Source organism: Diuraphis noxia, unplaced genomic scaffold (assembly GCF_037042655.1).
Source record: "Diuraphis noxia isolate RWA-SAM2 unplaced genomic scaffold, SU_Dnox_SAM2 contig0002, whole genome shotgun sequence".
Lineage (NCBI taxonomy): Eukaryota > Metazoa > Arthropoda > Insecta > Hemiptera > Aphididae > Diuraphis > Diuraphis noxia.
Genome location: NW_028301712.1, coordinates 40,829,902 through 40,889,751, shown reverse-complemented (window position 1 = coordinate 40,889,751; position 59,850 = coordinate 40,829,902). Strand labels below are relative to the sequence as shown.

Here is a 59,850-nt window from a genome sequence, read left to right as displayed (position 1 = left end):
AAAACAATGATGATTGAGAGTACTAAGTACTAGTTTGTTTTTAACTGAATCTTATAAAAATACTGCCATTACACTTTTTATATGATCTTAAAAGTTATTATTGTAATATTATGCTTTTTGGTTATAATGTAAATGAATCAATTTTTTATGATGTTTTACTCTTTTTCATTTAAATAATTTATTTATCTCAAACATATCTAAGCACATATTATAAGCATTACACTACTTCTTATATAACTCTTGTGCATATTTATTTAGCATAAAGTTGTCTGAATTAATTTCTTAAATTATTTTATTATTATATGCCTATACCAAATTACTTTGTGCTGTCTGAAAAATGTTGAAAATACTATACATGAATGCTCTCGTGCAATTCTTACATATTTTAATATACTTGTGGACGCAATTAAATGAATTTAAAAAAAAACTATCTACTTAAATGTTATACTTGGCGTTTAACATTATACTTATTAATTAACCATTAACTGTTAACTTCATTAACCATTTTTTAGCTTTATAAAACTTCTATGAACTAAAAAATCACTAGTATTTTTATGTATATATCTACGTGAAATAATTAAAACAACAAACCCTAATTTGTTTTCTTATTTTACAAATAGTAAAAATAACTACGAAGTTAGTTAAAATACTGTTAATTTTGTGATACTTTTATTTTCAGAAAAATTCCATAGGTTATTAGTCTTTAACACTACTAAACAAAATTCCACTTACAGACTATAGTATCGTTTTTTATTTTAATGTGTTGATACAATAATTCATATTTCAGAATTATTATATCATCTATACCTATATCACTGTATCAATTACCCATGTATGCTTATTAGTAATTTACTAAAATTAAACTTACTCCATTAGCTAGTATGTAAGTTTTATATAGATTTCAATTTTAAGAAAAGAGTAGATCGTTACGTTCCACAGAATAAACACGGAAACGTAAACATCACAATGTGATGTTTATTGGAATAAGCACTTTGCAAAGTATATGTCTTTGACGCAAACAACATACATGCTGTAGTGAAGACAGCATGTACCTCGTGTATAAGAAAAATAGGATTATAAAGCAAAGTCACTAGAACTCGGACACCAGAACTACAACTTTAAAAACCGTTTAACTAGATATAAATCTAATATATATACATAAACCTACACCGCGTAGATAATATATCAGTTATAGACATATACAAATTAATTATTCGCATTTTATGATAAATATATATATTATTATACTATACATAGTATATACAATAAACTCATATAAATTGACTAATCTATCTATACCAAGGAGTTATTGTACATATATTTAACAACTGTTTTAATTTTTTCCCAAAAGGACAATGTACAGACAGACATAGTATGAATCCCTTACGTGCTGTTTCCGGCCAACCACGAGTTTACAAAGGACGGTCTTGTACTAAAAACTTGAAAATGTAAAAGGGGTTGGTGTCCTCAATATATCGAGTACTTGTGTATACATATAACCAACCGTAGTTTGCAGTATACGAATATAAGATGTAAAAAAAAATTCATGAAAAGGCATTAAAATTTTTTTTCATACTAAATTGACATAATGAATTTGAAGTATAATATAACTTATATGATTTATATGGATAGATAAATAATATTATGTTGTTATATATTCATCTATCTCTGGTCGGACAAACACAAGTTTCACTATTTCTAATGTAATAAATCGAGATCAATTTGAATACGTACAATCGTGGTTGTGTGTGTGTGTGTGTGTGTACACATAACATTTATATTATATATTATAAATCTACTATCTACTCACTACTATACACGCCACACGTCATGTACGATATTTTATGCGTATACCTACAGTATAATATTATAATTATGATAGTGCAGTCGGACGTCCCAACAGGCGGGCACCAGATCGGTATCGGTTTACAGTTTTATTTTTGAGCTGGAACCGCACACGTTCTACCAAAGTCTGAACGACATGACGATCACGCAAACTGTATAATAATAATATAATAGTGTTATAATAATGAGAATAAACACACAATAATAGTAAAAGAAAAGGTTATCTCGTTATCTGTGTGTAGAAATCGATGAATTATTGTTGTGACAAAACTACTACCGACGAACATCCTTCAACCAACCAGACGGGAAAAGATTACCGCGTGAGAGTATCGTGTAAGAATGAAACTTCCGTTATGCTGGATAATATTTAAATATTTATTTCTATAATAGGTACTCCGTAAGAAGCGTAACTGCGTAAGTGATGTGACTTGCGATATCGTATCGCGAAGAGATTTGTCCACTCTGCAATGGGCAGATATTAAAATCTCTCACACCTCAGTAAGTGTGTAATTATTATAGGCTTTCAACAAAATGTAATCTTTACACAACATGAGTATTCCATACGACAGATAACGAACATAATTTTATGATAATTAATTGTTATGCCGCATAAACATTCGATCATAATTTCTTGAACAAATATAAGAAACAAAACACTATTTTATTATTATTGTGTTATATTAAATGATAATAAGAAATCGTTTCTAATCATTTAAATTATAGTTTGAATATAGTCAATTTTATATTAAATTATTATTATAATGTTAACTAAGTTTCTATTATACCAAATATGTACCTAGCGATCATGTTGAATAAATCACATCGTCTAATATGCGCATACCTAAATAGTATAAGCATAGATATCCCAGTATAAAATAAATAAATAATATATTTATGTTTTTGATGAGAAGATGATGGTTATATTTCATATTTTCAATTATACACTTAGTGAAATAAAAAACAATATCTGTTACTTTTACTAGCTATATGCCTATATTAATAGTTGCATTCGTAATATCAATGATAGCGATAGGTATTGGTTCAGTTTTAAAGGTATTATAACTTATAAGGATACTTTGTACAGAGTTATAAAAATATATATATTTTAAAGAACTAGGATATTAATGAGGAGAATAAATAGCCATAATCCCGAGAAAAAAAATATGCGAATACTATTATAAATAAATTACCAAAAAATAACGACACCTTTTATTTTTGGACTTATTTTTTTAGTAATAAAAATACCCGCTGTGGCATAGGCAATTAAAAAACATTATAGGTTGGTAGACTTAATTCCAATAAATATATAATATAATATTGGCTTTTTGGACTCATGTATAATTAATATAATAGGTATATTTCATGTTTATAAATATATTAAAACAATATACAAAGTAAATAAACCTTAAAAATTGTTTATTTAATATATCAATCACGATGTTTCTATATTTATCACAAAATCACAGCTAAAATAACAATTTATATCAGATAAAACTCATGAAAAAAATAGTTAAATATTACCTAATTTATAATTAAATTAGTATTAATCCTGAAATATGTTACCTAGTTATAATAGATAATTAATCAAATTTTTCATTATGTGAATACTACATATCCAATGAAAATAATACTCATAATGACCCATTTGTCATTAAAAAGTTATAAGAATACTTGTATTTAGATACTCGAGTACTCGTAGGTAGACACTTCACAGTTGTGCAATTCCATTTTTTCTGGCCAGGAGGTTTAATATGTAATATTATTTATTTATTCTGAAAAAGCCAATTAAGTGTATAGGTTAAACTAAATAATGATAATTATTGAAAATCAATAGCTTATAGTTAAGTTCAGAGCATTTTATGAATAGCTTATGAAAATTGGTAAATAAAATTATATAATTACCAGACAAAAAACACCAAATAAAGCACTGTATCACTGAAGCTAAAAGTTCTTTTTTACTGCAGAGCTAGTTTTATAATACCAAAGAGCCCAAAGGGGTGCTCGTTACCTATACCATGGTTACAACTGGCAAGTTTAATTACATTCATATTATAATATATACTCGTAATAAAATGTTCCACTTCATTTGTTATTTACATGCATTACATTACACGTTAAAATAATCATATATTATAGGTATTCTATTTTCAATTTTAATGTCGTATACATATTACGAGTACTAGGCTCAACTGAAAAAGTTCATGTGACTAATTTTATGATTCTTACTCAATTCTCAATTTTCTTCGTTATCACAAAAAACAATTTTATTAATTTGGATCGTTTAAAATATGATTTAGGTACATAATATTATATACATATTTTAGACTACGATAATCAGAACATGTTTTTTGTCATACATTTTTGTTTAATTTAAGTTCTAAAATCAATCATTTATATCATCAGTACCTCGATTTGTTTTTGATTTGTTCCAAAAAAAACTCCAGGCTAAGGAAAGAGATAACAATACTAACAAGGCTTGATGTTTGTCTTTTTTTAAAGTTTCTTTTTATAAGAAATTTACAATCTGTTTATATCTAGAACAATAAGCAAATGTGCACAGAGTAATTTACATATGAATCTCTTGAGGGAAGAAACCACCCATTAGCAACATTAGTAACATTAATGACACTACCTATTTTGAGTTTTTATTTTTTTAGTTTATTAAGTTAAGCTATTTTAAATTTGAGATAGAAGGTCGCAAAACCATCTTCGCTTAAGCCGTCTTAGGGGATTATCTGAAATGGAGGAAAAAGATTTTTGAAAGTTAATTGTAAAACAATATGTATTCAATTTTTAAGAGTAAATAAAATTCTTTATGATAACATTTAATACATTGTGTTCTGGCTGTAGTTGTGGAGTTAACATTTCTATGGACATATAGAAATATTATAATATAATTAAGATACTTAATATGAAACAGTAGGTATTACTTACTTCATACTTGTATGTATCTATTTAAAGAACTCAATATTCGAAAAATTAAAGACAATCGTGTTTTTTTCTTTATTTTATTTTAATAAAATCTTTTTGATTAAACATTTGTCTGTTTTATTTTATAAGGTCCAATACCCATGATACTATTATCCCATATGGCAAAATGCATGTATAGACACTGGATAATAAGATTCTAAAGAAGAATTTATATACGATGTGTCTCTCGCCTGTGGTGTATTATGGTTCTAATTTATGCGAAACAGAATGTTGGCGCCTCCGTGATTTGATTTACGATAGAATTGTATTTAAGGGCAACCCGATCTCATTTTGAATCGTGGGCGAACCACTTTTGAGGTGTACGTACTGTATATATGCCGCAAACGTTTAAATCATTTGTATTTTTTCCTTTTTTAAAATTGCCAGACACTCGAGGCCGTTATTTTTTTTAAATGTTCAAAATTACGCGAACCTTGAATAAATCTGAATATAGTAACCTAGTGATGTGTATATAATGTTACTACTTTATGTATATATTTTGTTATACAAATCCCAATAAATTGTTGTTATCTATGTAAGTACCTACTAGATACAGACAATAACCCCACGCATATAAATATCGATTAATTTGTTTTAAAAAAAAAAAACAAAACAAAACAAAACAAATGCAAAGTACAATATTCTTGTTCATATTATATTTTAAACTTTTTTTGATTAGTTTACAGTAAACTGATAGATAGTGATTTGTGATAAACATTTATTAGTACCAGCTATAGCATATATAAGTTTTATATCGTTAATTCTCACTGGAAATAATCTTATAAAATTATATAATATAATATATAAGGTGCTGTGTAATAAATATACTTTATTAATTTAATTTAATGTTTACTTCGATTTCTACAAGCTGTATTAGTTGTTTAACATATGTAGGTACTTTTTATGTTTAGTTATATTATAGGTTTGTATTTAATTCTTAAATCTTATTATAATCTTGTATATATAAATATATATATATTCTATCAGAATTCAAATCTTTAAATTCTTTATAGATTAATTATGACTTTAAAGACAACCAATAAGGAGTGTAAACCTGGAATTTCGATTTGCCTTTAAGACATGCTATGTTCTTGATGTTAAAGTCAAATTAATAAAAACTTAAACTATCCCTACCAATCAAAATTTAAATACTATATCTGGTTTGACTTCGGAGTATCAATAATTCAGCAACTATTCCCATTAACATAAAATTTCAGCTGCAATAACTATGATAAATATTGAAATATAGGTACTAGGGCGGGTGTAAAAGAAATAAGAAAAAACAAAATCGTCACGATAATTTAAATATGGTAGTCGGCAGATACAAACGATTAAAGAACACGATTAAATAATATATCAATGGCCAGCCAACAATATAATACAACTACGTAATAAACGTTCTAGTATATTATTAAGTATGACTTACCTATTATATTTAGTGTTGTAAGTATTTTTGGTGAGTACTATACATGATATAATTTTCCTTCTCATTTTAACAGACTTAGGACTATTCATGATCTAAATAGACCAAACATATGGTTAAAAATGTTTTTTTTACAGTTTATTTATTATAGTTTTTTTGTCATTAAAAATATGAACTATTCGAATTTCATTATAATAATAAATGATAATAACATAGTATAAACTAAGAAAAAATATTTGAAATGTTATACTCTCGACCGCTCAAAATGTGCGTTACCTAGATTTATACTTAGATCGCTGACTCTCGTGGGCCATTGCCCGCATATGCAACAAACGACTAGTACTCAATAATCGTCAAAGACAGCTTCGCCTCCTCCTCTCTTCCAAACGCGTCACACTACATAACAAAATCCGTACGAATAAGGTACTCCTTAAACCTATGGTCCTATGGAATCCAACTCTGGGGATCAGCCAAAGACTCTAACATAAACCGTATTCAAACTTTTTGATATAAATGCCTCCGGCAGATAACTAAACTTCCTTTGTATGTGTCGAATGACACCCTCCACGGGGACCTCCTCATTCCAACAGTTAAAAACGTCGCCAAAACTCTATACAAACGTTTCCACCTCAAACTTTCAAATCAACGAAACCCTCTCATTAAAAACCTCTCCTCTCAAACAATCCCGGGTGACCCAATCTGGCCGACGTTTAATGTGTAGCTGGTGAACCCCGACACAAAGTGTGTAATCCGAAATTGAAAGTGTGCACTACGGATTCGAGAAGTGTGTACCTACTAAATACTAATAAATAAGACTACTTTATAGATAGTAATAAGTAGTACAGAATACATTATACACATTTTTTTTAAATAATATTTTTTTAGCCACCCGCGGTTCTATATTATTTCATTGTACATTAAAAGATGTGCAGTACGAATTTTTGTGATAAATAGGGACAGAATTAGTCCACTAATCACCAGGGGTGTAATTAAGGGGGGTGAGGGGGATATATCCCCCCCAGTGCCTATATAATGTGTATATTTATATATTAATTTGAAGCTTATGGAATTATATGTTTTATGGTGCTGACATCACGACGAAATATATTAAACATAATTAATATCAGGAAATCTATAAATTATTATTTAATTAAAAAGTAAATTTTAATTCTAATATATTCAAAATTTACATTTTGAAGAAATTATTATAATATTGTATAGGTACTAAATTGTGTAGAATTTTAAAGCACATTTATTAATACATTTTGTGTACATATATATTAGTTTAAGAATATTTGATGAAATAGTTTTCCCAGATATTGTACTTGAAAATCTAAGTAATTTGTGTGGAAAAAAATGTTTATCCCCCCCTAAGATAAATTCCTAATTACGCCACTACTAATCACTACTATCCCGCCATATATAGTGCTATTATTGAATAGCGTCTTCATTCAAGCCAACCACGACCTATTATGTACTCCACCATTGTGCTTATTGTAAATATTTCTCTTACAGATTGTACAAATTAAATAAATATGTTAAATAAAAAAAAAAACATGTTTAAATCGAATATAAATAATAAATAGGTATTGTATAAAAGAAATAATTATAAATTATTGTTTAAAAAAATCACAAGGTTGTTGGTAAAAATGTATAAGACATTAATTTTACAAAATGTAATCGATTAATAATTCTTCCTGAATTATTTTCATTCATTTTGAATTTTATAAATTTTTCTTTTAGTATGATACAGATTTTTCACTTTTTCTATGTTTCTCATTTTAATATACGTATGTATTGATAATCTTAAATAATTGGGCATTAACATATTTCATGTAGGAAAATACCAAAAAAGTAATTGATAAAAATATAGCTAATCAATGTAATTGGGCTTTCATTTGGGTGAATGACCAAATTAACATATCGTTTGAGCGAATTTATACATAATATCATTTGGGTGAAATTTAGAAGGACCCATAATTTATCTAATACATCGTTTGGGCGAGCTATAGATATATATTTATAAACATTTATATAGACTAATAGGTATTCCTTCCCATTTTTAGGACTCTCAGTTAACTCTAACTGGTATGGTTAAAAATCTTTTATATTATCATATATATATATATATAATATTTATTATATTAACTAAATTTTAATTAATAAATGTCACACTTCAGTATCTGATTAGATTAGACATGGGCAAAAAATGAAAACCCACACGTCTTAGTACAATCTAACAATATTCACTATCTATATTTGTAAATTGATGTATAAATACCAATCAGCCGTAACGATATAATAATATTTAGCTGTTGTAAATATTATAAAAATTATTGTAGACTTACCTAGGTATGTTATTACTTCCCTATTATTCAATAATTTATAAATTCGCTTAAACGATCTGTCAATTTCTCGCCCAAATGAATGACATCCTTGTAATTTACAATATTTTTCATTTGGATTTACATAAAATACTTTGTTACTTACTTAAAATAATCCCGGACCCAACTAGTGTAGTATACCTGCGATTTAACCCTAGTACTCGGAACCCAACTAGGATGCTCCGTATAATTTATGAACGACTACGAATTGTTTCCCAATTGTTAAATTGGTTCCCGGGTTGTCTATATAGGTAACATATGAATTGGTTCCCAGTGGGAAATTCCCACAAGGTTTCATGATAATGCAACCTTGTTAAATTCGCTTTTCAAACTATTCTGATATATTTAACCAGAAAAAATGTCCGTCTCATTTATTCGGACATAGGACTGTTTAGAATTCAATTAAGTTCAAATACTTTAAACACTATCTAGAATACTAAGTTGTGGTTAAAAATGTTGCATAGTATAATATATTAAAATATACAATACATATGTATTTTTCAACAATAATAATTGTGCTTATAATAAATAAGTAACAATAATGTAAAAATATTTCATAATAGGTACCTAAATAATATAAGAAAAATATTAGTGTGGTATGAATTTACAACACACACTTTTAACGAACTGTAGGTTCGAAATTTGGCCCTCTTTCAATTTTTTTAATATTTTCATCAAATAAACTTTTCCTTTTCAGTATTTTTTTTTTTTACTTTAATTTAATTAACTAATCAATCTATTAGATATAAAATTATATTTATATACTTTCCCAAACATCGTAAAACCTAATACAATATTATAAGATTATCGATTATACATAGGTACACGTAGTATCTTGTAACAGTGAGTTGTATACTGTTAAACTGATAAGCAATTTTATTCAGAAACCAATTCGAACAGTTGTATACTGGAAGGTATTTTTTTCCCGTGAACCAATTCCACATTTCTCTAATTTATTCTCTCTTAATATCCTGGATAATCCTCCACGTTGCTTAAAACGTAATTGCCCGCTTGACCTCTTAAACCCTTATTACAATACAATATTTAAATAGGTTGTTATTTAATAAATTATATAATATTTTTGAAAAAATCAAGGTTTTAATTTAATATTTGATATTTCTATATAGATGAATACCTACTTTTCTAACGCATTTATTGTTAAAAAGCATTTAATATTTTAATGCGAAAGAAAACCAACGAAATTTTTGATACCTACAATAAAAGTATAAAATATCAGTAATTACGCAGGAGTCATGCTCATCTAAAACATAGTGGACATTATTTATTAATAAAAAATTTTATATGTTTGTATCATTATTCATTACTATCAAATCAAGTACTTATTCTATTTAATTCTATGAAAGTATGGTCGTCAAATTATCCAACCAAAAATACCGGACAAAAAAAAAAGATAGATATTTGAAATGCCTAACTTAAAATAATGTAAAATGACACAAGCAATGAAGCAACTATAAAATAAACAATAATAAAAAAGCGGCTAAGTCGTGGATGTTGCACTGCAGCTGTACAGTAGGTTACAAGAGGGTTACTGTAATGGATGGAATTAAATTTGAATCCAATGATATTATAATATTATATCATTGGATATTTGTATACGAAAAACGATTCTGAGTGGATAGAATATATTTATACTTATATTTGGTGAAAATTTCATGTATTTATGGTCATTTGTTTTAAAGTTACATCAAAAACCAAAATCGAATTTGTCGAAAACTGATTGTGCGTAAAATTTCCCGTTTTTCCCTTAAATTTTAGTTTGTTTACTTTTGACCCCCCCAAAGTACCAACTAGATACACTTTCTGATCGAACGAGGTACTGAAGTCAAAAATCGAAGCACTTTTACTGCCTCAAAACGTGATGACAGACACAAAAAAAAAATTTAATTAAAAAATTAAAACACACATCGTGTTAAAATCAATACATTCATCGCTCCGCTCAGAATCAAAATGTACGATTATCATGATCCTTATTTTACTCATATTTCTTAATATTATAATTTATTTAAGTATTCAATAGTTAATAGTTAATATGCAACGGATAATTTTAGAACTCAATTTATAAATGTCACTTAACCAATGTATAATTTAAAATGCAGGTAAATTTTGAGGTAACAACAATAATTCTAATAGTATTTTATTAAAAGTATTTTAAACAAGCAAACACATTATACCTATGGTATATACTACAGTTAGCAACTACGATTAAATTTCAATTAACATGTTTAGTCAATGAATATACAATAAAAAATAATTAAAATCTCTATTGCTTAATACGGTATTTCAAATACAAGGAGTTACAATAGATGACATAAATGCACGCAAGAATATTTGGTTAAGGAAAACTTATTTGAAGAATTACAATCTACGACCTATTAAAATAATAATCATATTACATTTTTAAATGTTTAGGAAATACATTTTGATTTTTAATCAACTTTAACATATTAATATACAATAAAATTCAATTTTTTTTTTATTAGTTTTCAGTTTAACTATTACAGCTCAATAATTAGGTAAATATAAAATTCATAACTAATGCATTTTTTAATGTTTTTATTCAAAATTTTTGCTAAAAATATATTTTTTATTCTCATTTAACGAGTACCTATAATTACAATAATTTTTTTATAATTAATGAAGAAAAATTAAAATCGTTTTATAATATCAATATTATAAGTATTTTTTAACTCAGGCATATATACAGGGTGATTCTTTTAACAAACAACACTGATTATTTCAAAAACTATTGACTTTTTTCAAATTTTTTTTTTTCAAAATTTTAGAATCATCTTGTTCTAGAACTATATATTTTTTTAAATATATTCACCCTTATATTTATCAGGTTAATCATTATCAACTTTTGATTTTCAAATGACAACCTATACTTAAAATTTCATAAACTAAAAAGGCTATTTTTTCAATGAATTTTCACGTTTAAATTTTCATTTTTCGTTAATCCGTTTACAAGATATAGCCTCCCAAAGTTGGGTAGTTTTGGGTGGTGTTTGTGTGTTATAGGTGTATGTTAGGTGGTATTTACACACAAACACCATATAAATGTTGTTTGATAAAAGAATCACCCTGTATATATATATATGTATAATAATATGTACCTCTTACATTTATTTAAAGAATACTTTATTTGATTTATTATTTTTATTATTATTATTTACTTGACAACTTAAGAAATTTATGTAACAAAACAATAATAAAAAAAAAAAAAATTAAATAAAGTCCATTGTATACAGAAAAATCAACATTTAAAACTATTTTTTCAGTCCAATTTACTTAAATCGTAAAAGACTGAAAAATATAGCCATGTAATTTAGAATTTAATTTCGATAATTTATTTCCTTATTGTTTAATTTCAGTATTGTAACTTACAATGTCGCAATGCATTTTAATTAGATGTAGTTGATACAATCTTTCAGTATTTTATTTTACGACATAAATCAATCGCATACACAATTAAGTACAATAGTATTGTACGGAACCACAAAATAATAAATTGTGTATATGTTTTAAATTTTATTTAACTTGATTGTAACATGTAATGCTTGTATTTTTAGTAACGTACATTTTAGTAACTACAGTCGAAGATGCTCATACTGATATTTTATTAAAGTATTAACCATGGCATAAGGCAATTTGAGGTTTATGCTTGAATTTAAATATTACCCGTATATTGTCAATTGTTTAACATCATTACATAAGTATAATATTATATATATTATATTTAAAATTATAATTTAATTAATTATTTTTTGTAGTACTTGATATACTTATAGCAATAATTAAATAATAATAATAAAATTCTTTCTCGGTAAATTATTTTAATAAGTTTATTAATTATAGCTAAATTATTTACATTAGTTTCCCTTTTTATTATCATAATATATTTTTATACGTGATTATTATTATTTATTCAAATCTTTAATATGCAATTGTCTAACTCATGATAAATAAATATATTTATAATGATATAATATTTTATAAGTAAATGTTTATAAAAGAAATATATTGAATAAATACATTTAAAAAAATAAAGGGTATATGAGAGTATAGGAGGTGGTTTTCTAACTAAAAAGGAACTTAAACATAATATAAATATAAATGTACTTTAAAGTGACAAATATAACTGTATAATAATATATCATAATGATCGTTGAAACCATTTAAATGTTGTATAATGATAAATTCTGAATTGAATATTTGATGTTTCATAAGTTATAACTGCGTTAATATAAGATCTATAATATTGTAGTTTGTTGTACCACATAAATCGAAATAATAATGTTTGGGAATAGCAAACTACTTAAAACCCCGTTGAAATGTATGTATAAATAAAACATGAATACTCGATGCACAACAAAATTAATAGGTAGGTGAGAATCAAAGAACCTAAAGAAAAAGTATAATAATTATAGATAGGTACACTCTATAGTAACTTAAATTATGTACATGTTACAATACAGTGTTATTTTTTTCGTTTTATAAATATAAGAATATAATAAAACAACGGAAAATGTCTTTTAATAATAATAATAGTAATAATGAATGTAACCTATACGAAAGCGAGGTAGTGCATGAAATTAATCATTATGCATTACATTTGATGTGAATATGTATCATATAATATTATAATTTTTTAAATGCGGTCAAGTATCTTACCTCGAACACTGCGAGAATCGCGTGTTTGTGAAAAAAATTAGAATATAAAAACGAGGCACTGCATGAAAGGAATTTGTTCATAAAAGAAAAACGGCTGTGAGGTATACACATAAATACCTACATAATTAGTGTCGTCTGGTATTGTTTTCGCTTATATACATTTTAGAAACATAATACAGTTAATAATTGACTAGTGCAGCTGCAGATTGTCGGCAGTTTCATTATGACGTCCCGAAATATAGAAATCGTCTACATTTTATTTAATAATGATATTCGTCTACGTATTATGCGAGGACAATGCCTATACAACATGTGAATTGTATATATATATATATATATATATATATATATATATTATATATATATTATAGGTGTGTATCGTAATATTATAACGTCATATCTTACCGCCGGTGGTTTTAGTGTGAGGTGTTTTCCACGGACGGATAGAAGATTCTCGTATGATTTCCCGATCGAAATGTCACTCTCGAATTCTATCGTAGGTATTATTATACGTTTCGCCGTCGACACGGTGTCGGTGAAATGTATATAGCTGGGAAGTTTACTATTGAAAAGGTATTGCGACGAGCGATTTTTTTTTGCAGAAAAACCGAAAATTCCGAGATAATATTATAGCAGTATTTTACATATTATTATCATAGCAATTACCTATATATAAAAACCGATATCGTGTAGGTAATGTTAAATGTACGAGAGGCACACCATAATTTTCATTGTACTTATATGCAAAACGAATGAACGCGCATTAAAAATGGCGTCTATAGTTGGGGACGGGGTTGAAATCATAAAAAAAAGACATTCCTGAAGTGCACGCATATAGGTAAGTACCAACGTTTGATTAGAGGATATAATTTGAAAATGTATAATAATACAAACAAACGAACAAAATACAAAATTAAGACGCTAATAATATATATATATATATATATATGCATGTATATATATATATATATATATATAGTATAGGTATGCAATACAATAGTAAATGCAACTGGGACGAATTATAAAATAATAATAATAGTAATAGTAAAATTATAATATTTTTGCATAATATTATTATAAAATATGATAATAATAATAATAATAATAATAATAATAATAATATCATATCAACGACGGCGTTGGTCTCTAACTGCACCCACATCTGTCCACCACCATGCCGGGCAACAGGCCGTAGATAATGTTGAAGTCCTGGTCGAAGTACAGCATGGATATGGCGGACAGCTTGCGGGGAGCGCAGCACGGACCGGTGCCCGGGTACGCGCCCGACTTGTTGGTGAGCTGTGCGAGGTGGGTGTGCGGGTACTTCTGCAGGAACACCATCGGACATTCTCCCGAACAGTAGTTGGCCTCGTACTTCTTGGGTGCAATGATCCAGTCCCAGCCAAAATCCTCGAAGTCCACAGTCAAAGGGTACCGGCAGCATAGCTGCTCCTTTGAGTTTTCGTCGCAGTCCTTGCCAAGTACATTGCGTTTGGCCCGCGACCGACGTTTGTCTTCCGTGTGCACCTCCAGGTATGGGATCTGCGCAAAAACCCACACAGATCAATGACGACGTTGTCGGTGTGTAGGAATTTTGTTGGTCAGTGGGTGGGTCGGGGTAGGTTGGGTTCGTTGATCGATGACGTTTATTTATTTTTTTATTTTTTTACGGTTCTGGGCATGTTGGGTATAGGTGGTAAATATGATGTCCTACCTTCTGTGTGATTCTCTTCACAGAAATAACTCAAAGTTATCTCGAAAAGTGTTGGAAAATATTTTTGTTTTTCATAATGTTTTATACTTTGGAGTAGACAATTAAAAATGTATGCTGTTATTCCAAAAAGTAAAATAAAAATGTTGAAATTATAACGATACAAAAAAATATATGGTATACCTATTGTAAGAAATATGTATTTTCTTGTGAAAAATGATATTTCTTATAACGACCTCGAGTTATTTAAAAAATAATAATTATAAAAAAACGTTAACTATATTTAGTACCTATGATTATAAAACTCATAGAAGGTAATAACTTTTCGGTACACCGAGGAATCATTGTTAAAAGGATCGCATAATACAGCATGTGTGTAGGTACTCTTCTACTATACACCGCACGTGTAACGTTGTTATGTAATAATATTTAATAATATGTTATAACTTATAATAACAATATTATACTTAATTTATTATTATTATTATACATATTACATACGCCGTTCAACAGTATTGCGTAACACATTTGCCATCTAATATAGTTATTAATTTATTATCATATATTATTACTTTTTTTTTTTCATTGTTATAGCGTCGTTGGTCGGTGAATGATTATGTATCTAAGATCTACTAAAGGTACGATTCCATCGGACTGCAGCACGATATACTTCAACCCGACCGTGGTAATGCGCTGCAGCAGTTAAAATGGGCGCGTTATAAATACGTCGTAAATTCATGATATTATATACAATAAATCGGTACCATACTACCCACTGCATTTATAAAATCATAATAATAATAGTTATATGCATATTACGTAAAAATATGTTTCGTATAACAACACCTATATAGGTACGTAAAATTGTAATATAATAGGATGCGATTAGTTATATACATACTCGTATTATACGAGTACCTATACACATATTATTATTCGTACGTATATCGGAGCGACACAATCGAATCACTGGCTATGAGACGACCGGTGAAGCACTTATGAATTAAAATACTAATTATAAAAATAATGATGATAAATTATCGATGTTATATATTATTGTAATATTACATTATAGTCTCGCCGCCGCCGCCGTCTCTGAGAGGGAGGGCGCCTCCCGGAACGTTTTCTTGACGGCGACGGCGACGGCGGTGTATCATACAAATGTATAATATTATTATGGGTACTGGCGATTTCGATTTATTTTTTTTCCTCACTCGTAATAATAATAATAATAATAATAAAAAATACGCATCGGCTGGTTTCGCATTGTACTGTCGACGCCGCAACGACGTGCAATATAATATAAAAAAGTGTACAACACAATAAAGTAGGTACGACGTCCGACGTATAGACCGGTCGCGGATACTTTCGGTTTGTTCGGTCGCGTCGGATTATTATCGTTGAGAGTTATCGCACGATTTTTACGGACCGTGCATGATAGTGTACCTACATTATACAGTAAATGCCTTCGGTCCGGTCGCCGCATAAACGCCACAGCGTGGTACATAATATGCGATATTATATAATAATATCGCATATTATACTATTTTTTACACCGGAATATAAAATAATATATATAAAAAATATGATCTTTACGTTAAGTTACGTTATTATATACCAATTATATTTATATATTGTGTAGTATTACCTATACCCAATAGTCAATACAAACCGATTGGGTTTGCGTCCCGTCAGTACCGTACCGTTTTACATATTATATGTTATTAATATTTATTGTTAAGAGGACGTCAGCGCACTCGTTTTTTTTCTTTCTCGAGTCAACGTGCAACATGTCAAATTTGTGTTCAACAGAACCTATCTCGGGTAAAGATAGATTTAATGTTGATAAAGTGAATTGATTATTGACCTATTGAAAACTTGCATAATATGCGTCGACCATGAACGTTAATTTTTTTACGACATTTAGATTTTTATATGAACATTTTAAATCGTTATGTTCTGCATATAAATTTAAATACCCTAAGGAATCTAATGTACAGACAATATTTTAAACTTAAAGATTAATAATAAACTTGCACATTTTGAACGTAGGTCAGAGAAAAAATAAAAATATATTTACGGTGACAACCACTTATTACAAAAAAATAATATTTTTATGGATGTTTATCGCAATTCTCAACTCTGTTACCTCCAAGTTTCTTGAAACCAAACATAATGCCCAATTCATGTACAGTGATGTCGGGACCCGCTAACTTGACTAATTTTATTGTGTCGTAGTACCTCCACGGGGAGACTTCTACGGTGCGTCTAATCTGTTTTTATATTTTATTTTATTTATAATTTTCCATCAATTGTTCTTAAGGTCCTATTTTGAAATAGATTGGACAAAAACTTTTAATAATATATTATGGATGTGCATACTAGTTTCGTCCCTGAGTTTTTTTGCATTATTTCTGAATTGTTTATTACTAATAATATTTACCATTTTATCGTGTTTACCATTTATTAATAAGGACCTATAATATTATAATGGCTGTTTGTGTAATAATAACGATTTCTATAATGCTATGCGTCTGCGTCTATGGGAACTACTATAATATTTGTGAGGCTTTTCATTCAAATTTCAACGGAAAGTTCTACAATATGATAGTCTTCATCGATCTTTAAAAATATATACCTATACAATGAGATACCTTTATAAACAAATAAGAAGCATTCACTTAATAAATTGCAAAACAAGTATATTAGGCAAACATTCATTAGAAATTCTATGCACAACATTAGATAAAACCAAACTATGAAATATAATAAATTATATGAAAAAATTTCAAATAAGGTTCTACTAGTGACTAAATATGCCACAATATGAAACAATACGAGAAATTAAAAAAAAATATAGCAAACATTGAAAAATATACATAATATACAATATAAGAGTTTATTATTTTTGATCAGTACATGTCTGATACGTCCTTCAAAAGCTGGCCCATAATTATTAGTAAAAAATCTCGAATCGAGATTAGGAATAACTTTTTACAGCGGACTGCGGTACGCAACTAGAGTCACTGCTATCATAATTATGTACGTTGTAATCTCCGGATATACTTAGTAAGGGTATTGTAAATAGTCACTGCCTATCAATGAACGGAGATTATTTAAAATATAGATATAAATTATATAATTATTATAGTAGGTATATGCATAGACGCAACTAGACTTCTAAAACGTGGGGTGCTATAGGTACTATTAAAAACATAAAATTGATGTTATTTCATTATAATTATAATAGTTAGATCTAAAATATCAAGGGGTGCTAAATTAGAACTTGTGGGTGCTAAAGACCCTTTTGCACCCCCCTAGTTGCGCCAATAGGTATATGTACTCTACATATGTCTATATAAGTCTATATAAGTCTATACTCATATTATAATACGATACGAATTACTATTCAATCGTTGGACAAAAGTAATAATTGTTTAATATTTAGTTTATTCAAGTCCAGTCGTAACATTTTTAATTTGTTTTAGAAACTATTTCTACTTATAAAATAAAATACATCTATACATTTTATATATATATATAATATTTTAAAATAATGCTACTTGCTAATGTTTTTTCTTTAGTTTTTTGATTTTACATTTTGAATTATAAAATCTATAAAATATTATACAGTGTTTTATTGTACATGTAAATTTGTCGACAAAAAAATTTAGACGTTTTGCATGAGCTAGCCTTGCACGTGGAAATCGTATACTACGTACTTAGCTCTATCATCCATTTCATATTAAGAGGACTTCACACGTATGACAGAGAATCTTCATTCACCAGTTCCAATAGTGTGCTATTAGTATTGACATTAGAGGGTATGTTAATTTACATATAATGTTATTAGAATTGAATATTGATCTATTACACAGTTTGATTGTAGTAGATTATTATCTAAGGCTTTTATTTATAACATTATTTTTATTAAAGTTATTATCATTTTAAAATTTACAGTGTCAAAGAGGTCATTACTTATTTAAAAAAATATAATATTAATAAAAGCCTATGTGGGGTTCTAGATAGATATATTATTACCTTTGAATTTTATAATAAGTTCAAAACTCTCACAAATATCGAAACTGACAGCTCACTATTAAAACTGGTAAATAAAAATATATTCTACGGTCATACGTGTGTAAGACGGAGAAAACACATGAGCATGCGATATCCTCTTAATAATGTGAACTGTAGAATGGTTAATTTTTTCGTCTATATAAGTAATATTATAATTTATAGTATATAAATAATTCACAAATATATTTCATAAATAATAACAATATAATACTAACTATGACACATATTATTAAATCGTATATTATGAAATAATTGAGTAGTCTTATTATTAATGATTATAACTATTATAAAATATTAGATTACACGCGTCATTGGGCGACATGTGGAATGACAACGACAGAAGAGGCGGCGACGCGAAAATAAAAAGATTCCGTTTTTAAAAAAATAGTAAAATAATAAAACAAACAAAAAAAGTGTATTTACAAAGAAGCGCGTTGCGAATAAATATTTTTTATTTTTATTTTATCGTTACAATATGAATAATATTTAATTCGTGGACAACGCGGAATACATCGTATATTATTAACATAATAATATCGAAAAATTCTAATGTTATCTGTAATTCACGTTATATAAATATAGGTTACGTTTTTCACTTATATCGCATTTTAGCGATGGAATTATAAACATCATGATATTTATACCTAACAAAATATCATCGTGTAGAGCGAAAATAATCAATGTGTGTGTGTGTGTGTGTGTGTGTGTGTGTGCGTGTGCGTGCGCGCGCACACAGGCACGTATCAATGTATCATGGGGGTCCGTGTAAATCCCCCCTTTAAAATTGTTCAAGTTTATTCACCCTAAAAATAATGATCCTTGACGACGACAAAAAAAAATTAAATTAAAATATGCATCGCATTTGACTGCGTGGTTTTATCCGCAATGATGCGTAATTGAGTAGTACAGAATTACGAAATATGGGTGTTGGAAATGAGAATTGGAGATGACGAGACCCCCCCCCCCCCTATGATGGGTACGTGCCTATTAGCGTACGCGCGAGTGTGTGTGTGTGTGTGTGTCATGTGACATTGGTGGCGAAAGGTGAGCGACTGGCGTTGCCATCGATTAGGTACAGCCGCATCTGTCCACCACCATGCCAGGCAACATGCCGTAGATAATGTTGAAGTCGGGGTCGTAGTACAACATGGATATGGCGGACATCTTGCGGGGCGCGCAGCACGGTCCCGTGCCGAACTTGGTCATCTGCACCAGGTGCGTGTGTGGGTACTTCGGGAACAGCATCGGGTCGCATGCGCCAGAACAGTAGTTGGCCACGTACCGCTTGGGCGCGATGATCCAGTGCCATCCAAACTCTTCGAAGTCGACCGTCAGCGGGAACCGACAGCACCGGGTTTCTGTGGACGTCTCGTTGCACGTCAGCCCGGAAGCCGCGTTCCGCCTGGCCCGGGACCGCCGGTCCTCCCGTGTGTGCACCTCCAAGTACGGGATCTAACAATATTACGGACCAATAGGATTAGAGTCGACTACGACGAGTATGCTTGCTTTTGGGGGTGTACGGTGGTGCGTGTGTGTGTATGTCGGGTTGTGCACGCCAAGCGGTAGAGGTATTTAATGTTATATATATAGGTGTTATATATGTTATGATGGTGTTGCAGTCGTTGCAGGTGTAGGTGGTGTTTGTGAAGGTGGTGTAAGTGGTGGTAGGTGGTGTGTTATAACAGCGGTAACCGACTGCACAACGACGGTGCATCAAAAGAAATCATGAGCGACACGGTGGCGCACAATCGATGGACGGCGGGCAGAGGTGGAGTGGCGGGAATGTGACGGTTGAACGGACGATAATGATTTTGTAATTTTCGAGAGAAAAAAAACCGTAAACGATGGGTCGAGGGAGAGATAAAGAGAATGAGCGAGGGAGTGAGAGAGAGAGAGGAGAGATTCTGACGTGTGTTACACTTCGACTGATATATATAATCTTCTACGTTGTTCGATTAACACACTCGTTTTCTTTTTATATATATATATATTTATTTACAACTATAATTATTGTTACACATTTTATATAGGAGGTACCTATACTATTAAATATTAATATTAAAATATGTGTTTACTATTATTATGTTGTTAGGATACCCTTCTCGACGAGCATTTTCGATTTTCGATTTTTTTCTTTCTTTAATCCACCGACAGACGGTCACAAGAAAAAATATATATATAAATACACACGTATGTTCGTGTGCGTGTGTGAGTGGCTATTACTTATTTCGCACTGCCGTCATGCCTGTGGCGCGTACGATGACGTGCGTATAATGTTACGCTATTTTTTCGCGATTCGTATTTCGTATAATATATAAAAGCCAGTCGACATTATTATATACCATCAGGTGGGTTATACGCGCCGTAAGGTATGTTTTATTATGTTATGTAGTCGAGTGCAAAGTGTATCGAATTATTGCCCGGTCAACAGTTTTCTAATGCGCGTTGCTTAATAAATATGCGGCGATGTTACAATAATGTCCAAGTTCACCGGTTTCTCTATTATGGTTGATAATGTTCAATTAAATAAAGTCTACCGTTTCCTTCACACGGGCGAATCCCCCCTCCTCTCCGGCCTACGATAATAGTTTATTAGTATATAACGTGTAAAAAGAACCGCGCGTAGTTCTCATATTATTATATAATACCATACCACTGGAGTTGTAATTTCGTTAGATTATGATGAGGTTATTGTTAATTAATTCACGATTCTTTTCATATCGTCATGTGTCCGCCATATTATACAATAATTATACATTAAAATCATATCATATTATACGTTAATAACACAACATAATAGGTATTCCATGATACCATAATATACATTGTATAATATATGGCTGATGAGTATAATAATAAATTAATTATAACGTACCTCGGCCATGTCTTCTCTTTTCCTGGCGTCCGTTACGTAAGGCGTCCTGACGTGCGTGGTGTTCTTGTTCACGTAGTACGCGTGCACCACTAACGTCAGGTTCTTGGTCCCGTCCGTGGTCTTGAACCAGTCGGACATGCGCCTCTGTAGGTCAATGGGCACCCAGCCCGGTTCGGTGGTGTTGACCACGCGCTATACAAACAAATAATGAACTTATAAATTGTGACCGACAAAGCTCGCCGAGCATATTATAATATTGTAATATTGTACATCGTATAGGTTATGTGTTGATTATCTGCGAAAATCGATAGCAACAAACTCTGATTTCGATTAGATTACACTCATCACACTGACGTGACTCACCTTTATGCTGGACACGAACGTCTGATGCATGGTGTTTGGATTGATCCTGAACACATCGATCATGACCACCGCGTCGTCGATGACCACGTCCAGCCGTTTCTTGTACAGCCACAGGATCGCTTCGGTGATCCGTTGCTGACTCGTCTGCTCGGAGAACGTAAAGTAGAGCGGATAGTGGCCTCGTAGTTTCGGCGTCGTAGGATCTGTGTACAGCACAAGCACCGACCCCCCAACAAAAGGGTGGCGGTCGGTATTTATTATTATTATGATTATGATTATTATTATTACCATTACACCATTAATCGTGTTTATTATATTATTATGAGTGTTCTGTTGTTGTTATTTTTGTTATTATCATTATTATTATTGTTACGATCGAAACGCCATCATTATAACCGCGTTAGGCAGCCTTCAAGGGACGAGCATATCATCAACCCCGGACCCAGCGGCAATTTCCCACGCACGCCACCGCACATCACGTGCACTGATAGTTTATATACAACATCACCCCTAAAATATTTCTTCAAACTTTCTGATCCCGTCAAGGTGCCATTAAGAAAAAAAAAACCTAATATAATAAGAAAAAAGGCGTAATTCGCCTAATCATCGTCTATATATAATATATAATATAATAAAATAATATATATTATATAAATTGTATAATATTTATTAGGTATATAAAAACCATAAATATATATATATATATATATATAAACATCATGTATATCTTATTACATGTAATCAGTTCGACTTTAATTTTGTAATAATATGATGTGGACGGCGCGCACAAGACGATAGCCGATAATCATCTAATGTGTACATTATATTATAGATAATAATATACACACACAAAACTCGGAGTCGTATAAATGAGTGCAACAGTGGCGTATCCAGGGGGTTGGGATATTGAACCCCCCACCCAACCAAAAAAATAATAAATAAATAAAATAAATTTACAAATTTAAAAAAAATTTCAAACATTTTTTAACCTGCCCCCGCCTCCAAAAAAATCTAGGCACGCCACTGCAGTCGTAATATAAATTATTATGACTTATGTGGTTGTTAGACGAATATAATAATATGATATGTGTGTAAAATAGTAAAATTTTTGCGGTGCACGACCCTGCATATATTTTTATTATACATAACTGTTTGTATATATTGTACATTTTTACTTCTCTAAATAAAAATGTTTCTACAATAATCTCTTATAGTCAATACCCAATAGTGCCTTTGTGGAACGTGGTATTGGTATTAAGCTTATAATCGACTACCAGAAGTCTATTAATGGATTAGATCAATTGGTTTAAATGTGCTAATGAAGAAAAAGGTGCAATCACCTACTGAACATTATTGATTAACAATATATTAAAATTATACCAATGTATAATATTATGTTCTTTAAATTTATGATATGATGTTTTTTATCATAATAATATATATATTTGTAAAAAGATAAAATGTCTACTGTTCCTAATATATATATTTATATATATATATATATATATCAAACACACAAATTTATCTAATATATATAGATGATTATATAAAATTTCATACACAACAATATCGTAAAAAAATAGCAAGGTGCGGGTTTGAATCCCTTATACTATTACTATATTTAGAAAATCATTTCGTCATTCCCCAAAAATCCACACCCACGTTAGATATTGTTAAATAAACCTCCAACAGGGTTGCCTTGGTACTTCGGACGCAAGTGAATAATACACACTATACTCATCGCTCCAGTTTTATATTATGATTGAATACAACATGTTCCTATAACACTTTGTAACATCATGAAGTTTTACAGTATCTCTATATTAAATTATTGAGTTTGTGAAACGATGCACCACGGACCGTCTCAAAAGTTTATATTCCCAAAAACCGACGGTCAGTGCGCGATCATAGTACGTCCACCGCTGTGGTAGGGTTTCCATCCGACCTTGATATTATACACATTCTCTTCCCCTCGTCGAGTATTAAAAGCAACGCGACGCGCACAGTCGCCCACCCAACTACCCGCCAGTCATGCTACCGGCTGCACACACGGCCAATTGACCATCACGCGTGTGATACGACGCGATTTTAATAACATTATTTTGTCGACGAAGCGGTTGAAAGAAGTCACTGATCAAATTCGAAAACGTCGTCCATCGATGACGTACAAATAATGATATAGGTATTCGCCCACGTCGTATTCCCGCGGCACGTGGCGCATCTATATATTGCTTAATATAGTATTATAATAACAATGATACAGATATAAAGATGAAATATATCGAATGATAATTTATTATTAATTATTGTTTGCGTTTGAATGGGGTTAAAAAAAAAAAATGAGAAATAAAAATTGAAAAAAAAAACGGAAGAAACAGGTTAGACTTGTCGGGAAATAATAATTACGCTATAGATAATAATAATTCACATTTCTCAGAACAGCTACTTTATGGTCGAAGCGTTGTATTCGGCGTAAGTACGCAAGAATCTGCAGTGTATTATATTATACACATATATATAATGACAATATTTAATGCACAATATCCTTCTATACCGTAACAATAATATTTCTCTCACTCCTCGCTCTATCTCTCTAAAATCTGCTTCTATATCTCCAGCATTAAAACCTCACGCAATACTCGATTTTCTACATACATTTTATATTATTATTATATATTTTATGTACGCGCGTGCGTGTGTAATGTGCCTATCCACGTCCCGTTAGAAAAAACTTAAACGTTAAACGTCGCATTTTTATTACGATATACTCTATAATATGAGTACGAGTGGTGAACACACACATACACACGTGCAACCCACATGCCTTCGAACAAAGCGTCCCACAGAGGGGAACGTTGCATTATTTGCGAGTTATATACTGCAACTAATCATCCGACGGACTAAGGTTCGCGCAAGATAAAGATGATAATATATGCGTCGCGTGTCGCACACGCACACATCCATATGTTATTACGTATAAAAAAATAAAGTATAATAGTTATGCGTATATCGTTTTAATCGATCAGCACAATACGCAGCAATGGCGTCGGAATATTGTGTAGATTTAGTCGTTTTTTTTGCGAAAAATTGAACGACAGGCCAATATAATAATAATAATAATAATAATAATATACAAATGCAGCATATAAAACACAAGTTGACCTATCATAATAAATTGATATCGCATATTAAAATACTACTATAATATTATATATACATAGAAACAGGAGCCAAGGGCGGTATTTTGGATATGAAACACCCCGCTAAAAAAATGCTGTCTATCCACCGGCATAAAAAAACAAATCGTTATAACATAAAAATTATCATGTGCTTACATATCATATAGGTATAATAACTGTAATATAGTATCACCCTTGCATATTTAAGAAGATATTCAAGTCAGACCCAGATCAAGAATTAAGACTTAATTCCGTACGACAATTATACGCCTATATAGGCTTTGTATTTTTAATTAATTTGAGTCCATAGGACTCAACTGTAATGTCGTTGATAAAGAGATGTATAGGCAAACGTATTGTTTATATGTCCCATTATCAATTAGTATGATCCTCAATTTTATTATTTTTATTTTTAATTATGTATTAGTAAAATAAATATATTTACTTTCACAATTTTATGTCTCACTTATTGAATACTCGTACAAAATATTGCATTTTTTGCTCTATAATTCTACATAGAATTTACAAAATCTATAAAACTTTTAAAAACGATAGTAATAAATTTGAAAAAATAAAATTTTAATATCTCTGACTATTGTTTAATGGTATTTAATATAAAATATTTTGTATTTAACTAATTTGATTCAATAATTAATAAATTGTAATACTTTATAAGCTTAATAAAAAATTGTGAACACATTCATTTGTGAACGGACAAAATAATATGTTATGATTCAGCAAAAAATAGTTTTTACACATATAACTACGTTGAATGATGACACACTATTAAAATTTAACAAACACTAAAATTGTTTAAAAGATTATTCATATTTTTAAAAGAACGTACTCATTTATTTCGAAATATTCTTCTACACAATTCGCGATAATGCGATTTGTATGTTAAACAAAATATACATATTTGCTGAAAAAGACTAAATATATCTGAAATGTATATAAAACATAAAAATTTGAATGATGAATTAATCTACGCAGCTTAAAGGTAACATTAATTTATTAGAAACAAAATAAAATCGTACAGCTGTTCTTACGACAATATAATTTATTTTATTTTATTTTAATTTTATCATGTTATTTTTTTATGATGATAAAAAAAAATGTCAAAATCGATGTATCATTCATTTTAGATCATTTAGATTAACTCTACATTAATTCAACGGATAGATGAAAAAATTATTAGCCTACAATAATCTATTGAACGAAGAAAAGTCAATTTCAATTGAATTCAATTAATAAAACACACAATAACCTGAATAATGTTCGGACAATATTTTTAACTTCGTTTTTCGGTTTAAATCACAAAACTTATCGAGAATCGTCACACTATATACCACACAGACTGTGCGCCGACCACTTTATATAATAGCGTAATATATAATATCCCATAAAGAATGTACATTGTACATAATATAATATTAAGCGAAATCTTCCCCTAAGGAGTATTCGTGGGGACTTGGGCATACAGGTATCCTCCAGTATGACGTGCTTGCAGAATCAGTGACCCTGTCTATATGGTAAGTGTGATATAAAATAAATTATGATATGATTATAATAAAATGTATGCATAAAGTATACATATTATTATGTGGGGGTACCCTATACATTATCGTATACTTGTACGGAAAATTTTCAAACTTCTCCTCCATTAAACGAGGCCGGGTGCATTAAACTGCACAAAAGATCGATCGATATTTAATTTCCCTATATTATATAGTACACCCGCAGATATCATTGTGAGCATACCTATGTATATATATATATATACATATATATATACATTTTAGGCACCGATCATTATGTAACCACTATGTATGTCTGTTAAGTAGGCACTATATATGTATTATTATTATTATATTACAGGTGTATGTTACTTAAGCAACCCTGAAAATTCGTACTAGCCGATGACAGCGAATTATAGAGCTTCACCCTTAAGACGAAATACGAGCATCCCGGAATTGACTTAGACAGTTTTTTTTTTTATTGTATTAAACCAGACAGCACACAGACATGTTATAGGTACTTATAAATTTGTTGCACGTGCTGTAAAATTACCAAGGTACCTAAACATAGTTAAGCGAGCAGTCAATTACTCGTACGACCTCCTCCACCCATATAGTTAATAAATTAATACACGAAGTATTATAACAACCAACGATTCTACTTTCGTATCGTTAACAATGAACTATAAATTTATTATAACACAAAATGTATATACATTTTAAGTTTTAACCATAATTTGTGAAATAAATTTTAGATTTTTTAAATTTAAATAGCATAAAATATTAGATTTAATTGTGTTATGTCGTGATAGAATTTATAGGTGTGCCATGGACAATTAATTCATTTTCAAATTCATTAGTTTTAATTACATATCCATACGATTTTAATTATATTCAAATCGTTTTAAAAATAAAAATAATTTAAATATTGTTTATCATATAAAAAGCAATAGGTATATCAGATTAAACATTGAACTAATATTTAAAATATGCATGAACTATATGAAATAAATATAATGTAAAACGTATTGTTATAATATTTTATTAGTATCGCTTTGAAAGTAGAAAAAGAAACATAAAATCACAAAAATCGTAGTATGTTTTATTCATACAAATGAAACCGTTAATTAATAAAGTATAAAAGCTAACTATTATAAATATTTAATAAGTATTCATAACAATATGTATACAAACAAAATTTTTGAATAATATAATATTACATAACTATGTCAGAAATTGTTAATTTTTATTTTTATTCTTAATAAAATATCCAAATTAAAGTTATATAATATTATTAAATGGTTTGTTCCTAACATTTTATATTATAATATAACCAGTTGTGATTGGGGCTAGGGGTTACTCGAGTATCTACTTAATTCCTTTAATTTTTTATTATTATTATTATTATGAGTTTTCAGTATACAACTATTATAACTTGACAATTATAGTATGACCCTTTAAATTTTAATGTATTATCATAATAATTAAAAAATAATAATTTATAACGATTGTTTTTAACTCCGGTTCCCCTTCAAATCGAAAAAAATCTTTCGCCCAGATAACGATTGTTTACGGTAAATTTTATATATATATAAATGACGAAAACAACTAATGCAATTTTTTATGGTATGCAATCAAAATTTAAACCTATTCTTTAGTTTTATCAAAGCTGTTACTGTATATATAACTCATCTTCAGAGTATAATTTAAATTGATAATATTTATCAAATACAATTAAACGATTTTGTGTTCATAAATAACCAACAATCAACTTAACAATTTGAAAAATATTCATGAAAATGCCATATCAGTTGTATATGAACGATATATAATTCCTTATGTACGTAATAAAATACCACAACACCATAAGATAGTAATAATAAGTTTTCCACTCCCATAAATTGTAAATTAATTTATAATATAATATTACATTAGATATATAATGTATAGAGATATTGTTTAATCTTTAACGTTCATGTTTCTTAAAAACAAATATTATACGTGGCTAGTATAAGATGGGTAATAGTATATAATAACATTAACATAAAAATTATACTAAAGCACAGTTTAAATATACTTAGCATAAGTTTTTAATTAAATATTTATTTTTTTTACATATCTAATATTTTTAATTACATATTGGATAAAAATAAATAATTACCTATCTATGAACATATTTTTTAGTTTTATATCAAATAAAACTACACTCTATAATCATTAATATATCAACTAAGAGATCAAAATGTTGTTCAAACGTTGTACAAAATAAAAATTCTTAAAGAGCTTTTAGAAATGGAACAAACAAAGTTAGTCAAATGATTGAAAATTATATATAAAATTGTCTATTTGTATTGTTGAACCCGTCAAATCAGAATCGTAAAATTTCTAATTAACTGTTAAATCGGAAAAAAGTTTAAAATATAAATTGCTTCTATGTCACAGATTTACCTAAAAATGAGATATCAAATATTATGATATATATTATACTCGTATATTTATATGGTAATACACTTATACCTAATACATCTATTTATATACCGGGATTTAAAAGCAGTAAGATAACTGTGAATATATATGATCGTTATTACAAACACAATATGATTCACTCACCATATAACCGTGACACGACTTCGAGGAATGGTTAAGAAATACCACTGTTAGCGAAAATCGTAAAGATATGTAACTCTAACAGGAACGTCACTTTATTTAGTATACGGTCGGACGACGATAGAATTAGAACGCGCTCGTTCGGTTTCGGTTGTTGGCTGAAAGCAGGGAGGGATGATTTTTTTAACCCGTGTACCACCTATAAACTACCTATTCTCAATCTAAGGGGTCGCTACCTCCTAATAGATGGCCTATTAGTTCAGGGATACCATCTGATCAGCACATGATATAATATGCTATCAGCAAGGCACTGAAAGACATATAACTTCAAAGGTCGCAAAATAGACGAATTTCTAATTCGACGTAGACAGTGTTTTACAGCGCTGTGAATCACCGCGGTTAAAGACTAAAAACTGTTCAGAGTTGTACTTACGCGGCTGAGCGAACGCTATCAGCTTGTGCGTCTTGACATGATAGTCGTCGTCGTCGTCGTTGTCACCGCCGCCGCCGCTATAGCCATTGATGTTGTCCATGGCCGCAGCGGCCGTGGTGGTCGAATAACCAGTCGCTTCGTCGCTCTGCATATCGGTAGCGCTGTCACCGTTCGCGTCTTGGTGGTGTGACTTATGCCGGATGTGAGGGAGCACCACCACCGAGCCACTATTTTCGTTGTTGTACTTGTTGATGAGAGCTTGCAGCGGTGGCAGATCGGTGGGCACCCGAGGCGGCAGTCGACCACCGAATTCTGGCGGCCGCTGCATGCCTAGTTTGTTCAGTATCGACGCTTTGATCAGCTCGATGCTCAGCGACTTGATTCCCTCATGGCCAAAGCAATTGGCGCACTGGACGGCGGCTGGCGTCCGCGGGGACTCGTCGTCGCCGCTGTCAAAGTCCTGCTGACGGTCGGCGGCGGCGGTGGCCGCGCCGCGTTGTCGTCCACCGCCGCCGCCGCCACCGCCGCCACCACTACCACCACCACCGCTACCGGCCGTCAACACCGTTTCCGCGGTGACCAGCAACATAGCGGCAGCGGCGACGGCGACGACCGCCACATTCGGCATCTTCCAACGCATCAAAGGTCCTGGGGTTATCGTTCCGTCCACCGTTTTCGTCCGAAATTCAATCGCACGTCCTGTAAAAACAAAACGTATTGTACATGTTATTACTATTAAAACGCGCATTTACCATCTCGGAATATATTTTCATTTATATTATTTATATGTAACGTAATAATGACGCGTGTACTCGCAACAATACAAATTAAAATAATTAATATCAATATAATATGTACGTAATATGTTATTTTAAAGAGCATTAATTGTATGTGCAAATCGTATATTGTTGCTGTCTCCGCTATAAATTGTCATATACGTATTTATAAACAGTGTTTACGTACATGTACTATTATTTATACGCGTTTATCTTGTGTGTATGTGTGTGTATGTGTGTGTGTGTGTGTGTGTGTGTGTGTGTGTATGTTTATGTGTGTGCGTGTGAGCGTGTGTGAGTGAGTGTGAGTGGCGCTGCAAGAAAAAGATATTATTTTCCGGCGATCCGTCTCGAAAGTTCTACGCCCGTTAACCAAGTGCGTGCCGCATCGGCGGCGGCAGTGGCGGCGGTATCGCGGTGGCGGTGGCGGTGGTGGTGGTGGCGGCGGCGGTGGTGGTGGCGGCCGCAACGACAACTGTCGCGTATTCATGACGGTGCGGTGGCGGTGGTACGCACACACGGTATAAGGTCGGGACGTTCACGCGACAGCCGACAGACCGTTACTGGTGTTTTCCCGTCCGTCCGTCCGCCATCAGACGGCCTCCGCTGCCGTCGTGTCAGGACTGCCGCCGCCACCGCCGCCGCCGTCTTCCAGCGCGCACTCGAGTTTAATATGCGTCTGTGATTATGATATACCTAAAATATTCTAATAAATTATATTATAATGTGCACTGACTAATATGCATGGCTAATATTACACTGGTATGATCTCAACCTGGACGAAATATCGTACAGTCCACGTTGGCGTGTTTTCGTTATTATTTATTACTATATAGGTATATGTGTAATTATGACGTAAGCCTGTTTGCGTTTCGCGGAGGACGACTCTAACAATCAGACAACGTGACGTAGGCTACGACATAGCACACATGCGTATAGAACCAAGTTCGAAACATATCAGTGTATTTAGCCACAACAAATATAATATATATAGTATATAGATGATGAACTTGTGTGTATGTGTGATATGGGGGGGGGGGGGGGTTGCAACTGCCAACGTGCCTTATAAATACTATAATATAATATGTGTGTGCACTGGGCAGATTTAATGGGCAGGTTATGCAATGAAATAAATTGGACCCCCTAAAAGTTAACCCTCCCACCACCCCTTCACTGAAAACTCGCTCATTCTGTAGATAATAAAACCCGACAAAAGATTAAGTTGAAAAATGTATACCCCGTTTAACTATGTTTTAAGAGGACGTTACATCGATGACGTTTAGCATTATTATTTTAAAAATCAGAGTGAATTGTACTTATTATAGAATTTAAAGGTAAGATTAATATCAATATTATCTAGAGCTCAACTCTAAGATAAGCTTTTATTGGTATTATATCATTTTTAAATTTCCTACCTTATTTTTTAACAGGACAATACACTTTAGTATCAAAACCACTAGCACATTATTGAAACTGGTGAGCGTACATTTAATATGTGGTGAATTTAAAAAATACTGCTTTTTTGAATGTAAATAACTTAAATATAGATATTATGTTAGGTTACTTAGCCGTGTTCTTTGCACCATCCAATGCGCGTAAATAGAAAAACTTCTGACATAGTCGAATTGTTTAAGTAACTTTAATAGATCTTGTAAAATAATTATTGTAACAAAAAGTTTTCTATAAAAAAAAAGCTTCGCAAGTCCACATTACCTTTATAGTAAAAATATATACTGTAAAATACTACCCTAGCATATTTATTAAAAAAAATGTCAGGTATTATCATTATTATCATCCAGGTTAGTTTATTTAGACGATATCGCACATTATTATCATCTATCAAGATAAACGAGTGTATTTACTATTGTTCGTAAAGAATAAAATGAATCTAAATTTAGATAATATATTATAATACCTATGTGATAAGTTAATTTTATTCAAACAATTTTTTTTTATTATTATTTTTATTGAGATATGATACAAAGTTATCAACACCAAGTTATATTAAAAACCGTGATAATTTAACAGTAAATAAAACAGGAATGTTAAAACAATACTTAATGTTGTTGATCATATTATAGTGAAAACGAACGGAATTTGAAACAATTAAAACAGTCCGTTTATTGCCATTCCCTTTGCAACTATATAGGTCATGACCACTTAAATCAGCAGATCGCAACTGCCTCAGTTCTATAAATGTATAGTACACGTGTCGGGGTGTCATATATTGCTATTATTATCGTATGATATATAGGTATACCCGCTGCCTCGCTTACAGTATATTCAGTTATATTTTTTCGCTTTATAAGAATATTTCGCATGGACTGAAAAACGCGTATTTAACACCCCCAGTGATGTGTGCGAAAAAAATTGCATCAAGAATATTTGCATAAAAAAAATGTATATACCTCATGGTCATTGTGTGTGTCTGCTCTTTTTAACGTACGGCGTAGAGGGAGGAGTCTCTTCGCACCCACCCTCAAAAGAACTTCTTATTCATAACTTATTAGCAAACACAGGAGCGACTATTTCGACAATAATTCAACCATATAACCACAATCTACTATACCTAAATATTATAACGTACCTACATATAATAAAGTGCATGGTGATGATGCAAAATTAACTTTCTATTAGAATCAAAATTTTTTAACTAACAATCCGTAGTAACCCTGAAAGGGGTGGAAATTAAATAAAAATTAAACCAAAATGTTTACGGTTTTCGTTACATAGATTACTTACATTTATTAGAAAAAAAAGCAATAGTGGGGGGAGGGGTTAAACTTCCAAAAAAACCCTGGCTACGCCACTGACTTTAATTACCTATCTTAAAGAGCGACAGTAAGTAATCGTTGTGTTGTACAGTATAGTGTATATCGTAATTGATCAATAATAATCACTGCATGTAATGTATGAAGTGTTAAATGATTAAAATTGAATGATATAAATCTAACTAATGGAAAACCGATTGTGATCAAAGACAAAAAATATATAAGACAATCTATCGGCCTATATTATTAAACGTATATTTTATGATATATGTGTATTACTGTAATTTATTTTACTATTAGTAATACGGTAAGTTGATAAAAGTAAAAATATTTCATTTAAAAATTGTATTATGAATTTAAAATATAATAATTAATAACTTATTAGTTATTATATACGTTAAAATTTTCAAGTACCCACAAATATTATCGCATAAAAAATATTATAAAAAAGCACAAAATCACAGCAAAATAACTAAAATTGTTATACGAGTACGTCGTATAAATACCTAATTTTGTCCAAATTTTAACTTAAAATACTTTTTTTTTTAACTGTGCCTTAAATTTTTTATAAATTTTATAGTTAAAATATAAACATCTGAACTCACCGTCTATTTAATTTTAAATCTTTATGACACAGCGAAAATGTCTTTACAACTTTTGAAAAAAAACTAAAAACAAATTTAAATTGAAAATATCTATAATTATCTCAAAAAAAGTTAAAATAACTAAAACCAACTTAACCAATACATTTATCGCTTCACTCAGAATCGATTAGGTATCTAAAATACAAACTATTGTGTTGATATGACTAAGGCCCAGAACTTGATGATCTAAAAATATATAAAAAATGCATAAAATGATGTAAAAATTGATAAATATTGTTATGATACAACAATTATTAAAATTTATTTTTTGTTTAACTAAATAAAACTATATATTAAAAAATACTACTTTTAGTAAAATTTCTTTTTTCGTCGAATTTCTTGTTTCATGGCAAAAAAAAAGATGATGAACATTGATAATCGACAAGCTAATGGAAATTGCATGTGTAACTTTCAATAAGAACAATGCAAATTTATGTGAAAAATGCGCCAAAAATACTGAAAAATTACTGTAAATTATAAAATTCCCTAAAAAAAGAAAAATTGTACCATTAAATTCTATACTTCATGAATCAAATATCTGTATAGATGTGGGCATTAGAAAAAAAGATTCAAATGCATCAAGCTCCGGTTATGAGTGTTATGACTTATGTGTTCATTTTAAAATCCTTTTTTGAGAAAACTTCAGTCCAGAAGGAGTGCTTTAAGAGATTAAAACATTCCTTCAGATGATTGGGAAAATTTAATTTTGTCCATAATAAATAATATAATATGTTAGTTTTTAAAAAATAGAGTATACAATTAAAACAATAAAATAATATTAATTATTATCACATAGTAGTATTTTATAGTTTTTCTAAGGGAAAAAAATACCGATAAATGTTGAAAAGTTAGTAAGTCAGCCTTCGTTGGTTCTACAAATTTTTTTTTTTTACTTATTCTTATTTTTGTTTAGTGTACTTTATAGATATATGCAATGCATACAATCAATAATAATGTACATTATTATTGGTAAACTATTGTCTATTACCAATTTATTATCAGCTTTAAAGTAAATACAACACAGTGTTACAATTAAAAGATGTGTAAGACGTGTAACTCGACGCATTTACTCGTGGCATTTCTTAGATAGTTAGGTATACTGAATACAGACATACAATCTAATATTATTATGATCAATGATCACTGACCACTAACGACTAATAAATAATAACGACAGTATGTTGATTGTACAATACTGTAACAAATCTTACTATATTAGTATAATAGTTTAGTAATGTATAAAATATTTTATTCTAATAACAATATGTTTCGAAATACAGTATCAGGTCTTATGGAGAAAAAATGTATATGATATAATTGGAAAATAAGTTATCAAACATTATTGAGTAATAAAACTAGAAAAAAATCAGTATCGATATAATAAGTACTTTTTAATTATTCATTAAATTTACAGTTAAAATATTTTATTGTCTTAATAGTTTCATATTATGTTTCAAAAATAATTATCTCGTTCAAATAAACCAATATTTCGTTTTCTATTATATTTAATATACTAACAATACCATGTATAAAATATTTATATAGCAGTTTTTATTATTCAACGTGCCAAAAGTAATTATTAGTATTTCTATCGTAATGAACAAGAAAGAAATTACATCTAGTATTTAGTGTTTATGAAGTTATTTTGTATTTTTATATTATAATATAATGTATCTAAAATATTAAAAATCAAGTTGAATCAATGGTAAATGGTAATAAAAATACGCCAATATATTACTCACCAAATAATTAACGACAGTATTCTATCAATATGACCAAGTGTATCCATTACATATTTTGTAACACAAATTATGCATTTAAAATATCAGAATATAATAGAATATATTATTAATAAGAATTAAGAAAATGCAATAGGAAATATATGCAATATACATATTATGACTCACATTCGAATAGTCAATATTAATTTGTTTTATTGATATATTTTAATTTATACAATACATCCAAACGTCCAAAAATATATAGTATCAAATATCTAACGTTTCACAACGATAATTGTTGAACGATTGTTATTTTCTCATATTATTATTGTTTGTTAACTGATGGGATATTTTTAACAAGCTCGTGTTCTTTTTATTTTAAAAATAGTTGTTATCTGACAGTTAAACGAATCGTTTGTGTATAACATTTGTGTTATCCGATACATAAATTGTGTAACGTAGTACCTATAGTAAAAATATTTGGGTTTCAGTAATATAATTGTGTGTCATTATTTTTCAGGTTCATAACACATTAAAGTAGTTAATAAACTTAAAATAATCATACGCATAATTAAATTTCGTACTTAGTAGTTAATCATTTTGTAAGATTAGATAGGGTACATAAGGAACAAATTTAATTTTGATAGTACCACCAAATTCATCAAAATATCTTTAGAAGTTACATGTATTATTAAGACGTTTTAACTTTTGAATTTTAAAAGGACAAAAAATACAATATTTACACCAAAGCATGTGATTATAAATGATGAATGATTATAAACTAATTAAACGACTACATGCACTAATTTAAAAATTAATTTCTTTTCTAATTGATATAAAACTATATAACATACCTACATATTTAAAACCAGTAGAATGTAATATTAATTTATAACAAAAAGTCTAAATCATGGGTTAAAAGCTATTATTTATGATTATGCCAAAGAATTTTTATCGATTATAAAACTATTACGTCAGAACCTGGAAGTACAAAATGTGTAAATCAATAATTGCTTTATCGATCACTATAGCAACTGCGACCTGCGTTACTCTTATATTAAAATTAAACTTTTCAATTCCTGCTAAACAGCCTGCAATATATAGGTATATATTTATAGCAAATTAATTTTTTTTCGATTTTAAAAATAATAAGCATATTAAGTTTGACAGTATTTATCGATAGTAAGTATACTAGTAATTTATTACTTTAAATTATAATATATTATTAAGAAGGTAAGAAATAAGTTGATATTCAATGAAATAAAAATGAATTATTAATTTGTTTATGTTTAAGTTTGATATTTAATAAATAATTAAAACCCGTTATTATTAATAATATTCAATACAGATGAAAAAATAATCTTAATATACTAATACCTAAAAAAGAAGCTGTGGGTTAAATACTTACATGTTATATTTATAAAAATAAAATTAGGTATTACCTATTATTGGATTTGTCACGCCATTAAAATTAAAATCAACTTTTAACTCTCAATGTTTTTGATCGTTAAGTAATAGGACACGATACCATTTCCGTTTAAGACATCTTGATGGATTACCAAGAATTCTACCTAAATTTTTTATAATTGAGTCTGAGAGGGTAATTAAACTGCTACGAAAATGTTTTTAAATATATAATTTGAACCATTCTCTAACAATTTTCATCTTGAGATCCGAAAATAATGTGTAATTAGAATAAGGTAGGTAATTGAATAATAATTATTTTTTTTATTATTTATTAATAATTCAATTAATTAATACAATACAATTATTGTATTAATGCGATATTTTGAATAATTTGAAATTTTATTGCATATTACAAAATGTTTTAGTAAGCGTGGATGATGCGATAATTTATTTTTTGTATTTTGTATTTAAATAGGGTGGGCTGTTTTAAATGAATAAGGTACTCATCAACATCTATTTATAACACTCGGTACAATTATTAAGATGTACCAAAAGGAATCCAAATTTATGATCAGGTAAAATGGACTTTTGGAAATACGTAGTAAAATTTTGTTTAGAATGAGTTTTACAAATTTTTGAAAAATACGAATATGGATTTATAGCACTGAAAAAAGATACAATGTCAGCCAGTTCATTAGACGAATCTTGGAGACTTAAGTTAAAAATAATAGATAGTTTCCAAAGTAACAACAAAAATGATAAAGAAAAATAAATTATAAAGTATATATATATATATGAGTTGGGTAGATAATTGCTTATTTGGTAGGTATCTAAATTGACTTAACCTTCAATGATGAGATCGAAAGCAAAGGATTTATTTAAGGCTACTCATAAATAACATATTTAATTTCGCTCGGTATGAAGTGTTATATTGAACGAAATATCGGAAGTCGAGAATTATGGGACTTGGCAACAACACGTACATTATCAGGAGACAGTAGGTAGATACTATTGCCGGGTGAAGTGGTTGGATATTTAAAATTTGTCAGATATATACATTTTAAATAATTTAGATCTATTTAAGTCAGAGCTAAAAATAGCACCATCTGCATGACTATCGGAAGATTTGGTGATTTGTATTTGCATGGTTTTTTTATCACCGTCATATTTTGGAGACAGACTGTTACAAACTTTCAAACGTCAATGGTTTGTATTTGGCCAACATTTTTTTTAGATGATTAGCAAGTTTATTATAATTATTTTTGTTTGAAGAAAAATGATTATGTCAGAAAAGAGATTCTACTCTGCTTTTATCCACTATATAAGCATTGAGTGATACGAATGTCAGATTTAAATGGTGATAATTTATCTGTCAGTTTGAATAACCCTGCTGCTGATTGGAATAACATTTGTTATATTATTTATAGATCAATCGATGTTATTATCGGATTTTAACCTAACGTTCAATATTGTTTTCTGATCAACAAGGTAGTGAAACTTAAAATAATCGAAACAAGCTTTGGTAAAAATCTGGTTTAAATTTTTTTAGACGATCTGTGAATAACATGCAGACAAAGTTTACAATGTTAATCGATTAAAATCTTTTGCATAATTCAGAAAATTCTTCAAAGCCTCTCACGAAAATTGGAGGGGGTAATTGCTTGCAGGATTATTCATCTGATCTGAGTCGAGAGGCGTGTTTGTAACAAGATGATCATCTGAAACTTCATTAGGATTTTTGTCTAAATTTACATTTTTTGTGTGAATTTTTTCGTCAGTTTTCATGTTAGATTGGATGATCTAAATGATATTTGTAGGTATCCACAATTTTAATCAGGTTGATCGGTCAATTATTATTATTATTCCTAGACATTTCAGTTATGAGATATTTAATATATTTGATGATTTTATCAGATAATGGTAACGGCAACGAGACGGTGGTGATAACATATGGTGTATGCTATATTATATAAATACCCGAACCACCGTGATGGTCTTCGAAAAGAAACCATCACGTATATGATATACGTAACATATATATACTGAACTTAGTGGATGGTTAAAATATGATATTTTATTATTTTAAGTGTGTAATTACGACATAAAAAAAAAAGAGTTGGGATAAATCTTAAATAGGAGGAATTTATATTTTAGTAGCTACCAAAAACTAAAAATTTAAGATACCTAGGTAGGTATTATCAAGTACATTAGGAGTGTAGCATAAACAATGTGCATGTACCGCAGAACTGAATAGGTACAGCCAGGAAGGAATATCCTTTAAAATTATTAAGATATTTACTATAAAATTTAACAAAAAAAAATGATTATTTTCTTTCCCTAATTGATTTATATTTTATTGTATTAATTTTTGTAATCTAATAATAATTGCTACCTCACTAATCATCATATCTAATAAGTCTAACTATTTGTTAATTTTTAATTTTTTTTTTTTGTTATGAAAGTAATTTAATATATGTATATGGGTTATCATTGTAATCAATAGTTAAAAACGTAGTATTACTTACATTTTTTTTTTCAATTGCGATTTACATTACAACAAATCATTAGTCATTACTCATTAGACATTAGTCAATACTTATTACAGTACATAAGTTTAAATAACATTAGTTCTTGAACTCTTACATATTGACATTATAATAGAATTAATTGTTATATCACGACAATATTACCTATATATCATAATAAGGATCACCTTTTGTTCTGCGCCTTTTTCATATAAGAGACTTGATATTACAAATATCACATTCAGTATTATTTTATCAGCAACATGCATGTCTCCAAAGTATGATTTTATATAGAAAATTAAATATCAAAACAAAATACCATAACTAGTAACGAAATACATACATTAGTATGTACAATGTACATTAATGGTTATTAAAATCATTGTTGACTTTCCATAATATTCTTTAAGAATCTAAATATTATTAAAATAATTAACGAAAACTATTGAAGATATATACAAATAATTAAATTTTAAACATATTATATAATACTTAATAAATATATAAGGTGGAAAAATTGTTATATTCATTCAAAAATAATTGTTTTTTTTTTAAATTCCCATTTTATTATTATTAGAAATTAATACTTATATTACATACCATTTTTTCTACTCACAAACGTTATACCCGATGATTAGCAGTATACAGAATGGTAAGTAAAATTTGATTTTTAATTAGTACCAATAATTTACACATTAAACAATCCGTAAACCACGTATACTTAGATCAGGTTCATTTAAATAATACTTATGAACGAGGACATCATAGCTCATATGGCCGAAACGCAATGCACTTTATATAATTTTTCCAAAACCAAATGTATGTATAGATACACACGTGATCCACAAAACTTGTTAGGAGGGGCATCTTATGGTAGGGGAAAGAAGAAAAAAATTGTCTAAAAAAATTGTTTAACTATTGTTCTTCACTGTATAATGTTTATTGTACCAATACAAACTATAAGACTTTACCATAGTACGTGATGTTCGGACAAATATTTCAACTGTCGCAAATTATTACATGCACATTTGTCAATCTGCACGTGATAGTTCATTGAATGGGTACGAATAAGTTAAAATACATATTATATGGAACGGAATAACTAAAAATTAATATAAAGGACACCCCAATAATAGATAGTAATAATTCTAAAGGTTTTTGTGGCAATAATTATTGAATAAAAATAAAGTAATTTATTTTACTGAAAGTATTGGACTATAGAAGTCAATAGACTAATAATATATAGAACTTGATCATTATACAATACCGAATCTGTTGACTACAAAATATAATATCTGCCTTTTAAATAAATTGAGACAAACTTAATTCTAAGAGTTGTATAATTATTTAATTTCACCATATTGTTTAATTAAAAGTCTACCACTATAAACTTCAATTAATTTAATATTTTAGTTAATAAAACTAAACTGAAAAATTTAATTTAATTTGAATTAATTATGGCTAATATAATTAATAAATAGGTAATAAATAAAATTACCTTCAATACCTAGGATTTCTACAATAACTGACAATAAAATGTATAAAACTCTATATATTTCAATAGAGTGGTGGAAGATGAATCTTTTTTTTGGAGGGGGGAGAACAAATTACTTTTTACCTATTGTGACTAAAATAATAGTGATGGAAAAGGTTCTACCCCTCAAATAATTTACCAATAGCTTATAAATCTATATAATATGTAATTATGTAAACATTAATTAGTCGAAGTATTATATATAATTCTAAAATTATTGAAAATAAATAAAGTAAGTGTTATCCGTATTATGATGTATATATAACAATTTGTGTATCTATACGCAAAGAAGAGCATTAACTTAAGAATGTTTTTCTTTTAAACTAACAAAAGTTAGTTAATGTTATAATTAAATTATTAAATAAATTAGAATATTAGATTAATTTTCATCGTAAATATTTAGATTAAAATTAATTAATTAATTAATATCTCTTAACAAATAAATAATTATTGATTTAATAAAACGACTTTATAACTGCTAAAAATATTACAGTGTGAAATTATAAAGAATACTAGGATGAAAAGATAAATTAACACAAATACAAAATAATTTGCTGTTTGAAAAATTTGAAAATTGCATAATCACTAATAAAATAAATAGGGTCAGCATTTATTAGTGCACTTAAAAAGTATTAAATATACGTCATGTACTTATGGACTTTTAGAAGTACAAATATTCTTTAAAAATTTGCATTTATTTTATTACTCAACATGTTTATAGTTACAAATATTCCACTAAAAATATTTTTATATTTTATAATTTTTACTTACTTAATATTTTTAAACAAAAACGTGATATTGTACCATTCCAACTAGGGATTTGAAAACACGATACAATAATATCTAGTTAAACTCTCAAAATAAATATATATTATTAAGTATTTTTTTTATCGTCAAATTTTCAAAAAGTATTATAAATATATCATTTACTAGATGACTATTCAAAAATAGAATATGATTTTCATATTGTAAATATTTTAAGAAAAAAAATGTTTAGAAGTCATTAATAAATTAAATACCACCTATACAGACGGTTACCAGCAGGATTAGGATTCAAACACATCTTGAAAATAATAAATCGCATTTGAAATTTTAAAATTTCAAAGAAAAAAAATATTATACTAATCCCCCCCCCCAAAAAAAAAAAAATAAAATAAAATAAAAATATTTTTGCCTTGTATACAGCTAACAACATTGATTATAAATCATATTACTCAACAAATGTTTTTCTGTTCACGAGGTAGAATTATATAAAGTATTAATGTATAAATGAATTTATAATGTTTATATTACTTTTTAATTACTCACTCATTTATAATATGATATACTACAGTACTACAACTCCATAAAGGTATTCAGTTTAAGTTAATTGTTTTATGATGATTATAGCCAAAGCATAAATACTATATTTAAAAAATAATCTCAGCTTAGGCCCACGGAAACTGCTCTCGTCGCTCATTAATTTACTCTAAAAATTACTTAAATATTACCAATCACAACTTTAAATTTGATCTCTTAATATTAATGTATGAGAAGTAAAAACATGTATAATTTTCTATATCTATGAGACGATTTTATAATACCTGACCTTACCCAATCATTGTAGTTTACCAAGAATAGCGTTCTTCACAACTTAAAGTAACGTATCATGATTCCAATAATATTTTTGATCAGGTAAAGTAGGTTAACTAAAATTATATATTTATACTGTGACTGTGGTTTTTAACATTCAATGAAATATAATTTAATATGATCAATATAGACCATGGTCCATTAGTCATTAAAACGTGATTACAATATTATCTAAGGTCAGGAAATCTACAAAATAAGTTATTCACTAACTATAAAATTTAGTTTAACGTTAAAAGTAAATACAAAAAAAGTTTTTAAATCATGTTACTTTTAATATTTCAACAACATCAACATTCAATTGCAAGGTATTCATGTTAAACCATTAAATAGGTAGATATTGAATTATTAGTCAATTCATTTTCATTGTATATAATATATAATTATTATACACTAAATAAGTAATGTAGGTAAGTACAGAATATATAACTAAAAACAACTAAGCTCAAACATTATTTATAGCGTGCAGTAAAAACCTATTTAAAAATTAGTTCAAAGCATCCCTCTATCAGGGGTCTCTAAACTACAGCCAGCGAGCTAAATGGGGTCCGTGATTAAATTTTCACCGGCCCACCATAGGACAGTAAAAATCTAAAAAATATGTGTAATATCCAAAATTATTATCGAACACTCGAGTAAATTATCAACTGTACCATAATTATATAACTATATATATATAAGTACATTATATGAACATTTTTTTTAAATATTCATGAATAAATACATTATATTTAATGTATATGTATATTCTATAAAGTTATTTCACACAAATTATAATTTATATCCAAACCATATGAAACAAATGTTAGGTTGTTACTATATTTTATACAATTCGTATTTTTAATGATTTTTAGTATGAATGCGAATTTATTTTTAATAATGGGCGAAGCGATGAATGTATTGATTTTACAAAAATGTGTGCTATTTTTTTGTGTGTGTCCAAACTTCTGAATACACTTTTTATAGGAAGACAAATACATCGATATTCAACTTCATTATCTTTTTTTGATCTGATATATGTGAATCGAGTTGATACTTTTGGAGTCGTAAGTAATCATCAGTAATTTTTTTAATAATCGAGTAAAAGAAAAATAATAAGGGTTAATTAGAATTTTTACTCAAAACAAATTTTTAACAAGATAATTTTTTTTTTTTGTAAATTAAAAACAAATAACCGTAAATACTTTAAATTTTCAATAATTATCATAAAAGCAAACCACGATTTTTGATCATTTTTCGTAAATGTTCGAATTGGGAAAGGTGGGCACAGGTGGATGAAGTCCGCTTTAATTTTTTATATAGATTTCAGCATTTTCCATAATTTAATTAAGAGGACAAACGAACCCGCATGTCATGGGTTGTTTTTCTGTCTAACAAATGATGTACAAGAGCAAAAACTGTTTTACGTTTTACGCAGGATAAACCACTAAGGCTATAATTATAGCTAGGAATCCAAATTGATATACAATATAGCTGAGAACATTATCTATGAAATATTGTTTTTATTTTTTTGATATGGCTTTACGAAAAAAGTTCTTATTGTTTCAAAATGTATTATTTGTGTTTTTCAAACTGGAATAACTTTTTTGGTCATTCTGATATCGAAAAAATAAAAACGATATTTCAAGCTAAAAATCTACTTTTAATTTTTTTATGTGTTGGAAATTTCATTTCTTAGTTATGTCTGTAACCATTTCGGTTCTTCCGGGTGATACCCGCACGTGTTGTCTCCGTCTTACGAGAGCATAACATTGCAATTGTTAGTTCAAAATTTAGAGTGAATTTACTTCTAATAAAATTTAAAGGTAACATTATTATCTAGGGCTTCTCATTCGTTTTTATTATATTTTATTTTAAAATGAGTATTATAAGTATTTTAAAATTGTTAATTGTTTGTATATCTTAAAATACTCATAATTCGCTTTAAAATTAAAATATAATAAAAAGCTTATGAGAAGCCCTAGATAATAATGTTATCTTTAAATTTTATCAAAAGTCAATTCACTCCAAATTTTAAACTAACATAGCTGTGTTCTGCTGAGCGTAAAATTTGCTACGTCACGCACTTGTAAGACGGAGACAGCACATGCGGATATTACATCCTCTTAAACAAAGAAGCTAGAAGCGCGTCCCACTCTTGGATGCTGTATATTTTGGATTTTGTTTTAATTTATTTCTAGCAAAGTAATAGTTATTTTTTCCCAGAAAACGGTAATAGTCAACGACGCTACCAATAGTATTAAAGCTTTATACTTATTAGTTATTTGATTTGATAAACATATTTAATTTTTATAATTTTATTATAAGAAAAATAATTAATATTATTTACATTGAAAATGGCTTATCTTCGATGACAATCAATGACAGTACGAAATATATACATTTAACAAACAAACATAGTATAATGGATAATGATGTGGTTTTGTTTTCATAATTTTATTATTTGACTTAATTGCGGAACCAATTTCACGTGGATTTACGGGCAACGCACGTCACAATGTCACTAAGAGACACTAAAAAATTTAATGAGTGTCTAAATATTATAATATAGTTGTGTTAATTACAAAATTCACATATTTTTCTTTCTACCGTATCTGCCTATAAAAATTAACAATTTATTTCTGTAGCTCAGTTAAAAGAAATTTATTTTTGAATAAATTATTATTATTCATGTCGGCAATGGTCAACATAAGTACCTATTGGTAATTTCTTTAAAACACTTCTGATTTTGTTGGAGGTTTAGCGAGTAATACAATGCAATTTTTTATGGGATGGATATATTTTAGTTGCAGCTTATAAAAAAAAAAAAAATTGAATGTGCAAAAATTATAATACAGTTATACATCCCTGGATCCTGGTAAATACATTTAAAATAGCATAAAAAATAATATAAATAATAGTGAAATATTTCTAATTCAACGGTAGATATATTTTTTAATTCTAACAAAATAACTATAACACAACACATTTAATAATATTATATCCAAATTCGTAAAAAAATTTTTTTAAACTTATTTATTTTTATATTTTTAAAATCCTGCAACACAAAATAATTTGCAAACCGTGGTATATTTGACGAATTTTTGGTAAACATTTGAACTGCTAACGTTTATAAAAATTACACTCTTGAGAATTTTTGATATTTTTAAATTGCTTAAAACCTATTGATTAACTTAAAAAAAACTTGTTATTACATTTAATAAAAATAAAAATTTTACCTATCAACCTAAAGAAACTTAAATTTAAAATGTCTATAAATATCTCAAAAAAAATGAATTGGTAGGTATTAAAATTGAAACAATTTTCATTAGGTAGGTATCAACATATTATAATGTTTCAGTAGGTATACATTACAAAACTATTCTATAATATGAGTATAATTGAGTTATTAATGCATTATTAAATCATATTTTTTAATAAATTTTATTAAAAAGATAATTAAAGGAAACATCAAGACATTCGTAAGAATACATTTTATTTAAAAGCACCAATAAAATAAATAAGGATAATAGGTGTAATTGTTTAAATAGTTTTTTATAAAAAGTTATATCAAGTAATCAATAAACTTGACGATCATAATATATACATTGATGTACCTATCATGTACGTTATTTATTATTTTTTTATTTATTTATTTATTTATTATTTTACTTATTGTAAGTATCGAATTTGGTATCGCATTGATTTCTAAGGTGATACTGATTATGATGGAAGTAATAATGTCTAATCGAGCGTTATTAATATATTTTCCTACATCAATCTTCTTGCAACTTATTGATTTATTATAATTTAATATATATGGTTTCTGTAATATCCAATTATTGTGTATAATATAACTAAAATAACTAATGAGCATTATAGCAAAGCGAACTCTGAGTTGAAATATTGACAAGTGACAACCTATATGATCATACTTACAGAAATCTCGTAAATTACACGATAGTTTGAACATGTACACAAAACAATATTATTTATGGATTTTTCATAATGCCCTATGCAGTTGTCTCATGTCTTTGTAGGTTCTGGTATATATGAATGTTCGCCAAACACTACTTATTAGTGAATATTTTCCCAAGAAGTGTAACATTTAAAACACGCGAAATCTTTTCAAAATTCGGAAACCCGAAACCCCATACATCTGCCCATTAACCGTGACCAGATGTGCTGTAACACGTAACCCCACAACCCAGTTTAATAACGCTCAAAAGGCACGACGGTCATTATCCTCTTGAAGTAGTATTAATTTTTCTTTCTTCTTATAATGGTTATCAAATCCGAAATATATTTTATAGTAACACATGATAAACATCATATTATATTATTTTATATATAGGCATGATTTGTCATTTTTATATTTACTGCAGTAAATACGTTAAACCTATGCCATACTACAAACAGTGTTTAATGTTTCAACATCACATTAATTACATTTTTCAAAAAAAATCAAAATATTATAAAGGCGCACTGAATGAATCATTTTTCGAGTTTTGATTGTCAAAATCAGTTAATCAAATGTTGTAGGAAATACTTTAATTCAACACAACACATGCTATGCGCCTAAAATAATAATAAAGCAATAATGTTATGACTCTAGTACTTTAGATTTTTGGCGAGATGTTCCTAATAAACTATATAAATGTATAATTTAAGAGTACCTAATATATACTTTGTACAATATTACAATAAAACAGTTTACCCCTTCCATCCGACCACCATCATACACGTTGTTATATTTTGTACACGTACTTTTTGCAATTTGGCTAGTCGTTGACCTCGACTACGTGAAATTAATTCACACAGCTCTATCTCCATGGCATACACCATTGAAGAGGTCAAAACTCGAAGTTATCAGCTCCCCCATATTTATTTTTAATTTTACTGGATGAAAAATAATCGTTGGTAATATAAAAGGAAAGTGCATGCATATTATAGCCTTTGAACAAGTAACTAAGAATAGCTCATTATATTCAAATAATGAATTATTGGGATAGGAAAACCATTGTACTGAGCATAGCTGAATAGGTATGGTTGTATGAATAATTATAACATAAAAATTACCATCACCAGTTTTCTCAGGTTTTTTTTAAATTTGTACAACATTAAAACCATATTTTGTATTCCTACTGTAAAATCATATAAGGTTTGATTCATTAAAAGCTTATGTATATAATATTATAAATTATAATATTGAGGTAGCCACATTTTTAACAGGAAATTAAATAGAATCAACCAGAAATGGAAGTATTGTTAATGAGAACCAGACGTCTAAAATATTAAAGGAAACTCGCAAACTTCAAAAAAAAAAAAAATTGCATCTGCTTCAGAATAATAATGAACACATCGGCATACAATGAATCAACTAGAATTATATGTGACGAAGGTCTATATTAATTTGTATATAGTGTTTAAATGTTATGGTTTTAATTAATTTAAGTTTATAGGCACCCATTATAATATCAAATTTGTCGGAAAAATATTTTTCCATTTTCAAATAATCATTATTAGTTATATCTTAATTTTCAATACTTTTCATATTAATGCCAAAACGTGTGTGAGACAAATTAATTATGAGTACCTAATATATATGTAGGATGTGACAACTACATATCTAATAAACCTATTATATAATAATAATGTATATAAAAACAATAATGTTTTTTTAATTATTCCTAGGGTCTTACGTATTAAATGTAATCATATTATGTGCTTTTAAAATATTTCCTCCCGGCGTTTAATGTAAAAATAATATTACAATCTTTAAATATTCAAATTTTCTTATGAAAGAGTTAGTAAATACATCACATTACACTAGAATTTTATAACACAAAAAACTACCATTCACATATTATTATCATAGAATTACCGTTAATATATGAAACAGAATAAAACAAGAGCAATGACCTCGTTTTGGGATCTCACTGTTAAATTTGCATAACATGTGTTTATCAAACATCATTTTAATGTTCTTTAATAGTTCAAACAATAATGTTCTTTGACGATTATTCAATATACGTGCAGCAAATTAAATTAAAACATGTTAAATTTTTTGCTAAGTAATAACACAATACATTTGTACCATCGAGACGAAACCAAACAATTCTCTCAAACACAAATCCAGAAAAAAAATTCACTTGAAGTATAATCGTTATGCATTATGAAAATATAAACATTTTTCCATTTTATACTTATGTAATCGTGTTATTAATAAACAAAAGATCAATCTCCAGGTTATATTGAAAAACATTCCATAATATTGTATGACAATCAACACATATCATCCATCAACTATATTAAATTGAAGAACTAAATACTATGTACCTAACTACCAAAGTATAGCACATGCAACTTTTATCAACAAAAAATATACAATTTTATTACACTAATATTATTTAGTTCAGTTAATTATCATTATACATCGTACATTATAGTCTAACATTATAATATTTTGATGCCATAATAATTTAAAAGTAATAAGTTAAGATTCAAATGAAATTCATAAAATACTAAAGCGTATATAATATCTAACATGACATCTGTATCATTGTTTAGAAATTAAAAAAAAAAATTGTTCTATAAAAATTATAAATTACGCTGTTTGTTGTAATTAAATATAAAAACTTACGTGAAAAAATATTTAAAAAAATATTATATTGAATTCTTAAGTCTACTTCGCAAAAAAACAGTTTCAAAAATGATGCTTTATAATTTATGTAATATATACTTTATATTATATGGAACCTATTATGTTATCTCACATTCTCGTGTTAGATCTATAACATCACGGTACAACGTAGAGAAGACCCTATAACGCTATTCCATGCCAGTTCAACTTGATGTGTAAAAATATTGTTTTGTATCCCTGCTATAGTCAAAGCCTGCAGAATAATACAAGGGTAATTTCTTTTGAAATCCATATTACACAACCCCTAGACAAAAAAAATATGACGGTTAAACTAATGACTACTTTGTTGTGATAGCGAAATACCGTTTTATCAAAATGATTGTTCACCCTAAGATTACCTACTTATTTTTTTTTATAAATTTGATGGCACACGACAACATAATATATTATAGGGATAGTTCTTACACTGTATCATAAGACCAGTAGCGTTTTTGGATCTTTTCTTTCCTTTTATTATTTTTTTTTTTTTTTTATCCTTCACCTGGTTTTTTCCATTTTGGCAGTTCATCAAAATATCATCACTACAATGAAGAACTTGAACGGTATTATTATAGTTATTATATTGTGTTAGATATATAATATATACCTACGTCCGGATTTTATTTTTACCTCTCTCTCTACCTACATGCATTATCAAAAGAAAAACATCTGGTACACATCGCATTGTTGTGGATTTTTGCACTACCTGCAGATCACGTACGTTAGCTTAAAACTCATGAGCGAACGTGCCCCTCACAGATAACGTCGCTGGTGGCCCCCTGTAGCCCTCTGTAATAGTTAAAGGAGAGGGGACGATCATAGGTTGGATATGGTTCGAGTTGATTCGGCCGTTTTGACCTTTCGCAATAGATATTATACATAATATACTCGAAATTCGTCCAACACCACATCCTATCCGGCGAATGCGGTGAGTGCGAACGAATTTTATTCTAACCATGCTGTGCCGCCGCAGTGCAGTGCGTCCGATGTGGCAAAATATAAGCTGTTTTGTTTTTCACAGCACTCAACGGATTAACGTATAGGACACGGCGTAAGGCCAAATACCCAAAATATACGGCTGATATAATCGAGAGTTCCTATTAGTTACATTTTTTTTTCTGGTTGCGAGGGTTATTGATGTGCAAAATTAAGCATGAACCAGTTTTTATACTACCAACCGTTTGAACAACTGATTTCAATGCAATATATTAAAATAGGTGCTTAAATTTAACAAAATATTTTATAACATTATGATCTAATCGTTGTGAAACAATAAAAATTACTTTCATTAATAAAAAAAAGTTAACAGTCATATTTTTTTTTACAATCAATTGAATAAAAAAAGTCTAAACCAACGTATGTTTTATCCACCTATAGTTAAAATGATTTACAGTTATCCGTGAACCGAAAATTAGTAATATTACTGTTGCTACTATTTTATCATAATATAATTTACCTACGACTTGCTATTAATATTTAATAATTATTATATTTTATAAATGTTTTAAATTTAAAGTATTGAGCAATAAAAGTTGTACAAAAGAATATTTTAAAAAACCAATTAAATATTATACCTATCAATTATTCAATTAATTATTCAATTAATCATTTTTTCTCGTAAGATATTAATTTGTTTTTTAAATGTGATTAGTAGCTACACTTATTTAATAATTTTTTAATAATAGGAAGCAAATAATATTGATAAAACTATTAAATAAATAATATTAATACTTACAATGAAAATTGCGTTAACGAAGAGGTATCCAGGATTAAACTTGACCACCTGTACGGTATAGAACAAACTGATATATTATAAATTAAACAATTTAACACGGACCCGTGTTGAAATTGCCGAGTTCGGGGGGTTGTACTCGAAGGTGAAACAAAAATCTCTGGTTGGTCGGTCAGTCTGTGGTTACTGTCACTGTCAAAATAAAAACTCCACCAAACGCTCCCACTCTCTTTAAACCCGAACTGAACACCGTCCCTTCCACCAGTGAACAAACTAAGTTTTTTTCATTTTTTTACCCTTCGGGATTGCAGGTAAAAAAAAGTAATAAACAATGTATACCTACATAAAAGACATATTAGTAACAATACGAAAAAAAAAAAAACAAAAAAAAGCAAGATAGAAGAGAGTATACATAGAAAAAACCGACAACTGTAGGAGGGGGCACACACACACACATACACACACCAATCGTTTGAGGTATTTAATAATGTACACGTTCCTTGGATAGATATTGGATTATTATATGCATTCATGATTTGTTCGCGTGCCTGTGTGATCGATGGGATATCATAAAAAGTGTGTTAGCGTAGATCATTTTAAACTGAATACATTTACAGCGATCATTATTTTTTTGTGCGAACATTTTTTCTTTTTTTAATTTTACATACGTTTCGCACACTAAATGACGCACATTTATAGCGAGTTGTGAGAACCAAGTGCATAGTAAATCAAATCAAATTAATAGTTATATTTTATAGGTATATTGTCCACGACGAAACAAATCATCATAATATATTGAGTTATCCGCTCTAATGATTTAATGCACAATTATATAGGCACGGTGCGTACAAAAAAACTACTTTAATTATATGGATTTCAACATAATTATATTTCATACCTACAAATTAAAAATTAAAACTATTACTACAATGGCACACACGCACATGCTGTGAGTAAACATGTATTTAATTACGTAAGTTTAAGACTAAATTAATTATATCTATAAAACTAATTAGGTACGTTTTCGACGAGCGTATTGTGTTGCGACTAGCGAGACAGGTTAGTCACATACAATTGTATCATGGATAAATAGTTAAAAAATATGTAATATTTACAAAGAATTATAATATTAATAATATTATAAAGACATACCTTCTAAAACGAACATGCAAAATATATCGACGGTATTATGGTAAGTGAATGAATAATTCAAGTTTACCTGTATATAGCTAATTTATTACTAATTAACGAAATTATTTTACTTCACTGAGTTGTACTACAACTAAACTAGTAAACTAAACTAAAATAAAAAAATATATGACTGATGAATGTCAGTATAAATAATAATGTTTAAAAAAACGGAGACGAAATCCCTACAAAATTAAATTATTTAAACGTAAATAATTTAATATATAATAATATGCATTACGATTAAGAGTGGTAGAATACTATTTAGACAAGCCCGCATTTATGCGATCCCGCATATTACTTACGTGGTTTTTTGCAGTCCTTCACATGCTATTCCTTTATTTGTACCATGTACAATATGAATAATATTATATAAACGTATAATAATATTGTATTGGTGTGTACTCAGTGTAAATGATTTACCAGCATAATATGTTTTCTTCGTCTTACCAACGTACAATATATCAAATTTGCGGAAACTGGAAGAATTTTTTTTTGCTATAATAGTATAGAGTGAATTGACCTATTATCGAATTTAAAAACGAGAATACTATCTAATGGTTAGTACATTGGGTCTATAAGATTTAAAATTTGTATTTGAATTAGGACAATTTTTATATTGTATCTAATATTTTAGTATTTGAAATACTTGTAAAATCAAAGTAGGTACTCTTCCTAACGGAAACAACACAAACAAGTGTGATATACCATAGCGTACGTACTCTAAAGTGATTTTTACATTAGTCCCTCAAAATAATAAAAAAGTTACCATAAGCGCAAAGTGCCATACTACTTCAAATGTTACCATAATATTACTTATTAGCATTAGATAAAAATAAAAGTGTTATAATAAATTGAATAGAATATTCGGATAAAAGTCGTTACGACTGGTGGCAAATAATACAAATTTGACATTTGTGCATTTCATTTGATGTAACGTTATTACTTTACGAGTATCTAAATGAAATCGAAATTCAAAATAATGTATTATTAACACTGATCAGGAAACAAAATGCAAAACTATGATTTTGCATAAATCGATATTTCGTAACTTCATTCAAATTTATAACATATCTTGATCTCATGTTCATTGTGATTCATAGAGATATAAAAACGCTGTGTTCTCTTGTGCAACACGATTTTTTTATTTAATGTCCACGAAAATAACATTAATTTATTTGGGAAAACTCCCGCTGTTATAACTACATTCATATAAGTATATAACGGATTACGGAACAATATTAGTCTCATTGTTTTTATTATTATTATTATTTACAATAAGACATTCCTAACCGATAGGCTATCTACATCTATGGATAATAAGTAATATTTATTTTTGTATATTTTAACATGATAACAGTAATCTCATTTAAATAACATAATATTAAATAATATACATTACGCACTAGTGCACTACTATACAATTTCCAATCATGCGGCAGTACGGCTCATTTCACATTTGTATACTTCCTACAGTAATATGATGTATTTTATTAATAATTGCGCATACAAAATATAAATTGAATAGGTATGGACAATCACATTTTTGTATTCAATTTTATTATAAATAAATAAAAAAAATATATAAATATTTAATAAAATTTTTTTTTATAAATAAAATAAATATTTGTAATAACTGATACCTATTAATGATAATTGATAACTTTTATTCTCTATGGATATTTGTCCAGATAAAAATAATTAATTATAAGCAAATCATAAGCAATTTAAAAGTTAGTTTAGAAAAACAAAATTTATTTGTTGGGTGAAAAAGCTTCAAAATTTAATTCAAGACACCTAACACATTGTTACAATAGTAGTTGAAAAATATTAAAAATACATAAGCATGATTTTTTTTTATAAGTATTTAAAGTTCAAATTTTGAATAAATACGTAAAAGTTACGGCAATGTTCAAATTATCTTAGATATAAATGCATGAAAGTTTTTATTTTTAAATCTAAGATTTGAAAATTTAATACAAAGCTCCTAACATATTTTTACAAGAGCAGTTGAAAAATAAAAGAAATATAAATTCACAATTTTTTTTTATAAGCATTCAAAGTTTGAATTTTGACAACAAACGTAAAAATCACGAAAATTCGCGAAAATAAAAAATTATTTTAAGCTAGAAATTCATAAACATTTTTCTTTTTAAATCTAAAATTTGAAAAATTTTAATAATATATCCTAGCAGAAAAACTATCTCCGCTCAGAATCGTTTTTCGTATACAATGATATAATATCATTGTATATTCAAATTGAATTTCATCCATTACAGTGACCCACTTGTAACCTACTGCACAGCAGGGTGACATCTTACCAGCTTTTTTTTTGTTTTTTATATAGGTTTTTGCGTTTGTATAAGGAAGATTATAGCAACATTAGGTACCGTCATGTAGGTACGGTACTGTAAGGTACTTCATTAGGTTGGGCAAGTATAAAGCATAATATATTATAATGTATTATGTATATTATCATAATCGTTCACTTGACTCCGTGTTGCATTCGGTCATTCGGCCAATATATAATTAATTAAGCAGGTACAGTACAACCTGTCTTAACAGACACCTGTATGTAATGGACACCTCTCTCAACGGATAAAATTATAAACATTTTTTTGGAAAGGGAGAAATCAAATAACATTTTATATTAATTATTGACCAACTAATTGATTCAGAGAATCCTCGAAAATGTTTTTAACATTTTAGATGAACAATTATAATCTTACATCTCGTACGAAAATAACTTCATATATAAAAAGTATATTTTATTTTTTACTTTATATGTGACTATAATATGTATATTTGTAACTAAAAGGAATTGTGATGAAAACAACAAAAACAGATGATTCTATAAAATTGTTGACATACCTAACTCCAGTGTTAAATTAAACATTTGTGAGCCCCTAGATAAATAAAATTTCGGATTTTCCTTGAAAATTATTACATCACCTAAATATGTCTTTAATTTTATAAAGTACTCAATTATTAAAATATGCGGTTTTAATATAACCAACTAATTTTAATATATAAAATAATGTTAATTAAATTATTTCACTAAAACTTTTATTGATTGAAAGAAAAATATTATGATTAATTAACTAAACTATATGATGCTTAAAATTTTAACGTATTTTGTACATCATAATATTATATTATATTATTATTTTTGTGTAATATTTGAATGCAACATATCGCAAAAAAACATTCATTCATTCGTGCATTGTTTTTAGCCCCCTCCCACTACCACCAAAAAAATAAAACTAAAACAAACTAAAAATTACAATAAATTAAAAAAGTAACATTTAACGTATTAAACAATAATATAGGTAGTTAATTTAATTTTTAAATTACTTATAAAAACATATCAAATGTAAAAATTAATTGATTTGAACCGTTCGACGTAATACGCAATCTTATACAATAGCTACGCCGGTTACAAGCATACGATGCGATCTATCTATCACAAAGTTAATAATACAAATGAGTCCAAAATATTAATAAGTCTTCTTTTTCATATCAATATAATTTTGTAACACGTCTTCTAAACTCCGCAGGCAAATATCTTGAAATCAAATCAAATGCCAATTAATATAAATATTTAAATTAAAACATGAATCTGCAGTTAATAAAATATAAATGAATATCAATTTGTAAATCTCTTCGGTGAATATGATATTTTATACGTTTTCTTAATGGTATTATTCTAATTACTATACGATTTATATTTATATTATATGCCAACCCAATAAAATGTGGTCACGTAGAATGTATTAATTAATTTTTAATTACTTACTCCTTTCAATTTACGTTTTTGCAAAATTAATTAATTTACCCGTCAAAATATTTCGAAAATGTTAAGCATTTTAGCGTATATCCAAGGGATTCTACATACAATCTGGGTTTATATAACATAGCCAAAGGGAAGAGATTTCAGATGTATTTGTGCTAATTTTAACGCATTCCGCATAATAAAAAAAGCAGCATGTGAAGTACATACGGGATCATCGTCATCCTTCAATGCCTGCTACCTTCAGGCTATAAAACAAAACAAATGGCTCTCCAAATACGCTAGATCCTAATCTTCAATGGAAATCTAAAAAAAATTTAAAAATCGGGTCGAATGAAAGCAAAACCGGTCGACTGTCTGTAGTCTAGACGATTGATCTAATACAAAACGTCGGCAAATATGTATTATTTACAATGTATGTGAAACTACTTAATTTAAAATTCATCATTTTACAACAATAAAATACAATTATTTTACTACATTCTTATTTACATCAGTAGACCTAAGCAGAAAAATATTGTATGAATACTGTATGTTATTGGATCAATTGACATTGCAAAATTTAGAAATACGCGTCTAAATTTATTAAATTATACAAACAATGCTAACCTTCGTAGGAATCGCAAATTTTATTATAACACATAAAGATAAGAATCACAGATTATATTACTAGTTACTACCATAATATTGTTGTCGGAACTAGGAAAGTAAGAAACTTCACTTCCGTTCTGTAGAAATCCAAATCATGATAGTGAATCTTGATCTCCGATATTTTTAAACACATCGTGTATGATAAAGTTGACTATTTATCATACTTCCATGGTTGAATATTACTTTTTATTACAATTCTCAGTAAATCCTAAATAATTTTGAATGTACTTTCACTTTTCGCAACTTCTTAGCAACCACATGAAAATGTTATCCTCCAAAAATATTTTAGTACTTTAACTATGACTAATGACTATATAGATTACTCATTTCTGATAATTTCTGCATGTATAACTTATACTTTTGACCATCTTTCTATTAAAGTCGATTCATCGATATTTTATAATGAAAATAATTGATAAATATTTTTTAGCAGATGGAAGTAAAAAAAACACTGAAAGCATTGATCAAAATGTAATTTAAAATCATACGCCTATACCTTCATAGCAGGTAATACCGGATGCAAAGTCAATGCCGACTAATTTAGAGTAAAAACATGTATGTACATATAAATAATTTTAATTTTTTAACTTTTTTTTATGTAATTTATAAATCATCTAGAAGCCAGATTTTTTAGCAAATCCGTAATAATTTGAAAAGTTCCTAAATAATTTTAAATTTGTTCTAACGATTAATATTTAATACTATAGTATCGTAGGAATATCGTTTACTGATTACTATAGTTATCTGATAATAATACATATTATCTCCGTGTTATAGGTCTGCAGTCTGATTATGAGAATGGTGGCGCCCATATTGGAACAAGAATAAGAATATAAATGTCCGAAGGTCTGTGTTATCCGAAATGTATCATGTCCTTGCACTAGTGCAAGATGTTATTGTCGATCGTATGTCTGTGTGTGTATGCCCTATCTATGTTCTTGTTGCAGTGGTGAATTGAAAAAAAAATGAAAATAAAAAATGGCCAACAACCATAACCAGACTGATTGAACAAGTACTTCGCATTTAATAATACATAATAATGATAAAAAACAACACATAAAATTGACTAAAGGCATTGTTCCAAGAAAAGTAAGTTGGATGCCCTCGAAAAATGTAATGCAAAACGTCAAATGCAATAAATTATACGAAGTCATGAGCTCCCAGCAAGTAATATTTTAAACATTACTGTTTCGGATCTTCGAAAATTTATGGTTTGTACATACCATGATTTCACTGAAGAGATCTCAACGTGACCTCTTGCTTACACCACATCATACTCGTCACTTATTCTTAAGATAAAGGATCTAAGAGCTTTTCATTATTAGCTTTCTCTCATAAATTGAAAATAAGTAAAAAATATACTTATCAATAATAATGATTTTTAACGACAAACATCCTATAATATAATGAGTTTAAGGATGTGATTTACTTGAAGCCTATAAAACCAATTTTAGTTCGCTTTATTTTCCAACTAATTCAAAAACAAATTAAACATATTTTTATGTATTGTTATACCTCATATACTGTCTCGTAAATAACCTCCAAGGTAAAACAAAACTATTTGTTTACAAATTATAATCATGTCATGTAATAATGAAACATTGCTGAAAGAGCTGAATGTCGTAAAATTTACAAAATTATTTATTTTTCATTACTCTTGCTGCACGTGGAAGAATACAGCCGCCAAATTATGTTTTGACGTAATATAAAAATAGCAGAAATGTTCCTTTAAAACTGTATAAGTGCCAATATTTGCATTAATGATCAATCTATTTTAAATGTAACGTAATATATATTATTACATAATCGTATTAAAAGTAAAAACATAGAAAATATCAATAATTATTATTATTATTACTGAATGAATGATTTATACTTTATAAATTATAATCGTAAAATATTTCAATGTGAACTATTAATTGTTATTGAATATAAATAACATATAAATATAAACATTACATATTTTGATACAATTATTACTATGAATCACAAATATTAAGATGCTGTTAATGTTTTATTCAATGTATTTTCACTATTAAATCAAATTAATTTTAAACCTTTGTCATTAATAAATTTAATCATATAGGTACGTCATATATGTACGATTACCTCCAACAGGCAACAACTGTAACTTTAATCGGTATCCTACCACGGGGATTAATTATTGTTAATACTTTCTACCTACTTACATTATATATTGTCATATTGAACAGGTATATTAGCATAGTAGGAGATAGGAGTGGGAGAGTGCTCGTGTGGAGGCATAATTACCCCTACAAAATTTAAATCATTTATTTTTTCTAATGTTATTAATTAGCTCATTTTTTTTTTTTTATAAATGTATTACACAATTATATGTGATAGCTGATAAGATTTAATTTGTGAAAATGTAATAGAAGGTTTTTCGTAAATTGCTTAATGTTTCATACAGCAATTTGAAATTGTCAAAATTATAATCTTTAATCACTATTCACAATCGTTCAAACTTTTATAAAATTGAAAATTTAACAAAACATAATGTTTTTTCCATAAAACACTGTTATGCAATTAGTTTTTTTGTGATTAAAACATATAAATTGTAGAAACTTGTAACTTTTCGTCATTATTGATTATTCATACTGTTATTTTGTATAGGTATTAGGTAAACATTGGCATTTTTAAATAATTGTAAACATTTAATTATTAATTGCAATACGAATATAGAATAAAATATCCTTAAAAATATAGACGGGCAGTCCGTTT

At 28.4% G+C, this 59,850-nt stretch overlaps 1 protein-coding gene and 1 long non-coding RNA gene across 5 annotated transcripts; one reads left to right on the top strand and one right to left on the bottom strand.

Moving 5' to 3' along the window:
- Window positions 1–14,347: 14,347 nt before the first annotated feature.
- Window positions 14,348–51,703, bottom strand: myo (growth/differentiation factor myoglianin). 4 transcript variants are annotated; one of them, XM_089219285.1, is made up of 5 exons: window positions 51,483–51,703; window positions 30,080–30,778; window positions 22,344–22,546; window positions 21,981–22,172; window positions 14,348–14,856 (listed from the first exon to the last, which is right to left on the bottom strand). In XM_089219285.1, the coding sequence occupies exons 2-5, from the start codon at window positions 30,717–30,719 to the stop codon at window positions 14,461–14,463; spliced, it is 1,431 nt and encodes a 476-aa protein (XP_089075411.1). In that variant the 5' UTR covers window positions 30,720–30,778; window positions 51,483–51,703; the 3' UTR covers window positions 14,348–14,460. The 4 variants fall into 4 exon arrangements, with proteins under 4 accessions (XP_089075411.1, XP_089075413.1, XP_089075412.1 ...); XM_089219287.1 differs by lacking the exon at window positions 51,483–51,703 and adding an exon at window positions 40,524–40,696; XM_089219286.1 differs by lacking the exon at window positions 51,483–51,703 and adding an exon at window positions 31,043–31,282.
- A 328-nt stretch (window positions 51,704–52,031) lies between these two features.
- LOC149058458 (uncharacterized) lies at window positions 52,032–59,383 on the top strand. The gene is made up of 4 exons (XR_016190215.1): window positions 52,032–52,428; window positions 52,496–52,671; window positions 57,539–57,663; window positions 57,886–59,383. It is a non-coding gene; the product is annotated as an uncharacterized LOC149058458 (long non-coding RNA).
- The last annotated feature ends 467 nt before the right edge of the window (window positions 59,384–59,850 follow it).

Coding starts and splice junctions, on each gene's coding strand:
- myo (XM_089219285.1), bottom strand. CDS start 30,719: ATGCGTTGGAAGATGCCGAATGTGGCGGTCGTCGCCGTCGCCGCTGCC. Junction 22,173..22,343: donor CGTTCGTGTCCAGCATAAAG/GTGAGTCACGTC, acceptor TTGTTTGTATAG/CGCGTGGTCAACACCACCGA. Junction 14,857..21,980: donor AAAGAGAAGACATGGCCGAG/GTACGTTATAAT, acceptor GTTTTTGCGCAG/ATCCCATACCTGGAGGTGCA.